Source organism: Nelumbo nucifera, chromosome 7 (genome assembly GCF_055504915.1).
Source record: "Nelumbo nucifera cultivar China Antique chromosome 7, China Antique-T2T, whole genome shotgun sequence".
NCBI lineage: Eukaryota > Viridiplantae > Streptophyta > Magnoliopsida > Proteales > Nelumbonaceae > Nelumbo > Nelumbo nucifera.
Genome location: NC_142655.1, coordinates 44,000,992 through 44,073,080, shown reverse-complemented (window position 1 = coordinate 44,073,080; position 72,089 = coordinate 44,000,992). Strand labels below are relative to the sequence as shown.

General features: G+C 41.5%; 1 protein-coding gene across 1 annotated transcript; it reads left to right on the top strand.

The window, feature by feature from the left end:
- The first annotated feature begins 56,048 nt into the window (after positions 1 to 56,048).
- LOC148790433 (uncharacterized) lies at positions 56,049 to 56,645 on the top strand. Its single transcript, XM_088892291.1, has one exon. The coding sequence runs from the start codon at positions 56,049 to 56,051 to the stop codon at positions 56,643 to 56,645; it is 597 nt and encodes a 198-aa protein (XP_088748417.1).
- Positions 56,646 to 72,089: the final 15,444 nt, after the last annotated feature.

Genomic DNA, 72,089 nt, shown 5'->3' with positions numbered 1-72,089 from the left:
TGCCCAAGGACGGGCAAAGTTTAAGTGTGGGGGGATTTGATGAGACTAAAAAGAACCCTATTTTTTGAAGTGATGGGATATCCATCATATGGATGCCCAAATCTTGCGGAATGGACTAGGCAAATTTCAAAAAAATTTCTCCCATCTCTACTGGGAATCAAATTCCCTATTTTAGAAAAACATATTTTTCAAGGATCAATCTTGAACCAAGAACCAAACCAGATCTAAACCAAAAGGAGTAGGAGAGAGGTATACCTGATACAAAAAAATATTATCTCTCAATGGAGGTGTTCACGCCCAAGGAAGGTTCCAAAGACTGATCCCACTGAAGATGGCGCACTGCAGGATGGAGTAGAATCAGCAGCGTTCTCCCAAAAACCTGATCCTTCGCAAGAATAGCTGGATGGCATGTGAGCACTGCTTCCAATCAGTCCTTTCACAAAGGGCTGATGTCAAGATTGAATATTGATTTCTCCCACAAAGTTGGAGATCGAACTGGACGTCTAGCGGCGGCAGGAAGGAGGCAGCAAGAAAGAATTTCACAGTGTTGCAGAATTCTTTCTCGTGTGATTTCAGCTTTGAAGAGAATTGAATATCAAACCCTAAAGGTTGCCGCCCCCTCCTCCTTTTATAGACTTAAAGGGATCAGCTCCTAATCTCATTAGGAGTTGCTGATCCAAATCATATTTGGATCAGAAGTCCCTTTAAGTGATAAGGGAGAACCCTTATCTTGTTTGCAGATTAGATCAGCCTTCTCCTAATCCTAGTAGGAGGCTTCCAGATCTAAATCTCAATTAGATCTTGGACTCTCTAAGTGGATAGGGTCAAGGCCCAATCTTATCAGCTAATCCAATCCCAGAATTTGCCCCTTAATAAAACTGATTAAATCAGCCCTGTTCGAAATGAGCTTTAGGCCCATTTAAGTTATGTGCTCACTTGGCCTTCCAAACTGCTGCCTAGTTGGGCTTCCTTGTATGGCGTGGGACCCAAACATTGATCTACACATCAGCCACATGGGTTCAGCCCAGCCTTTGTTAGAAGGCCTTGCCGAATACACTGTTATGGACAGTGCACCCCCTGAAACCCATCTCATGGGCTCTATGGGCCCAACACTTACCCTAAGTGGTCCCTGGGCCAATCCACCTTGTAACACCCAGGGACTGTGGGCAGATGCAAGATTAGCCCATCAGGTATTACCCTCAATAGTCTTACACTTAACCTGTCAGCCTATAATGATCAAACACTACCTGACAAGAGAGGACCTCTCCCTCGGCTGCAAGGAACAATGTTGCACTCTCTACTCGCATGGATCCCGGGAATTAAAACCTTTTGCAAATCATTTCGAAACCATAACATATATATATATCTGTATATATTTTGCAAAACAAATTTGAACGGTTGAAATCAACTGTCGGCAGTTTGTTTTCCATCAGAGAGAGTGCATCCCGGATCATTACCTTTGTCCGACAAAGGGGCTGATCCTGTCACTATGATCACCCACTTAGATGAATTCTCAGACTGTCCCAACATACCCAGGTTTTGACCCCTGCTAAGGATCTCACTGATCGATACATCAAAGACAGCCCAATCCGACACATAGTGCAGTATCATAATCGAGTCTAGGGGTCAGGTGTAACTTTCCAGTTTTGCCCATCAATCTCCAAGGTCCATGGCAATACTGGAAATCTGGTATGGTTCAAAGGTTCTATTAATCCTACACTGCATGTGCTTCGGGTCTCACCCTAGTGGCTGAGACAGGCCACCCCAACACTTGGCAGCACACCAATGTCAGCCTTGTCAGGATAAATCTCCCCAGACTTACCCAACGACTGTGAACATTCTAAACTAACACGAGTCCCATTAAGTGTCCAGTCTAAAGGTATTACACAGAAACACACCACATGAACATGAATTAAATATGTACTTTATTTATTTTCAATAAATACATAAGGTACATCATTCTGATATAAGCTAAGGGCATACAATTGTCAAACATTTTTATCCTATAATATTCACTCCCTTTCATTAATTTAGCACTTAATTGGACTCATTACTCTTGTATTTCGATTCAGGGCAAAAAAGAAGGCAATTGGAAGAAAACAAGGCAAATCGAATGATTTTGCACAGTTTCGGCAATAGTCAGTAATTTGGGCATAACTCTCAATTCCGGACTCGGATTTGGACAATTCAAGAGGAATCAGAAAGACGAAAGAAAGGCCCACAACTTTTGTGTTTTGGATTTTGACAGATTCAGTCCGCATCAAAGATGAAACCGGACCCGAAGTCGGAGCAAGTTCACAGCCAGGCCCATTTCACATCTAAAGCCCAATTCGCAGAAGAACCTTGTAGCAGCCCAAGTTATTAAAGCAACCCAACACGAATTCAAGAGCCAAGAGTTCCAATTTGAAGTATAATCTCTAGAAAGAGAGTCTTATCAGATCTAAATTTTTGAATGTAATCCTAGAAAGATAAGAAGATTGAGATTAGATCTCTAGATAAGAGATAGGATAGGATTAGTTCAAAACAGATCAGGACTTTCTAACTTAAGGTTAATCTCCTAGAAGGAGTTGGAAAACAGCCCTCTTCCTTAGCTATATAAAGAGGGGGGCGGACCAGCTCTAGGCATCCAACAATCCATCAAGCAAGCATCAAGCAACTCAAGCTACCAAGAAGATCAGTTCGGTCTACTGAGAAGCAGAGCATGAAGCGTTCGAAAATCATGAGCAGCTAAGCTTTCTTTTTCTAGTTCAAGGGGGGAGGTTCGATTGTGTCATCATGCGGTTCTGTACTTAATTTACGATTTTGATTTTTAATTCAAGTATTCATTGGTTCTTGTGCATATTCTCATTGGATGTTAATATTAATTAGTCTGACAAATTAATTAATGTTGATTTTCCTACTGTTATCCATGGTTCGGTGATCCGTAATTGTCACGAATAGTGGTACGAGTAGCAATTAGGTTAATATCTGTCGGGGTCAATTGTTCGTGACAGCCTTTGACCAATGTATTGACATGTTTTAACCTAAAGGGAATCAATGGAACAAGATTTGATAATTGCAGCTATCTCAATTATTGTTATTTTGGTTTAACAGTTTTCACAAAGCTTAATGGTATGACTAGTTAATATGGAACGCTATCGTACCCAGTATATTAGTGATAAGTGTTGATCGAATGCTGGGTTTGGTCAGCTGATTTAGGAAAACACAAGGTTTATCATGGCTATCCTAATAAATCTAAGGTTAAATGCTTGAATTGCAAGACTGCCAAAGTCTACCTATGATCGATGGCCAATTGACTAACTCGAACCCTTGAATTAGAATTCGGTAAGACTGATTACATCTTGTTAGTTGAATTTTCTATTTCCTTCTTATTCTTTTAATTTTAGTTATTTAATTTTCCCTCTTCGTTATATTACTCATTCGGCTGAGAAATTATTTTCTAGCTCCCTGTGGGATTCGACCTAGTACCACTTTTACTGCAAAATTTTTATTGTGGGACTAGCACTAATTTTGAGGGCTTCGACAACCCGTCAGTATGCGATGAATTTATTGTTTCTTTTAATAGTAATCATATTACTAAAAAAGACAAAATATCCATCTGCACACAGTTTTGAGACAGAAATCAAATTTCATCTTAAATTTTGGACAAAAAGACAATCTTTGAGTACAATGGATCCTTATCTAAAAAATAGTTCTACGGTTCCTATGGCCGCAGCTGCAACACGTGTAGAAGTCCCCAAGTAAAGCATTACTTCTCCTTCACTCAGCCTTCTACTCGGCCTCAGTTGTGGAGTCTGCAGTGGACCCCTGTTTGCTGCTTTTCCAGCAAACAGCACACGATCCTATCGTGAAAACATACCTAGATGTAGACTTTCTATCATCTGGATCCGACTGGAAATCGGCATCGGTATACCCTAGAACTTGTAATGAACTACCATCGAATACCAGACAAAACTCTTTTGTCCTTTGAAGGTATTTGAGTATGTTCTTCACAGCAGTCCAATGTTCCTGCCCTGGGTTTGCCTGGAATCTACTTACCACACTCACCGCCTGAGCAATGTCTGGGCGAGTGCACAGCATGGCATACATGATGCTCCCTACGGCTGAGGCATAGGGAACGTCTCTCATGCTCTCAATCTCCTCAGAAGTCTTGGGAGACATCTTCATAGAGAGAGTGACTCCATGCCTGAAAGGAACGTTTCCTTTCTTGGAGTTCTCCATGCTGTATCTTTTGACAATTTTGTCAATATAAGCAGCTTGGGATAATCCAATTATCCGCTTTGATCTATCTCTATAGAGTCGAAGACCCAGTATGTATGAAGCTTCTCCAAGATCTTTCATGGAGAACTGCTGTGATAGCCATACCTTGACCGAAGTCAACATTCCTACATCATTCCCAATGAGTAGGATATTGTCCACGTACAACACCAAAAAGGTGATCTTATCCCCACTGGATTTCCTGTAAACACAGGGCTCATCCGGATTTTGCTCAAAGTCAAAGGTTTTGACTGTAGAATCAAATCGGATGTTCCAACTCCTAGAAGCCTGCTTAAGTCCATATATGGATCTATTAAGTTTACATACCATGTGTTCTTGACCAGCAGCAATGAAGCCTTATGGCTGCTGCATGTAGATATCTTCACTAAGATCTCCATTCAGGAACGTGGTTTTGACATCCATTTGCCAAATCTCGTAGTCATGGTATGCTGCTACAGCTAGCAAGATCCTAATGGATTTAAGCATGGCCACGAGCGAAAAGGTTTCCTCATAATCGATGCCTTCTTTCTGAGTATACCCTTTCGCCACCAAACGAGTTTTGTAGGTCTCAATCCTACCATCGGGGCCCTTCTTCCTCTTGTAGATCCATTGGTCTCCATTGAGTCCATCTCAGCTCTCATGGCCTCCACCCACTTCTGGGAGTCTATGTCTAACATAGCTTCCACGTAAGTCACGGGATCCTCTTCACTAGTCAAGGCTTCCACCAGGTAACTATCCTGGTCATAACCATATCGGACTGGTGGTCTGGATACCCGGGTGGACCTTCTAGGTTAGTCATTACCTGGAACTTGTGGGACATCTCCCACTGCTCCTGAGCTCTCCTCATCAAGAACTATTTCTTGACGATGGGTGTCCATGATGTATTTGGATTCTAAGAATTGGGCGTTTCGACTACAGAACACTTTTTGATCACTTGGGTCATAGAATAGATAACCCACTGAATCCTTTGGGTAGCCTATAAACAGGCAACGGCTGGTTTTAGATTCCAACTTGTCTGCAGTTGTTCTTTTAATTTGTGCAGGACAACCCCAAATCTTCAAGTGTCTTACACTTGGCTTCCTTCCGATCCAAAGTTCATATGGAGTTTTTGGAACTGATTTGGTTGGAAACCAATTCAGCACGTAGATAGCAGTCTCTAATGCGTATCCCCAAAAGGATATGGGTAATTCTGAGCATACGAGAAGTGACCGGACCATGTCCAACAAGGTCCTATTCCTCCTCTCTGAACCACCATTGAGTTGAGGTATAGCAGGAGGAGCGAATTGTGACACTATCCCATTGTCATTTAAGTAGTCCCTGAATTCGTCAGAGAGATACTTGCCACCTCGATCTGATCGAAGGGCCTTAATTTCTCTCCCCAACTGTTTCTCGACTTCCTGTCTGAACTCTTTGAACTTTTCAAAGGATTCAGATTTATGTCTCATTAGGTATACGTAACCATATCGTGAAAAATCATCTGTAAAAGTGATGAAATACATGTGTTGATTCCGTGTCCTAACACTTAGGGGACCACATACATCAGTATGTATTAGGTCAAGTGTGCCTTCAGATCTTTTAGGCTTACCGTCAAAAGGCCTCTTAGACATCTTACCTTGAATGCAATGTTCACAAGTAGGAAGATTTTCTATGGTTAGAAAATCCAAAGGACCATCCTTTACTAGTCTTGTGATTCGGTCAACACCGATATGGCCAAGTCAGTAATGCCAGAGGCACGTGGGATTTACTGTATCACAATTCCTTTTCTTGGTATTTTCGACCGACGTAGTTTCGGTTAAGTTAGTTTCCAGAGAAAGATGTAGAACATAGAGACCGTTCTCCAGTTCCTCGCATGCGATGAATTTGTTATTCCGTTTAACACTAATCATATTACTAAAATAAACAGTATATCCATCAGCACACAATTTAGAAATAGAAATTAAATTTCTTCTCAAGTTTTGTACATAAAGACAATCTTTAAGCACAAGTACTCCTTCTCTAAAAACTAATTCTACGGTTCCTATTGCCGCAACTTCAACACTTGCAGTTGTTCCCAAAAATAGTGTCACTTTGCCTTAACTCAATCTTCTACTAACTTTGAACCCCTGCAGTGAGTTACACGCATGAGTTGAAGCCCCGGAGTCAACACACCAGGACACAGAAGTAACTAACATATTAGTTTCTATGACACAAGTTTCGATGTTACCTTTCTTAGATTCCAGGTAGGCAGGACAATTCCTCTTCCAGTGGCTGGTCTGCTTGCAGAAGTGACAGACATCAGATGCCTTGTTCTTCTTCTGTTTCTTAGGTTTGGCAACTTTCTTCTAGGGCTTCTTTGCCTTTCTCTTTTTCTTGCCCGATTTGTTAGCTTCGACAAGCATAACCATAGGCTCATCCTTCTTGAGTAGATCATCGGCTCTCTACAACATATTGCTGAGTTCCTGGATGCTGACATTCAGCTTATTCATATTATAGTTCATTGTGAACGCATTGAAGGAAGTGGGCAAAGAATTTAGGATGGCATCCACTTGCATGCCAAGATCTAGCCTGGATCCAAGAGCTTCTAGTTCGTTAATGTATCCCATCATCTGAAGACAATGGTCATGAACTTTCTGCCCTTTGGACATCTGTGCGGTCATGAACAATTTCAGGACCTTCTGTCGAGTAGAACGGTTCTGCTCTTCATACATTGTTCTTAGACTGTCCAATATGTCCTTGGCTTGTTCGATCTGATCGAACTGCCTCTGTATTGAGTTGTCTAATGAGATAATGACAAAGCAGCGGGATAGGGAGTTCTTATCCTCCCAATCTTGGTAGTCCCTCCTACGGGCCTCAGAAGCCCTTTCACCCGGATGTTCTGGGGCAGGATTTTTCACCACCTTGTCTAACTTTTCGGAAGTTAGGACAAGCATAAGATTTCTGTACCAGCCGGCATAGTTTGGGCCCTTAAGCTTGTTATCATCTAGCAGCTTTGCAAATTGACCGTTTGCCATTTTTTGATAAAACAGCAAAGATGTTAGTCCACAACCTTAGTTTGATTCATGTTACTTACATAGATATGGATTTTAATCTATGTTTCATCCCCATTTGTTCATCTCTGAGATTTCCCTCCATTCTCAGTGATGGAGACGACATAATGTCTCTAGAAATGTAGGAAATCACATGGGGTGCGTGAAGCCAACTGTTTCAGCTGCATAACCCCACCACCTTTCTGTGACGGATCATATCCACTCATCAAATGAGTTTCCCTTTTGGCCTCTGTCAGACAAGGTTCAGAGCCGTTTCAGGTAAACCTTTCTTTCCAGTGAGTGCTTACCCATCATATTCAGGTTATGCCAAGGTACCGTGAGAGAGTTCCCATTTTCTGGTGAAGCCCCTCCCACATCGGTCTATGACGCCCCTATCATCTTATGAAACACTCTGACAGATCCAACAGCAAATGGATAGCCCAATTTTATGGTGTGTTTCCTCATTACTGAAGGACCCATCATTGTGCTAATGATGGAAGGCCTTTAGAGAGTCCATCACATGGATCTCCCTATCGCATGCATTCATATTTGCTGGAGGGAACGAAATTACGCCCTAGTTCTAATTTAGGTCAAACCAGAGTGGCTCCCACTGACTTTCATAAAGTCAGATTTCTGGTGGGCCTTAATCGGCTAGGGGTTCCGTACGCATCCCTTTTCAGGGTTGTGGGGCCCACCAAACAAAGAGGGGTCATCCAATGACCTTAAGGGACACCATGGCAATGATGTGCATTCAGCCATGGTGTGCGCAAGAGCCACTAACGAGTCTTCATGGGCCAAGTGCTTATGGCTCATGGTCGCAACACATCAAACATCCAAACATCACATGTAAAGAAGGAATTGATCCAATCAATTAATTGCTGTAAAGCCCATCGAATAGCCCATTTAAAACTAAATCATTAACAATTAATGTTTACTAGGTGTATGGGCTGAATCGCAATTAGCAGTTCGGCCCATACAGCTTATCTCACAATAATGGGCTTTTGCAGTTTTAACCCTTTAAAATTGGGCTTTACAGGTGGGCCAAATTAATCCCTGTTATTGAACATCAGATTTGGAACAGGAAGTGTGAGAAATATGGATTGAAAAAAAACAGTCCCCTTTGAAACCCAAATTCGGTCCAAACAGTTTTGGTCCAATCTGGTCCGAAAAGGTCCAAAACTGATTTTCAATTCAAGAATTAATTCATGAAAGATCTGAAATTAATAATCTTGAAATTTAAACAAACACAAATCAATTATGGACTGTTTGCACCACCTGCAAAACAGAGGTTAATCTCCAATGTTGCAGTTTCACAAACTGCAAATCGCAGGAAGCGATTTCTCCATCTGCAAATCTCCAGCGCCGCCATCTTCTTCCTTCTTCTTTAATCAAGAAAATAAATAACAGAAATCCTATTTCTATTAATTAATTACATTCTTGATCAAATCCTATACATTCAGTCTAGAAAATAAAAAAAAAATTATTTACAAACCGAATTGAAATAAATAAATAGAAAGGAAAAAGGGTGCGCAAACCATCTGCGCCAAATCTGCACTGCGATCTCCAGGTTCGAACAGTCCATTAAATCAAAATAAATAAAGAACAATTCTAAATAAATTTTGGATTTAACAAAATTAATTTCAGATCAATCGCCCTTAACTAGAAACCAATTCTTGAAAAAAAGAAAGCAATCTGCGCAAATCTTGAAAGAACAATTTCTATCCATCTGCACAGGGTCAGATCTGATTTTCTTTTTGGTTCAAGATTCAAACCTGTGGCTCTGATACCACTGAAGGAATGGTAGGATCCATCTAATGGATGCCAAAAGGTTGCGGAATGGGTGGGCAAATTTCAAAAATTTCCTACCTTTCTCCAACTGGGAATCGTATTCCCTAAATTTAGAATACCATATTCAAGGATCTTATTTGAACCATAATCGAACCAGATCTGAACCAAAAGGTAAATGGGAGGATTATACCTGATCCGGAGAAGCAGTATCTCCCAAAGTTGGTGTTCACGCCCAAAGAAGAAACCAAGATCCGCTCCTGCTGAAGATGACACAACTGTGGATGGAACGGAACCAGCAGGGTGCATCCTACACACTGGATCCTTCGCAAGAATCCTCTGGAAACTCTGAACACCGAAACTTCTTCAGTCTTTCTTGCAAGACTGATATCAAGAACTGATTTCTTGACTTTTTATTGTTGCAAAGATCGAATCTTGCAAGGGTGAATGGTGGCGGAAGGAGGAGAACTCCAGGGACGAAGATGGCTGAACTGCTTTTCTTCTCTCTAGAGTATGAATGAGATCTAATCTCAATTCGTAGGCAGTTTTCTTTCACCAAAACCCTAGTTCGAATTCTGGTGTATTTTCTCTCTTGTTTTCTCTTCTTTTCTTCTTGATTAAGAAACCTCCTAATTAGGAGTTATCCCAATCCAAATCTGTATTCGGATAGGGGATTATCTTAATCCTATCTACAGATTAAGTTAGTTTACTCCTGATATTATCAGGAGGTTACCAGATTCAAATCTAATTTGAATTTGGTTTCCTGGAGTGGATAAGGTCAAAGGCCCAATCCTTTTACTAACATTAATCTCAGATTCGCCCCATAGATGGGTGATCATATCAACCCAGCTCGAAATGGGCTTTTGGCCCATTAGATGTTCAGTGTTTAACTAGCTTCCAATGTGCTGCCCAGTTGGGCTTCTTTGTATGGCGTGGGACCCAAGCATTGATCTACACACCAGCCACATGGGTTCGGCCCAGCCTTTAATACAAGGCCCAGCCGAATTCAATGAAAGACTCAGTAAACCCCTGAGCCCATCATATGGACCCTATGGGCCCAACACTTACATTAAGTGGTCTCAGCCCTTAACGATCAAGCACTGCCCGACAAGAGAGGACCTCTCCCTCGGCTGCAACGAACAGTGCTGCACTCTCCACTCACATGGATCCCGGGAATTAAAACCATTTGCAAACAATTCGAAACTGTCACCCACTCAGATGAATTCTCAGACTGTCCCAACATACCCAGGTTTTGATCCCCATCTAAGGATCTCACTGATTGGCATATCAAAGACAGCCCGATCCGACACCTAGTGAAATGTCATAATCGAGTCTAGGGGTCAGGTGTAACTTTCCAATTTTGCCCATCTGTCTCCAAGGTCCAGGGCAATACTGGAAATCTGGTCCGGTTCAAGGATTCAAGTAATCCCATACTGCATGTGCGTTGGGTCTTACCCTGGTGGCTGAGACAGGCCATCCCAATATTTGGTGGCACACCAGTATCAGCCTTGGTAGGATAAATCTCCCCAGACTGTCTAAGGGCATACAAAACTCTGGTTGTAAGATTGCTTCAAAACTTAAACATGTGGTTGTATTCTCTCCTTGTTTTTTGTTTTGCTACTTTCCTATTCAATTTTCTTGCATGCTTGAACACTCACAATCACACACACTCTCATGTAAATAACGTTAGAATCCCATTTCACCTGTTAGAGGAAGGGTAGTAGGTGTGTGCCCCTGGATTTTGGTCCTTAAAGGCTCCACCAAAACCTTCAAACTAGTCACCAACCAAAGAAGCCCATTTGTCCATGGGTGGAGGTTTAAAGGCTGGCAACCTTGTTGGAACCTTAAAGTCTAAAACTCCCCCAACAACTTCATTCATTGCACCTAGAGTATGTTAGACAGTTTTGCATGACCTTAGCTTCAATCTGATTTGACGTACTTTTGTTATTTACTGAAAATAAATAAAGTGCATGTTTGATTCATGTTTTTTGGTTTAATTCTGTGTAAGACCCTAAAACTGGACACTTATAGAGACTCGTGTTAGTTTTAAATGTTCACAGCCATTGGATAAGTCTGGGGAGATTTATCCTACCAAGGCTGATACTGGTGTGCCACCAAGTGTTGGGATGGCCTGTCTCGGCCACCACGGTAAGACCCAAGGCACATGCAGTATGGGATTACTCGAATCCTTGAACCGGACCAGATTTCCAGTATTGCCCTGGACCTTGGAGATAGATGGGCAAAACTAGAAAGTTACACCTGACCCCTAGACTCGATTATGACACTTCACTAGGTGTCGGACCGGGCTGTCTTTGATATGCCAATCAGTGAGATCCTTAGATGGGGATCAAAACTTGGGTATGTTGGGACAATCTGAGAATTCATCTGAGTGGGTGATCATAGTGACAGGATCAGCCCCTTTGTTGGACAAAGGTAATGATCGGGAATGCACGGTTTCAAAATGTTTGCAAATGGTTTTAATTCCCGGGATCCATGTGAGTGGAGAGTGTGGCACTGTTCCTTGCAGCTGAGGGAGAGGTCCTCTCTTGTCGGGCAGTGCTTGATCATTAAGGGCTGAGAGGTTAAGTGTAAGACCATTTAGGATAATACCTGATGGGCTAATCTTGCACCTGCCCACAGTCCCTGGGTTTTTATAAGATGACTTGGCCCAGGGACCACTTATTGTAAGTGTTGGGCCCGTAGGGTCCATGTGATGGACTCAGGGGTTCAATGAGCTTTTCAGTGAATTCGGCTGTGCCTTGTAATAAAGGCTGGGCCGAACCCATGTGGCTGGTGTGTAGATCAATGCTTGGGTCCCACGCCATACAAAGAAGCCCAACTGCACAGCAGATTGGTAAATAGTTAAACACTGAACACTTAATGGGCCAAAAGCCCATTTCGAGCTGGGCTGATATGATCACCTATCTATGGGGCGAATCTGAGATTAATGTTAGTAAAAGGATAGGGCCTTTAACCTTATCCACTCTGGGAGACCAAATTCAAAACAGATTTGAATCTGGTAACCTCCTGATAAGATCAAAACAGTGCTGCACTCTCAACTCACATGGATCCCAGGAATTAAAACATTTTGCAAACGTTTTAGAAACCGTAACATATATAAGTATATCAACATATAAATATATTTTGCAAAACAAAATTTCAACGATTGAAATCGGCTACCGCCAGTCTTGGTTTCAATCAGAGAGAGTGCATCCCCGATCATTACCTTTCTCCAACAAAGGGGATGATCCGGTCACTATGATCACCCACTCAGATGAATTCTCGGACTGTCCGAACATACCCATGTTTCGATCCCCACTAAGGATCTCACTAATTGGCATATCAAAGACAATCCAATCCGACACCTAGTGCAGTATCATAATCGAGTCCAGGGGTCAAGTATATCTTTCCAGTTTTGCCCATCAATCTCCATGGTCCAAGGCAATACTGGAAATCTGGTCCAGTTCAAAGATTCAATTAATCCTACACTGCATGTGTCTTGGATCTCACCCTGGCGGCTGAGACAGGCCACCCCAACATTTGGCAGCACACTAGTGTCAGCCTTGGCAGGATAAATCTCCCCAAACTTACCCAACGGTTGTGAACATTCTAAACTAACACAAGTCTCATAAGTGTCCAGTTTAAGGGTATTACACAGAAACACACCACAGGAATATGAATCATGTACTTTATTCATTTACAATAAATTTATAATGTGCATCAATCAGATTGGAGCTAAGGGCATACAACTATCTAACAGCTCCCACTTGCACTTAGGTCCAATCTAGTATAAGTCAGAGTCCCATACTTTTCATGTGTTTCTCAAACACTTTTTGTGTCAGTGGCTTAGTCATCGGGTCTGCAACATTCTCTACTGATGCTACCTTCTGAATCAGGACGTCCTCTCTACCAACAATCTCTCGCAGTACATTGTACTTTCTCTCGTTGTGCTTCGACTTCGAGTGGGCTCGAGGCTCCTTAGCCTGAGCAATCGCTCCAATGTTGTTACACAACAATGGGATGGGTGATGTGCTGGATGGAACTACTCCCAATTCGTGAACGAACATCTTCATCCACACGGCTTCCATGGCAGCTTCAGTTGCGGCAATGTATTTGGCTTTGGTTGTGGAGTTTGCCGTGGACCCCTATTTGCTGCTTTTCCAGCAAACAACACACGATCCTATCGTGAAAACATACCCAGATGTAGACTTTCTATCATCTGGATCCGACTGGAAATCGACATCAGTATACCCCTGGATCTGTAGTGAGCTACCATCGAATACCAGACAAAACTCTTTTGTCCTTCGAAGGTACTTAAGTAAGTTTTTCACAGCAGTCCAATGCTCCTGCCCTGGGTTGGCCTAAAATCTGCTTACTACACTCACTGCATGAGCAATGTCAGGACGAGTGCACAGCATGGCATACATGATGCTCCCTACGGCTGAGGCATAGGTAACATCCTTCGTGCCCTCAATCTCCTCAGAGGTCTTGGGAGACATCTTCTTGGAGAGAGTGACTCCGTGCCTGAAAGGAACATTTCCCTTCTTGGAGTTTTCAATGTTGTATCTCTTGACAATCTTGTCATTGTAAGCAGATTGGGATAATCCTATTATCCTCTTCGATCTATCTCAATAGAGTCGAAGACCCAGTATATAGGAGGCTTCTCCAAGATCTTTCATGGAGAATTGCTGTGAAAGCCACACTTTCACCGTAGTCAACATTCCTACATCATTCCCAATGAGTAGAATGTCATCTACATACAGAACCAGGAACGTAACCTTATCCCCACTGGACTTCCTGTAAACACAGGGCTCATCCGGATTATGCTCAAAGTCAAACTTTTTGACAGTAGAGTCAAACTGGATGTTCCAACTCCTAGAAGCTTGCTTATATCCATATATGGATCTATTCAACTTACATACCATGTGTTCCTGACCCGCAGCTATGAAACCTTGCGGTTGCTGCATATAGATATCTTCAGTAAGATCTCCATTCAGGAATGCAGTTTTGACATCCATCTGCCAAATCACGTAGTCATGGTACACTACTACAGCTAGTAGGATCCTAATGGATTTAAGCATGGCCTTAGGCGAAAAGGTTTCCTCATAATCGATGTCTTCTTTCTGAGTATACCCTTTTGCCACCCGACGAGCTTTGTAGGTCTCAACCCCGCCATCGGGGCCCTTCTTCCTCTTATAGATCCATTTGCAACCAATTGCTTTTATCCTGGGGGGCTACTAGAGTCCAGAGTCCATCGGTCTCCATTGAGTCCATCTCAGCTCTCATGGCATCTACCCCACTTAAGGGAGTCTATGTCCAACATAGCTTCCGCATAAGTCACAGGATCCTCGTCACTAGTCAAGGCTTCCACCAGGTAACTATCCTGATCATAGCCAAAACGGACTGGTGGCCTGGACACCCAGGTAGATCTTCTAGGTTGGTCATTACCTAGAACATGTGGGACCCCTCCCACTACATCTGAGCTCTCCTCATCAGGAACAATTTCCTAATGATGATTGTTCAAGATGTAATCGTTTTCCAAGAATTGTGCATTTCGACTGTAGAACACCTTCTGCTCACTTGGGTCATAGAATAGGTAACCTACAGAGCCTTTTGGGTACCCTACGAATAGGCAACGACTTGTTTTGGATTCTAATTTGCCCGGACTCGTTCTTTTAACGTGAGCCGAACAACCCCAAATCTTCAATTGTCATACACTTGGTTCTTTTCCGGTCCAAAGCTCATAGGATGTCTTTGGAACTGATTTGGTTGGAACCTGGTTCAGCACGTATATCGCAGTCTCCAATGCATATCCCCACAAAGATGTGGGTAACTTTGAACAGACGAGAAGTAATCGAACCATATCCAATAAGGTCCTATTCCTCCTCTTAGAAACACCGTTAAGCTGTGGTGTAGCAGGAGGAGCCAACTGTGATATTATCCCATTGACCTTCAAGTAGTCCCTGAATTCGTCAGAGAGATACTCGCCACCTCGATCCGATCGAAGGATCTTAATTTCTCGATCTCTTGTCTGAACTCTTTGAACTTTTCAAAGGATTCGAACTTATGTCTCATTAGGTACACGTAACCATACCGATAATAATCATCAGTGAATGTAATGAAGTACATGTGTTGGTTACGAGTTCTAACACTCAGGGGACCACATACATTAGTATGCATAAGGTCAAGCGTGCTTGTATATCTTTCAGGCTTACCGTTAAATGGCCTCTTTGTCATCTTACCCTGAAGCCAAGGCTCACAAGTGGGAAGATATTCTATAGTTAGAAAATCCAAAGGACCATCCTTTACCAGTCTTGTGATTCGGTCAATACCGATGTGGCCAAGTCAGTAATGCCACCGGCATGTGGGATTAACTGCATCATGTACTCTTTTCTTGGGGTTATCATCCGACGTAGTTTCAACTATTTTAGTTTCTAGAGAAGGATGTAGAACATAGAGACCATTCTCCAGTTCTCCATATGCGATGAATTTATTGTTTCTTTTAATAGTAATCGTATTACTGAAAAAGACAGAATATCCATCCGCACACAGTTTTGAGACAGAAATCAAATTTCTTCTTAAATTTTGCACAAAAAGACAATCTTTTAGTACAATAACTCATTCTCTAAAATATAACTCTACGATGCCTATCGCCGTAGCTACAACGCTTGCAGAAGTCCCTAAGTAGAACATCACCTCTCCATCATTCAGCCTTCTGCTTACCTTGAACACCTGTAGTGAGTTACACGCATGTATTGAGGCCCCGGAGTCAATACACCAGGATGCAAAAGCCACCAATAAATTGGTTTCTATGATACAAGATTCGAAATTACCTTTCTTGGATTCCAGGTACTGAGGACAGTTCCTCTTCCAGTGGCTGATCTGTTTGCAGAAGTGACACACATCCGATGCCCTGTCTTTCTTCTACTTCTTGGGCATGGTAGTTTTCTTCTGAGGCTTCTTTGCCTTCCTCTTTTTCTTGCCCGATTTGCTAGTTTCAGCAAGAATAGCAACAGGCTCATCCTTCTTTATTAAATCCTCGGCCCTCTACAACATATTGCTGAGTTCCTGGATGTTGACATTCAGCTTGTTCATATTATAGTTCATTATGAACGGGTTGAAGGAAGGTGGCAAAGAGTTCAGGATGGCATCCACTTGAGTGCCAAGATCTAGCCCGGATCCAAGGGCATCAAGCTCGTTAATATAACCCATCATCCGAAGACAATGGACATGAACCTGCTGCCCCTTGGACATCTGCGCGGTCATGAACTATTTCAAGACCTTTTGTCGAGTAGAACGATTCTGCTCCTCGTACATTGTCTTTAGACTGTTCAATATGTCCTTAGCAAGTTTGATCTGATCGAACTACCTCTGTATTGGATTGTCCAGTGAGGCAATGACATAGCAGCAGGCTAGTGAGTTCTTATCCTCCCAATCTTGGAATTCCCTCCTTTGGGCCTCAGAAGCCCTATCACCTGGACGCTCCGGGGCAGGATTCTTAACTACCTTGTCCAGTTTTTCCGATGTTAAGACCAGCATAAGGTTACAGTTCCATCAACAATTCTAAATAATAATTAGATTCATAAAATTTAACTTCAGATCAATCGCCCATCAACTGGAAACAAATTTTCCAAAAAAACCATTTATCTATGCAAATCGGGTAGAACGCCTTCTGCCCATTTGCGCAGGTTCAGATTTGATCCAATTTTCGTTCAAGACTTGAACCTGGCTCTGATGCCACTGAAGGGATGGGAGATCCATCCTATGGACACCCGGATCTTGCGGAACAGGCTAGGCGAATTTCAAAAATTTCTCTCATCTCTGCTGGGAATCGAATTCCCTATTTTAGAAAAAACACATTTTTCAATGATCTATCTTGAACCAAGAAACGAACCAAATCTGAATAGAAAGCAGTAGGAGAGGGTTATACCTGATACGGAGAAATAATATCTTCCAACGAAGGTGTTCACGCCCAATGGCTGTCAACATTCTAAACTAACACGAGTCTCATAAGTGTCCAGTTTAAGGGTATTACATAGAAACACACCACAGGAACATGAATCAAATATGTACTTTATTCATTTACAATAAATTCATAATGTACATCAATCTGATTGGAGCTAAGGGCATACTACTGTCTAACACTAACATCCCTTTAACCAATACCAAAAGATATTCTGCATAACCTTTGTCTAGAGGTATCTTGTAGGTACAAATATGACTAAATGACTAATCATCCTTTAATCAGTACTAAACGATACTTCATTGGTGTTCATACTCTTCTAGTTAAAAACTAAGGGTGTTACAATAATGGCCTACTAATCAACTCCTTGTTTTTGACAGAAAAAGGATTAAGCCTTTTTCAAATATCCAAGATGTTGTGCACCCCTTAAAGACCGGATTCTCACGAAAGCAGATGACATTAGAGCCATTGGAGGGGCACCCTATTGGGAAAATGTTTTGAACTTATCACAGGTGTAGTTGGAATGGCCAATGCTTAAGGTCGCTTTTGAATGTTGGGATCGAGGAAAAATGGCCTTCTCTTTTGGGGAAATTGATATGTGTCTGACATTAGAAGAGGTAGCTTATCTCCTACGAATGCTCATCGAAGATGAGATTGCCTTCCTAGTTGCCAAGCAAGGGTACAAAGCCGACCTATGCCAATTCTTAACATGCAAAAAGCCCCAACTACAGATGGCAGATGAAGAATCCATTATAGTCTAGTTTCTTCTAAACTGCAGCACCCAAGTCTTCAAATCAGATAAGCTAGAGAAAAATAGGGAATGATAGAAAAATGCCTTGTTCATGGCCATCGTAGGACATCTCCTCTTCCCACTTGATCGCAAAAGGATTCATACAAGACTAGTCACAGTACTACGTCAAGTCAAAGAAGCATCATCCGTCACCTTGGTTGCCATGATCTTAGCAGAAATTCTGAGGGGTCTAACCATGTTGTAGATACATAGAGCATGAACGTTCTGTGGATCCCTCTAGATCTTGTAGCAATGGTTGATACAACATCTGCCACATTTGGTCATCCACACTGGAAAGTTTTTATCTCAGCCCATATACAAGGTAAAAGAAATATTGAGCACTAATCCTCAAGCAGCAACCTTGACAGAGAAACAAAACTTGGCGTTATTGCAAAGGACCGCAGAAGGAAAGGTTAATTGGAACATTGGGTTGTCTATCCAAGAAGGGTGCAATCAACCTTGCTTAGCCGTAGAAGGAAAACAGAGCATGGTTCTAGCAGGCTTATATGGATCAGCACCATACGTCCCAGTACGAGTCCTAAGGCAACTAGGCTTCTTACAGTTCATTCCAACCGTCGATGACATCAAAGGGGACATGGTTGATTTTATCAAGTATTGTGGGAACATGGAAAGGAGGTTCAAAGAGCATTAGGCTTCCTGTAAAAGGGTATTCTCTACCCTGTTGCCAACCTCCAAGACGATGTGTGATCATACATACAAGGATTGGGTGTATAGTCAAGGTTTCCCATTGCCCCTAGTGCCACCGCCCGAGTTCCCCACCCCAGTAAGGCCTCCATCCAAAGGTACCATATCAAAGGAATCTCTCAAGCACCCTTTAGATGATCCATACTTGAAAGTAGCACTAGAGCTTCATGAGCAAAACAGGATAAATGAGGAGCAAGAAGTAAGGATCGGGAGATACAATGATTCTCTAAGAAAGCAGATAAGAGAGCACATCAAGCAAAAGCAAAAAATGGAAATAGAAGAGTCAGACTTAAGGAAGGAAATGATGGAATTAAAAGAGAGATTGGAAAGTCAAAGGAAAAAGTTGAGTGAAGCCCAAGCAAGTCATTTTTAAACAATGGAGAAATTATTAGAGGCACTTCAAGAGAAGCAAAGGTTGGAAGTCAAAACCAAGGAAACTCATCACTAACTCCATCAAGCCAGGAATGAGGCTACTAGTGCCAACAACAGATACGAAGAGTTAGTCAACCGCATGGAAGCATACACTTTATAAGTGGCAAATCGAATGGTAATACTTAAAGGCACTTTGACTTACTATGGCATTGACATTCCTCCCAGCTGATCAAGATTATTGTATCTCCTTTTCTTTTTGGAGAAAGTGGATGTAACGAACATTAATGAAGGAGCTATCTTTTGTTTTGGGCCACTATTGCCTCACTCAAATACTAACAAAATCATCAAATTCATTGAATCAACTCATCAAATATCAAATTCGGAAAATTAACTCATTAAATAACAAAGATCAGAATCAAAGCATCAAATCAACTCATCAAATAGCAAAAATTAAAATCAAAGATAAGTTGTCAAATCAACTCGTCCAATCAAATCATCAAAAATCGAAATCATATTTACCAAATTCTTCAAGCCAATTCATCAAATATCAAAAATCAAAGAATAAAAAGAACCAAAATTAAGTTTACCAAGTTCATCAAATCAACCCATAAAATAAAATCAAAATCAAAATCAAAAATAAAAAAAAGAAAGAAAATAAAAATGAAGAATAAATAAAAGAGTCAAATCAATCTCATCAAATGTTGAAAATCAATCTTGTCTCTTGCAACCAGTGAATAATTTTTTACCTATCCCAGGCCAACACGAGGACCAATAGAATCATGACCCATTCCTTCTTCCACACCATGGCAACCAAAGGCACAACTTTAGGGGGCTTAGGGCAATAGGACACGACTAATATGCATACCGCTACACCCGCTACTGTTTCATACAACGAATTTCTCCGTCTTTAAGAAGGCTTTCAAAAATGTCTGCTTAGGGGGACTCACTCTTATAAAGAAATTCTACCAACCCCCAAGCTGTTAGACAGTTTTGTATGCCCTTAGCTTCAATCAGAATGATGTACTTTATGAGTTTATTGTAAATGAATAAAGATACATATTTGATTCATGTTCCCTTGGTATGTTTTTGTGTAATACCCTTAAACTGGACACTTAATGAGACTCGTGTTAGTTTAGAATGTTCACAGCCAGTGGGTCGGTCTGGGGAGACCTATCCTGACAAGGCTGACATTGTAGTGCCACCAAGTCGGTTGGGGTGGCTTGTCTCAGCTGCCAGGGTGAGACCCTAGGCACATACAGTGAAGGATTAATTGAATCTTTGAACTGGACCAGATTTCCAGTATTGCCCTGGACCTTGGAGATTGATGGGCAAAACTGGAAAGTTACACCCGACCCCTAGACTCGATTATGATACTACACTAGGTGTCGGATTGGGCTGTCTTTGATGTACCAATCAGTGAGATCCTTAGCGGGGGTCAAAACCTGGGTATGTTGGGACAGTCCGAGAATTCATCTGAGTGGGTGATCATAGTGACAGGATCAGCCCCTTTGTCGGACAAAGGTAATGATCGGGGATGCACTCTCACTGATGGAAACCAAGACTGCCGGCAGCCGATTTCAACCGTTGAGAGGTGTATATATATACACCTCTCAGTGTATGATCATTATGGGCTGAGAGGTTAAGTGTAAGACCATTGAGGATAATGCCTGATGGGCTAATCTTGCATCTGCCCACAGTCCCTGGGTGTTACAAGGTGGCTTGGCCCAGGGACCACTTAGTGTAAGTGTTGGGCCCATAGAGCTCATTTGATGGGTTTCAGGGGTACACTGTCTACAGCAGTGCATTCGGCCAGGCCTTGTAACAAAGGCTGGGCTGAACCCATGTGGCTGATGTGTAGATCAATGCTTGGGTCCCACGCCATACAAGGAAGCCCAACTGGGCAGCAATTTGGAAGGTTTTTGAGTACATAACCTTAATGGGCCTCAAGCCCATTTCGAACTGGGCTGATTTGATCAGTCATTTAAAGGGGGCGAATTCTGAAGTGGGTCAGCTAAAAGGATTGGGCTTAGACCCGATCCACTCAGAGAGTCCAAGATCTAAATAAGATTTAGATCTGGAAACCTCCTAATTAGATTAGGAGACAGCTGATCTGATTTGCAGATAAGATAAGGATTATCCCTTATCACTAAGGGACTTCTAACCCAAATATGATTTGGATTAGCAACTCCTAATCTGATTAGGAGCTGATCCCTTTGAGATTATAAAAGGGGAAGGGGGCGGCAGCCTTTTACATCATCAACAACATTCTTCTCTTAAAGAAAGAGAGATTGAGAGATTTCCTGCATACTGCGAATTCTCTCCTGCCGCCACCTTCCTGCCATTGCCATTCCTTCAGTTCGATCTCCAGTTCTTGGGAGCAATCAAGATTGGATCTTGATTTCAATCTTTTGGGAAAAGATTGATTGGAGCTGTACTCACAAGCCGTCCAGTTGATTCTTGCGAAGGGTCAAGTTCTTTTGAAGAACATTGCTAATTCTGCTCCATCCTTCACTGCGCCATCTTCAGTGGGAGCAGATTTTGGATCCTTCCTTGGGCGTGAACACCTCCATTGGGAGATAGTATTTCTCCGTATCAGGTATAATCCTCTCCCACTCCTTTTGGTTCAGATCTGGTTCAGTTTATGGTTCAGAATTGATCCTTGAAAATATGATTTTCTAAATGGGGAATACGATTCCTAGTTGAAGGGAGAGAAAAATTTTTGAAATTTGCCCCCTATTCCGCAATCTTTTGGGCGTCCATAGGATGGATCTCTCACCCTTCAGTGGTATAATCCTTCCCCTGCATGTGATGTATGGATGTGTGATGTGCTACGTACATGGGCCATAAGTACTTGGCCCATGCTCAATCGACAGTGGCTCTTTCGCACACCATGGCTGAATGCACATCATTGCCATAGTGTCCCTTTTGGTCATTGGATGACCTCCCTCAGTGGTGGGCCCCACACCTCATCATGAGGTCTCGTGCGGAACCCTAGCCGATTTAGGCCCACCTAGATCTGGCTTTATGAAAGTCAGTGGGAGCCACTTTGGTTTGACCTAAAGATGGAACTAGGGCGTATTTATCTGTTCCCTCCAGATAATATGAGTGCATGTGATAGGGAGATTCATATGATGAACTCTCTAAAGGCCTTCCATCATTAGCACGAGGATGGGTCCTTCAGTAATGAGGAAACGCACCAGAAAATGGGCTATCCATTTGCTGTTGGGCTTGTCTAAGTGTTTCATAAGATGATAGGGGCGTCATAGACCGATGTGGGAGGGGCTTCACCAGAAAATGGGAACTCTCTCACGGTACCTTGGCGTTCACGAATATGATGGGTAAGCACTCACTAGACAGAAAGGTTTACCTGAAAACGGCTCTGAACCTTGTCTGACAGAGGCCAAAGGGAAAACTCATATGATGAGTGGATATGATCCTTCATAGAAAGGTGGTGGGGTTATGCAGCTGAAACAGTTGGCCTCATGCACCCTATGTGATTTCCCACATTTCCAGAGACAATCCGTAGTCTCTGTCGCTGAGAAAGGAGGGAAATCTCAGAGACGAATAAATGGAAATGGATTGTAGATTAAAATCCCTATCTATGAAATGAACATGAATCAAAATTAGGTCGTGGACTAATGTTTGCTCTTTTATCAGAAAATGGCAAACGGATCATTTGCAAAGCTACTTGATGACAACAAGTTGAAGGGCCCAAACTATGCTGACTGGTACAGGAACCTTATGTTGGTCTTAACCTCTGAGAAATTGGACAAGGTAGCCAAGAATCCTGCCCCGAATCGTCTGGGGGATAGGGCTTCTGAGGCCCGAAGAAGAGAATACCAAGAATGGGAGGAGAATCATTGCCTCCTTAGACAATCCAATTTAGAGGCAGTTCGATCAGATCGAACTTGCTAAGGACGTATTGGACAGTCTTAGGACAATGTACGAAGAGCAGAATCGTTCTACTCGGCAGAAGGTCTTGAAACAGTTGATGACAGCGCAGATGACCAAGGGCCAACAAGTTCACGACCATTGTCTCCGGATGATGGGCTATATCAACGAACTGGAGGCTCTTGGATCCGGGCTGGATCTGGTAACTCAGATCGATGCTATTCTCAACTCTCTGCCTCCATCCTTTAATCCATTCATCATGAATTACAACATGAACAAGCTGAACGTCAGCTTGCAGGAACTCAGCAATATGTTGCAGAGGGCCGAAGAATTGATTAAAAAGGATGAGCCCATTGCCATGATTGTTGAAACTGGCAAATCGGGCAAGAAAAGGAAGGCGAAGAGAAAGCCCCAGAAAAAGGCTGCCAAACCCAAGAAATAGAGGAAGGACAAGGCATCAGATGCTTGTCATTTTTGCAAGAAGACCGGCCACTGGAAAAGGAACTGTCCTGCCTACTTGGAATCGAAGAAAGGTAAATTCGAAACTTGTGTTATAGAAACCAGTTTATTGGTAGCTTCTGCGTCCTGGTGTACTGACTCCGGGGCTTCAACTCATGCGTGTAACTCACTGCAGGGGTTCAAGGTAAGCAGAAGGCTGAGTGAAGGAGAAGTCACACTCTACTTGGGGACTACTGCAACTGTTGCAGCCGCGGCCATAGGAACCGTGGAATTATATTTTAGAGAAGGAATGATTGTACTAAAAGATTGTCTTTATGTACAAAATTTAAGAAGAAATTTGATTTCTGTCTCAAAACTGTGTGTAGATGGTTATTCTGTCTTCTTTAGTAATGCGATTACTATTAAAAGAAACAACAGATTCATCGCATACGGGGAACTGGAGAACGGTCTCTATGTTCTACATCCTTCTCTAGAAACTAATATAACCGAAACTACGTCGGTTGAAAACCCCAAGAAGAGAGCCTGTGATACAGTTAATGCCACGTGTCTGTGGCATTACCGACTTGGCCACATCGGTGTTGACCGAATCACAAGGTTGGTAAAGGATGGTCCTTTGGATTTTCTAGCTGTAGAAGATCTTCCCACCTGTGAGCCTTGCCTACAAGGCAAGATGACGAAACAACCACTTGACGGTAAGCCTGAAAGATGTACAGGCACACTTGACATAATACATACTGATGTATGTGGTCCCCTGAGTGTTAGGACATGAAATCAACATGTGTATTTCATCACCTTCACAGATGATTTTTCACGATATGGTTACGTGTACCTAATGAGACACAAGTCTGAATCCTTCGAAAAGTTCAAAGAGTTTAGACAAGAGGTCGAGAAACAATTAGGGAGAGAAATTAAAGCCTTTCGATCCGATCGAGGTGGCGAATATCTCTTTGATGAATTCAGGGACTACTTAAAGGACAATGGGATAGTATCACAATTAGCTCCTCCTGCTACACCACAACTTAACGGTGTTTCAGAGAGGAGGAATAGGACCTTATTAGATATGGTCCGGTCGCTTCTCATACACTCAGAGTTACCCACATCCTTTCGGGGTTATGCATTAGAGACTGCGATTTACGTGCTGAATCGGGTTCTAAGCAAATCGGTTCTGAATACTCCATATGAACTTTGGACCGGAAAGAAACCAAGTGTCAGACACTTGAAGATTTGGGGTTGTCCAACACACGTTAAAAGAACGAGTGCAGACAAGTTGGAATCTAACACCAGCCGTTGCCTATTTGTAGGCTACCCAAAAGGCTCTGTAGGTTACCTTTTCTATGACCCAAGTGAGCAGAAAGTGTTCTGCAGTCGAAATGCACAATTTTTGGAAACCGACTATATCCTGGACACCCATCGTCAGGAAGTTGTTCTTGATGAGGAGAGCTCAGGAGCAGTGGGAGATGTCCCACAAGTTCCAGGTTGTGACCAACTTAGAAGATCCACTCGGGCATCCAGGTCACCAGTCCGTTATGGTTATGACCAGGATAGTTACCTGGTGGAAACCTTGACTAGTGAGGAAGATCCCATGACTTACGCGGAAGCTATGTTGGACATAGATTCCCAGAAGTGGGTGGAGGGCATGAGGGCAGAGATGGACTCAATGGAGACCAATGGAGTCTGGACTCTAGTAGATCCGCCCTCTGGGGTAAAGGCAATCGGTTGCAAATGGATTTACAAGAGGAAGAAGGGCCCCGATGGTAAAGTTGAGACCTTCAACGCTCGTCTGGTGGCGAAAGGGTACACTCAGAAAGAGGGCATCGATTATGAGGAAACCTTTTCGCCTGTGGCCATGCTTAAATCCATTAGGATCCTGCTAGCTGTAGCAGCATACCATGATTATGAGATTTGGCAGATGGATGCCAAAACTGCATTCCTGAATGGAGATCTTACTGAAGATATCTATATGCAGCAGCTGCAAGGCTTCATTGCTGCAGGTCAGGAAAACATGGTATGTAAACTTAACAGATCCATTTATGGGCTTAAGCAAGCTTCTAGAAGTCGGAACATCCGTTTTAACTCTGCTGTCAAATCGTTTGACTTCGAGCAGAATCCGGATGAACCCTGTGTCTACAGGAAGTACAGTGGGGATAAGGTTACCTTCTTGGTTCTGTATGTAGATGACATTCTACTCATTGGGAATGATGTGGGAATGTTAACTACGGTGAAAGTATGGCTTTCGCAGCAATTCTCCATGAAAGATCTTGGAGAAGCCTCCTATATATTGGGTCTTCGACTCTATAGAGATAGATCGAAGCGGATAATAGGATTATCCCAATCTGCTTACATTGACAAAATAGTCAAAAGATACAGCATGGAAAACTCCAAGAAAGGAAATGTTCCTTTCAGAAACGGAGTCACTCTCTCCAAGAAGATGTCTCCCAAGACTTCTGAGGAGATTGATGGCATGAAAGACGTTCCTTATGCCTCAGCCGTAGGGAGCATCGTGTATGCCATGCTGTGCACTCGTCCTGACATAGCTCAGGCAGTGAGTGTAGTAAGCAGATTTCAGGCCAACCCAGGGCAGGAGCATTGGACTGCTGTGAAAAACATACTTAAGTACTTTCGAAGGACAAAAGAGTTTTTTTTGGTGTTCGACGGTAGCTCACTACAGATCCAAGGGTATACAGATGCCGATTTCCAGTCAGACCCAGATGATAGAATGTCTACATCTGGATATGGTTTCACGATAGGATCGTGTGTTGTTTCCTGAATGTCAGCAAACAGGGGTCCTAAGTAGCAAATTAATAGTCCACAACCCAAGCCGAAAGCATTGCCGTAAGTGAGGCTGCCTTATGAATGAAGGTATTCATTCCTGAATTTGGAATTCAGCACATCACCCATTCCACTGTTGTATGACAACGCTGGACCTACGGGAGGATAGTGTAAAGAGGTAGCATCAGCGGAGAATGTGGTAGACCCATTGACTAAGCCACTGTCACAGAAAGTGTTTGAGAAACACATGGAAAGCATGGGACTCCGGATAGTACCTGATTGGACCTAAGTGCAAGTGGGAGCTGTTAGACAGTTTTGTATGCCCTTAGCTTCAATCAGAATGATGTACTTTATGAGTTTATTGTAAATGAATAAAGATACATATTTGATTCATGTTCCCTTCGTATGTTTCTGTGTAATACCCTTAAACTGGACACTTAATGAGACTCGTGTTAGTTTAGAATGTTCACAGCCAGTGGGCCGGTCTGGGGAGACCTATCCTGACAAGGCTGACACTGTAGTGCCAACAAGTCGGTTGGGGTGGCTTGTCTCAGCTGCCAGGGTGAGACCCTAGGCACATACAGTGTAGGATTAATTGAATCTTTGAACTGGACCAGATTTCCAGTATTGCCTTGGACTTTGGAGATTGATGGGCAAAACTGGAAAGTTACACCCGACCCCTAGACTCGATTATGATACTACACTAGGTGTCGGATTGGGCTGTCTTTGATGTACCAATCAGTGAGATCCTTAGCGGGGGTCAAAACCTGGGTATGTTGGGACAGTCCGAGAATTCATCTGAGTGGGTGATCATAGTGACAGGATCAGCCCCTTTGTCGGACAAAGGTAATGATCGGGGATGCACTCTCACTGATGGAAACCAAGACTGCCGGCAGCCGATTTCAACCGTTGAGATTTGTTTTGCAAAATATATTTTATATAAGATATAAAAGTATATATGTATGGTTTCTAAATTGTTTGCAAGAAGGTTTTAATTCCCGGGATCCATATGAGTGGAGAGTGCAACACTGTTCCTTGCAGCCGAGGGAGAGGTCCTCTCTTGTCGGGCAGTGTATGATCATTATGGGCTGAGAGGTTAAGTGTAAGACCATTGAGGATAATGCCTGATGGGCTAATCTTGCATCTGCCCACAGTCCCTGGGTGTTACAAGGTGGCTTGGCCCAGGGACCACTTAGTGTAAGTGTTGGGCCCATAGAGCTCATTTGATGGGTTTCAGGGGTACACTGTCTTCAGCAGTGCATTCGGCCAGGCCTTGTAACAAAGGCTGGGCTGAACCCATGTGGCTGATGTGTAGATCAATGCTTGGGTCCCACGCCATACAAGGAAGCCCAACTGGGCAGCAATTTGGAAGGTTTTTGAGTACATAACCTTAATGGGCCTCAAGCCCGTTTCGAACTGGGCTGATTTGATCAGTCATTTAAAGGGGGCGAATTCTGAAGTGGGTCAGCTAAAAGGATTGGGCTTAGACCCTATCCACTCAGAGAGTCCAAGATCTAAATAAGATTTAGATCTGGAAACCTCCTAATTAGATTAGGAGACAGCTGATCTGATTTGCAGATAAGATAAGGATTATCCCTTATCACTAAGGGACTTCTAACCCAAATATGATTTGGATTAGCAACTCCTAACCTGATTAGGAGCTGATCCCTTTGAGATTATAAAAGGGGAAGGGGGCGGCAGCCTTTTACATCATCAACAGCATTCTTCTCTTAAAGAAAGAGAGATTGAGAGATTTCCTGCATACTGCGAATTCTCTCCTGCCGCCACCTTCCTGCCATTGCCATTCCTTCAGTTCGATCTCCAGTTCTTGGGAGCAATCAAGATTGGATCTTGATTTCAATCTTTTGGGAAAAGATTGATTGGAGCTGTACTCACAAGCCGTCCAGTTTATTCTTGCGAAGGGTCAAGTTCTTTTGAAGAACATTGTTGATTCTGCTCCATCCTTCACTGCGCCATCTTCAGTGGGAGCAGATTTTGGATCCTTCCTTGGGCGTGAACACCTCCATTGGGAGATAGTATTTCTCCGTATCAGGTATAATCCTCTCCCACTCCTTTTGGTTCAGATCTGGTTCAGTTTATGGTTCAGAATTGATCCTTGAAAATATGATTTTCTAAATGGGGAATACGATTCCCAGTTGAAGGGAGAGAAAAATTTTTGAAATTCACCCCTTATTCCGCAATCTTTTGGGCGTCCATAGGATGGATCTCTCATCCCTTCACAAGCCACTGCCCAGGCTCAAACCTTTGCAATCCCCACCACTATAAAGATTCCTATCCCGTTCATATTCACCGCAAGTACCACATCACTGACCCCAAGGCCACAACCTACCATCTTTGCCAAGCAACCCACAGCTCTAGTAGTTAACCAAGTCAATGACTTTGAAGAAGAAAACCCTCGTGTCTCCCAGTCTATCCTCCTAAACAAACCAGCCTCAATTGCAAGCGATCCTATGAAGGAGGAAATGGAGAAAATGACGGAAGAAATCCAGAAGCTAAAAGGGGTTCATAACCTAGGAACTACAAACTTTAAAGAATTGTTCTTATACCCTGATGCAATACTCCCAAAGAAGTTTAAATTGCCTGAGCTAGAAAAGTATGATGGAAAAGGATGCCCACAAACCCAGCTTAAAATCTTCTGTGGAGATATGTTCCAATATGGATCAAATGAGAGGCTCCTTATCTAAGTGTTCCAAAAGAGTTTGATAGGAGATGCACGAACCTGGTTCGCCATGTTGGATCATTACTCCTTTAACATGGAACTAGTTCCCGATCGAGCCGACTTAGAGGCCTTGTCATAAAAGGAAGGAGAAAATTTTCTTGAGTATGCATACCGGTGGAGGGAGGTGGCATCAAAACTGAGGTATCTGATGCCTAAGGAAGAAATGGTAAGGATGTTTATAAAAGCGTTAGACGAGCCATATTATTCAATGTTGATTGCCCAGCCTCTTAAAGATTTTAATGAGGTTGTCATGGGGGCCACCAGGATCGAGGAGGTCGTAAGGCAAGGAAGAATTAATCCCTCAATTGGGGGAGTTGGCTCGTCCCAAACCTTTTCCAGAAAACCCCCCATCAAGAAGAAGTTAGAAAGTGAAGTGCATGCTATTTCCCCATCCCCTAACCAACAAGTTCAGCCTAATTTTGTTGTAGCCACTTATTCTAACAGTCCTCGACCACCGTTTTACTTACCTACACCATCAATCCCAGCACTTGTCACACCCTGACCATTTCATCCAATGCCAACTCCACGACCATAGCAGCCACCCACTCCCCAGCAGCTACCGATGGTAGCTGACCAAAACCCTCATATCCAGAAAGAGAAAAGGATAGAGTTTACCCCCTGCCATACCCCCACTCTCAGTTATTGCCCGCATTGGTAAAAGAAGGGTACTTGAGTTTGTTGACATGGAAACTGCCGCCGGAAGAAGGGTACTAGTTCCATACATTCAACTACCTTTCGACACCATTTGCACTATTTGACCTCCCTTTTGCATCCTAGTCCCTTCTACACAGTCTACCAATAACCCTTTCACCCCTTCCACTGTATCCACGAAAACCTCCCGTAAAAACCCTTTGTCATTCCCTACCCGGAACTCTGCGGAGAAAATTCATCCAAGATCCCATGGAATTATTACACTGAGCCTGTAGTGGCACAAGTAGATTGAATTGACCCATTATGTGGAGTCCTATTAAGATCTAGAAGGTTCCTACCCCCAAGGCAAGTGACCGGGGCAGTGGATAAAGGAAAGGCTTAGATAGTAGAGGAGCTAGATGAAGAGAGCAAAGTCAAGGAGAAGGATGATTTCCCAAAGGCCATTGAAAAGTCTCGATGCAATGTAGTGGATCAGCTAGTGAAAATACCTGCACAAATTTCAATACTTGGGCTGTTTCTGTCTTCAGAACATCATAGGAACCAGGTTATGGAAGTTTTCAAGAGGGCTCTTGTCCTCCTAAGTATAGAACCAGAAAGGCTAGCACAAATGGTCAGCATGATTCTAGCTCCTCGAGTCATAACCTTTTCAGATGATGAGATCCCAGTATATGGTGTTACTTACAATCTTCCATTGTATATCATAGTGACTTGCAAAGGAATGAGGGTCCCTACTGTCATGGTTGATAACAGGTCCGATTTAAATTTTTGGACTCTCGGAACACTACAAGCACATGGAATGGGTATACACAATGTGAAGAAGAGAGCCATCGCAACAAGGGCCTTTGACAATTCAGTTAGGCCAAATTTGGGGGATGTAACACTTAATGTAATTATTGGAAAGGTTACTTATCATATTCAGTTCCAAGTTCTAAACATTCAAGCATCTTTCACCCTATTACTAGTGACACCTTGTCTTCATTCTGTTGGAGTTGTGCCATCTTCCCTCCTCCAAAGATTAAAGTTGGTCCATGATAATGAAGCCATCACAATCATTAGGGACGGTCAGATTGCGCCAGCTACAAAATCATCAGTTCAGCACCTGGAGGAAGGTCTAGGTTTCTTCTCTTATCAGTTTGAAGAAGTGAATTTCATTGAGAAGGTTCAAGAGAAAAGGAAAGTTCAAGGGAAAATAGCGCCATCCCTACGAATGATGGCTCATATGAAGTTCGACCCTAGCAAAGGGTTAGGTATCAAGCAACAAGGGAGATTAAATCCTATTAAGGCTAAGGGATCTCTCCCTCAATTTGGAGTGGACTATAAACCTGATGAACAAGACCTGTTTGGCCCACGAGGTGGGAAGAAGAAAGGTGTACCTCTTTCAACACCACTCCATTTTGTCATGTCCAGTAACCCAGCAACCATGCCTAAGCCAGCACCAACCCCTCAAGTTAGCCCTGAAAACCCCCTTAACATCCCAGACATTTCATTGCTTTTTCTTGAAGACTAGGAGGATTGAAAGGACATCGACTCATCATCAAAGGCACATGAGGAAAAGGATACTGAGGTAATCTACATGCCTTGTTGTCCCATCGATTCGGGCAAGGTGGAAGTCCTTATCGGACCAGAGGGAATTGACGAGCTCGAGGATCGTACCATTTGGGAATCCTTGGATGGGCATGTATGTACTATAGGAGACAAGTTCATGGAAGACCTTGCCCAGTCAATTGTCCCTTTGTAGGAGCCTATTCGTAACTAGATGCCTTCTCCAACTACCTTGGGCCCAGAGGCCCTTTCTCTTGAGGTTTGTTAAGCTGTAATTCTCAGACCAAGGGGTCAATGTTTTCTACCCTGTCTCTCAATTCCGAAAGCAGTTTTTGTACTCCATTGATCCAAATGAAATGAAAATCCTTTTGTTGAACTACGAATGGCCTAATCCCCCCTTAAAAGGGTACGTAGCAGCCCTGGTTCACAGCTTGGGCCCAGCCGCTTTTTATGAAAAATCTCCTTTTGGTCCAATTCCAATTCCCAAGTTTATTCCTCCTTTTCATCTTACAGCAATGCGAACCCATCTCACCAGCCTATGACTTCAACCTTGAGTTAGACTTTGCTCTCATAGGAACAGAGGAGGAACCTCCTGAGGAGGAGAACTCTCAAAGTATCCTTGACCAGATTGAATGGAAAGAGGAAAGAAGACCAGAAGCTGACTCAAAGGAAGTTAATCTTGGAATTGACAATGACCCAAGTTGGTAAAAATTGGGAGCCATTTAATCCCAAACCAGAAACTTGACATAATAGAATTGTTGAAAGAATTTAGGGATGTGTTTGCATGGTCCTACGAAGACATGCCAGGATTGGACACCGACTTGGTGGTACATGATAACTCTGCATTTTGATGCCTTAAGAGCATCATTTCAGGGGTATTTTCGTTCTTAGAATAGTCAAAGTATGCCCTTTTCCAAATTAAATTCACTGTTGTGACATCTAAGGATCTCTGTGCAAATTCTGAGGAAAACTGATAAGTTTTTATGGTTGAAATGTAGATTTTGGGAAGCTAGTGTGAAGTCCTGTTGAGAGAGGGGGAGTTTTTGTGAAAAACTGAAAGCAGGAGAGCGCCTCCTAGCTACTAAACCCAGTTTGGCACCCATCCTATTGTATTAGCATGCTCCCCACACCTTAGCAAACCCTAGCCACCCCTAACTACTAAATCCTCACCTTCCATCCCTTGTAATCTCCACCATCCATTATAGGGCACTCTCTTTTTAGCATTCCAACCCTAGGAGCCACCTAACTTCTAATCTTCATCATTCAGCCTTTAGCCACTAAATCTCAGCCTTACATAATATTAGGTGCTTTCTTCTTTTTTTCTCAGCCTTAGGATCACCCTAGAACCATCCTAACCCTTCATTCTAAACCCTAGGGCACCCATATTTTTACTAAAACCCAATTGCCGCCCCCCTCTTTTTCTCTAATGCCAGTTATGTCCACCCTTGTCTATAAAAAGGACCCTAGGGGCCCTAGAGAAAGGGTTGGTCAATTCACCCAGTTCACAAGGCTAAGGTTTCTTGAGGAGTTCAAGGGTTGTAGAAGGGGAGGACACCTAGTTCTTGTTAGGAGGAGTTCCTACCGCCCCCCTCTTTCTCTCTAATGCCAGTTATGTCCACCCTTGTCTATAAAAAAGACCCTAGGGGCCCTGGAGAAAGGGTTGGTCAATTCACTCAGTTCATAAGGCTAAGGTTTCTTGAGGAGTTCAAGGGTTGTAGGAAGGGGAGGACGCCCAGTTCTTGTTAGGAGGGGTTCCTACAAGCTGTTCAACCAATCTGCAACTACCGCCACTAGATCTGATCAACCATTCTTTTCTTTCCTTTATTTTCTCTTCTGTTATTTTTATTTCTACAATCTTTTAGATTTAATTCTTGTTCATTTCTCTATTTTGTAGATCTTAATTTGTTCGGTTCAAGGCTAAGGTGTCTCGAGGGTTATAGAAATGACAGATGCCCAGTTCTTGTCAGGAGGGGTTTCTACAAGTTGTCTGGCCGATCTACAGCTACCGCCACCGGATCTAGATTCTAGATCATTTTTTTTTATTTATTTCTTTTATTTCCTTTGTTGATTCCCATACTTTATTATATTCTGATTTTTATTCATTGTCTTGTTTAAATTCGTAACAAATAATTTCAGCAATAATAGATTTTATTTTTGTATTTTCTGCCATTCCCGATTGCATTCTCTTGTCCGGACCTAAGTATATATTAATTTTTCACTTGCTTCCTCTTGGATACGACATGTTCTCACCCATTTACTATGTTAGTAATTGTTTGAGAAATGGTAAAAATTATAAATATTAAACTAGTGTTCCAAAGCAGTTAACGACACGATTCTAGATACACCAAGTTTTTGGCACCGTTGTCGGGGAAGCAATAGAGAAAATTTTTATTTGCTTTATTCGGATCTGTTTCATTATTTTTTCGTTTTATTACTTGATCCGTTATTTCATTTTAATTCTTGTTTCTCTTTGATTCTGCAAGATGGAATAGCAAAAGGTGGGGTACCGGAGAGTTGCGGGACTGTAGAACGGAAGAGAAGAGAACAGAAATTGGATTGCATTTCATGTGTAGTCGTCCCATTTTATTTTTAACTTTTTTGTTTTTATTTTCAAACTTTTTTTATAGAATAGTGATTTTCGAATTTTTAATTATTTTTTTTAAATCCAATTTAGTTTTTGTATTATTTTCTTCAGTTTTGTTTCTAGATCTATTTTTCCCTCTTCATTTTAATTTCTTGTTCTAATTTCTATTCTATTAGGTTTGTGTTTTTCTTTCATTTCAGAAAAAAAAGAAAATAATTTGTTCATTTTATTTTATTTCATTTATTGCCGCATAATTTTCTTTTGTTTATTTTATTTTCGATTTAATTTTCAGAATAACAATTTTTTTGTTAGAATTTATTTTAGTAGTTGTTAAGCTTTTTAGCATAATTATTTCTTTTATTTTCTGTTTGTTATATGTATTTGTTGACTTATTTAATTTCCTTTTTATTAGTGCTTTAATTGAATAATCAATTGTTAAAAAAAGGAATTTGTCCAAATTTTCAAATTTCAAATTTAAATTTAAATTCAAATTTGAATTTGAATTTCAAATTTCTAAATTTAAATTTAAAATTTCGAATTTCAGAAGAAAATAAAAAATATGAAAATAAATATATAAATATATAAATATATAAAATATAAAAGAAATATAAAAAAATCGAAAAAAAAATTAATTTAATTTTTTCATTCCAACATTTAGGGTTTCATATTCTAGAGCATCAATCATATAGGTTTATTTAATTGATTATCATTGCTAGTTGTGAATGTGTTAGGATTTCTTTCTTTTTATCATTTTAATTGCTTCTCTTGCTTAGTTTATTTTATTCTTTTATGTTATATTGCTGAATTGCATATTAGAAATACTTGTTCATGAATTGTAATTAGCTGCATTTGTTGTGTTTATTTTTTTTTTCCGTTAATCCATTTTAAGGGCATCCAACTTAAATAAGATAAGGTAGGGATTTCATCACCCTTCCTAAGCCCAAAAATCATCACCTTTCACGTGTGGTTCACCCTAAACCCTAATTTAAAATTTGGATAGCAAGATCCTTTAGGGAAGCCTTACACTTGGTTCAAAGGTGTGCTGAATTTTAGGAAAGCTTATAATTACTTAAAATAACCGGTAGTTGGTGTCTAAGGAAAGAGGTTCAACAGATACACCTAAGTGGGTTTGTGGTTACTTAATTAGGTCCTTGCGAGACCAAGGGGAGCCTCCCACTTCCCCACCTCTTACTTGGCCAACCAAAGGAAGTGGTGTAATTCCAAGTGAACCTAAAAGGATTCACATTGATTGAACCACTAGTTTAGGAAACCCTACGTCAACCCTAGGTCACGTGGTTGATTTGTTTGCATTTTCTTTGAAAGTTTAAAAATTCAAATTTGAATTTAAATTTAAATTTCAAAAATTTAAATTTTGAATTTATAGAAAAAGAGAAAATCAAAAATATAAAATATAAAAATAATAATAATAATTAAAAAAGAGAAAATTTCAAAAGTTGAGTTTAAATTTCAGAATTTAAATTTCAAAGTCCAATTTTGAATTTAAAATTAAAAATTTAAATTTCAAATTTCAGAAAAAAAGAAGAAGAAAAAGGGGGTTAAAACAAAATAAGAGAAAATGAATTTAATGGTCAGAGTGTGGGGAATGAGAAACTACTTCCAACCTGAGCCACAAATAGATTGGAACCATGTGTCTAGACAATTAGAAAAGATTAATGGGATGGCCCATAGAATTGACCAAGTCCTTGCATATCGTCAACAAAGTGGCTTATACCCAACATTGTCAACCTATCCATCATGTTCCATCTGTGCAAGCCCGGCCCATCATGTTAGCCAGTGCCCTACGGCAGGCCCATGTCAACCAGTCATTCCAAACCAACTACATGCGGCCAATAGGTCTTTCCAACCCAATGCTAACCCATTCTTTATCCCATACAACCCTGGGTGGGAAAATTAGCCCAACTTCACTTATAGGGCCCAAGCCCAAGAAACCTCCTTGCCAAAAATGAATTCTCAATGGTCTGAAGCCCAGACCCACTGGGAGTACAAAGATTACCCTGGGACTCAACCGATTCAACCATGTCAAACAAACACGTAGTCCCAACAACAATACCATGAAGGAGTTGAGAGATCCATCGTATGGACGCCCGAAGATTGCGAAATAAGGGGCGAATTTCAAAAATTTTTCTCTACCATCAACTGGGAATCACATTCCCTATTTAGAAAATCATATTTTCAAGGATCATTCTTGAACCTTAAACTAAACCAGATCTGAACCAAAAGGAGTAGGAGAGAATTATACCTGATACGGAGTAGTAGTATCTCCCAATGGAGGTGTTCACACCCAAGGAAGGATCCAAAGACTGCTCCCACTGAAAAGGGCGTATTGTAGGATGGAGCAGAATCAACAGTGTTCTTCTCCAAGAACATTATCCTTGGCAAGAATCAATAGGATGGTACGTGAGCACAACTTCCTTTCAATCCTTTCTCAAAGAACTGATGCCAAGATCCAATCTTGACTTCTCCCACAATTGGAGATCGAACTGGCAAACAGGGCGGCAAGAACAGGAAGGCGGTAAGAGAGTATTCGCAGGGTGCAGAATTCTCTCTTCTTGTTTTCAGCACTAAAGGAAATCCGATGATGTGTCTCTTAGGTTGCCGCCCCCTTCTTTTGTTAACCTAAAAGATCAGCTCCTAATCCAATTAGGAGCAGCTTATCCAAATCATATTTGGATAAGACCTCTCTTTAGGTGATAGGGATAAACCCTTATCTTATCTGCAGATTAGATTAGCTTTCTCCTAATCTCATTAGGAGGATTCTAGATCTGAATCATATTCAGATCTGGACTCTCTGAGTGGATAGGATTAAGACCCTATCCTATCTGCTAATCCATCTCAGAATTCGCCCCTTTAATTAACTAAATGAATAGCCCAGTTCGAAATGGGCTTTAGGCCCATTAAGCTTATGTACTCACCTAACCTTCCTAACTGCTGCCCAGTTGGGCTTCCTTGTATGGCATGGGACCCAAGCATTGATCTACACATTAGCCACATGGGTTCGGCCCAGCCTTTGTTACAAGGCCAGGCCGAATACACTGTTAAAGACAGTGCACCCCTTGAAACCCATCGAATGGGCTCTATGGGCCCAACACTTATCCTAAGTGGTCCTTGGGCCAAGCCACCTTGTAACACCCAGGGACTGTGGGCAGATGCAAGATTAGCCCATCAGGTATTTGTTAGACAGTTTTGTATGCCCTTAGTTTCAATCAAGAATGATGTACTTTATGAATTTATTGTAAATGAATAAAAGTGCATATTTGATTCATGTTCCCTTGGTATGTTTCTGTGTTATACACTTAAACTGGACACTTAATGAGACTCGTGTTAATTTAGAATGTTCACAGCCAGTGGATCGGTCTGGGGAGACCTATCCTGACAAGGCTGACACTTTAGTGCCACCAAGTCGGTTGGGGTGGCCTATCTCAGCTACCAGGGTGAGACCCTAGGCACATACAGTGTAGAATTAATAGAATCTTTGAACTGGACTAGATTTCCAGTATTGCCCTGGACCTTGGAGATAGATGGGCAAAACTGGAAAGTTACACCTAACCCCTAGACTCGATTATGATACAACACTAGATGTCGGATTGGGCTATCTTTGATGTACCAATCAGTGAGATCCTTAGCAAGGGTCAAAACCTGGGTATGTTGGGACAATCCGAGAATTCATCTGTGTTGATGATCATAGTGAAAGGATCAGCCCCTTTGTCGGACAAAGGTAATGATTGGGGATGCACTCTCTCTGATGAAAACCAAGACTGTCGGCAGCCGATTTCAATTGTTGAGATTTTCTTTTGCAAAATATATTTATATATATAAAGATATAGATATGTTATGATTTCGAAATGATTTGCAAAAGGTTTTAATTCCCGGGATTCATATAAGTAGAGAGTGCAACACTGTTCCTTGCAGCCGAGGGAGAGGTCCTCTCTTGTTAGGCAGTGTATGATCATTATGGGCTGAGAGGTTAAGTGTAAGACCATTGAGGATAATACCTAATGGGTTAATCTTGCATCTGCCCGCAGTCCCTGGGTGTTACAAGGTGGCTTGGCCCAGGGACCACTTAGGCTAAGTGTTGGGCCCATAGAGCCCATAAGATGAGATTCAGGGGGTGCACTATCCATAACAGTGTATTCGGCCAGGCCTTGTAACAAAGGCTGGGCTGAACTCATGTGGCTGATGTGTAGATCGATGTTTGGGTCCCACACCATACAAGGAAGCCCAACTGGGCAGTAGTTTGGAAGGCTAATTGAGTACATAACCTTAAATGGGCCTTAAGCCCATTTTGAACTGGGCTGATTTGATCAGTCAATTAAAGGGGGGCGAATTCTGAAGTGGATCAGCTGATGGGATTGGGCTTAGACCCTATCCACTTAGAGAGTCCAAGATCTAAATGTGATTTAGATCTGGAAACCTCCTAATTAGATTAGGAGATGGCTGATCTGATCTGTAGATAAGATAAGGATTATCCCTTATCACTTAAAGGGACTTCTAATCCAAATATGATTTGGATTAGCAACTCCTAATCTGATTAGGAGCTGATCCCTTTAAGATTATGAAAGAAGAAAGGGGCGCATATAGTTTTGTGTGATTGAGGTTCAATTCTCTTCAGAGCAAAGAAATCACAGAAAGAGAGATTTCCTGCATACTGCGAATTCTCCTGTCGCCTCCTTCCTGTCATTGCCATTCCCTTTAGTTCAATCTCCAGTTCTTGGGAGAAATCAAGATTTGATCTTGATTCCAATCTTTTGGGAAAAGATTGGATGGAGCTGTACCCACAAGCCATCTAGTTGATTTTTGCGAAGGGTCAAGTTCTTTTGGATAAACGTTGTTGATTCTGCTCCATCCTTCACTGCGCCATCTTCAGTGGGAGCAGATTTTGGATCCTTCCTTGGGCGTGAACATGTCCATTGGGAGATATTGATTCTCTATATCAGGTATATCCTCCCTCCTACTTCTTTTGGTTCATATCAGATTTGGTTCTTGATTCAAGATTGATCCTTGAAAATATGTTTTCTGAAATAGGGAATTCGATTCCCTGCAAAGATGGGAGAAATTTTTGAAATTCGCCCTATCCATTCCGCAAGATTTGGGCGTCCATGAGATGGATATCCCATCCCTTCAGTTGTATCAGAGCCATGGTTCAAATCATAAATCAATTTAATTCAGATCTGAACCTGCGCAAATCGGCAGAAGGTGTTCTACCCGATTTGCGCAGATATGGGTTTTGGAAATTTATTCCCAAAATTATTGGGCGAATAATCTGAAATTAATTTTATATAAATCTGATTATTGTTTAGAATAGTTCTTTATGATTTTCTTGATTTATGGGCTGTTCGTACAAGAGGAGATCGAATTCTTGGTTTACGCAGGGAACCTGCAAGATTTGCAGTTTCTTGATTTATTCATTACATTTGGTCTATAAATAATTTTTTTTTATTTTTAGACTCAATGTATTAGGTATTCGATCTGATGTAATTATAATAGAAATTAGGTTTTCTATTTAATTTAATTTTGTATCGAAGATGGCGGTGCAAGGAAGGAGATTTCGTAGATGGGACATTCGCTACCTACGATTTGCAGTTTATGAAACTGCATTCTGTGATCTAACCTCTGTTTTGCAGGATGGATTGTACGGACAGCCCTGGATTAACTGATTCTTGTTTTCTTTTATCAGTTCTTTAATTTCAGATTATTTTCTTGAATTAAAGATTTAATTAAAGATCAAACCCTAGACCCATTCGAACCAAGATTGGTTCAAATTGTTTGGACCGAATCTAGGGTTTATTCAAGGCTAAAAGTCAGCCCTAATTTTCCCACAAATGGGGCCTAAGGATTGATGTTTAATTAAATGGTTAATTTGGCCCAACCTGTAAGGCCTAATTTTAAACTGTTAAAACTGCCAAAAGCCCACTTTAAAGGAACAAGCTATATGGGCCGAACTGGGTAAACTTGATTCAGCCCATATACCTAGATGATGTTAACTGTTAATATTATGAATTAAAATGGGCTTCAAATGGGCTATTATAGATAATTAATTGATTGGATCAATTCCTCCCTGGATGTGATGTATGGATGTGTGTGATGTGCTACGTTCATGGACCATAAGTGCTTGGCCCATGTAGATTCGATAGTGGCTCTTTCCACGCGTTTCTCAAACACTTTCTGTGATAGTGGCTTTGTTAATGGGTCTGCTACATTTTCTGCTGACGCTACCTTCTGAATCAGGACGTCCCCTCTACCAACAATCTCCCGCAGTACGTGGTACTTCCTCTCGATGTGCTTCGACTTCGAGTGGGCTCGTGGCTCCTTAGCCTGAGCAATGGCTGCATTGTTGTCACACAACAATGGGATGGGTGATGTGCTGGATGGAACTACTCCCAACTCGTGAACGAACTTCTTCATCCACATGGCTTCTTTGGTAGCCTCGCTTGCGGCAATGTACTCGACCTCAATCGTGGAGTTTGTAGTGGACCCCTATTTGCTGCTTTTCCAGCAAACAGTACACGATCCTATCGTGAAAACATATCCAGATGTAGACTTTCAATCATCTGGGTCTGACTTGAAATCGGCATTTGTATACCCTTGGATCTGTAGTGAGCTACCGTCGAATACTAGACAATACTCTTTTGTCCTTCGAAGGTACTTAAGTATGTTTTTCACAACAGTCCAATGCTCCTACCCTGGGTTGGCCTGAAATTTGCTTACTACACTCACTGCTTGAGCTATGTCAGGACGAGTGCACAGCATGGCATACATGATGCTCCCTATGGCTGAGGCATAAGGAATGTCTTTCATGCCATCAATCTCCTCAGAAGTCTTGGGAGACATCTTATTGGAGAGAGTGACTCCGTGCCTGAAAGGAACATTTCCTTTCTTGGAGTTTTCCATGCTGTATCTCTTGACTATTTTGTCAATGTAAGCAGATTGGGATAATCCTATTATCCGCTTCGATCTATCTCTATAGAGTCGAAGACCTAGTATATAGGAGGCTTCTCCAAGATTTTTCATGGAGAATTGCTGTGATAGCCATACTTTCACCGTAGTTAAAATTCCTACATCATTCCCAATGAGTAGAATGTCATCTACATACAGAACCAAGAAGGTAACCTTATCCCCACTGTTCTTCCTATAGACACAGGGTTCATCCGAATTCTGCTCGAAGTCAAACGATTTGACAGCAGAGTCAAAACGGATGTTCCAACTTCTAGAAGCTTGCTAAGTCCATAAACATGGGTTTATCCCCATGTTTTCCTGACCTGCAGCAATGAAGCCTTGCGGCTGCTGCATATAGATATCTTCAGTAAGATCTCCATTCAGGCATGCAGTTTTGACAACCATTTGCCAAATCTCATAATCATGGTATGCTGCTACAGCTAGCCGGATCCTAATGTATTTAAGCATGGCCACAGGCGAAAAGGTTTCCTCATAATCGATGCCCTCTTTCTGAGTGTACCCTTTCGCCACCAAACGAGCTTTGAAGGTCTCAACCTTACCATTGGGGCCCTTCTTCCTCTTGTAAATCCATTTGCAACCGATTGCTTTTACCCCAGAGGGCGGATCTACTAGAGTCCAGACTCCATTGGTCTCCATTGAGTCCATCTCTGCTCCCATGGCCTCCACCCACTTCTGGGAATCTATGTCCAACATAGCTTCCGCGTAAGTCACGGGATCCTCCTCACTAGTCAAGGTTTCCACCAGGTAATTATCCTGGTCATAACCATAACGGACTGGTGGCCTGGATATCCGAGTGGATCTTCTAGGTTGGTCACTACCTGGAACTTGTGGGACATCTCCCACTGCTCCTGAGCTCTCCTCATCAAGAACAATTTCTTGACGATGGGTGTCCAGGATGTAATCAGTTTCCAAGAATTGTGCATTTCGACTGCAGAACACATTCTGCTCACTTGGGTCATAGAATAGGTAACCTACAGAGCCTTTTGGGTAGCCTACAAATAGGCAACGGCTGGTCTTGGATTCCAACTTGTCTGCACTCGTTCTTTTAACATGTGCTGGACAACCCCAAATCTTCAAGTGTCTGACACTTGGTTTCTTTCTAGTCCAAAGTTCATATGGAATATTCGGAACCGATTTGGTTGGAACCCGATTCAGCACGTAGATCGCAGTCTCTAATGTGTAACCCCAAAAGGATGTGGGTAACTCTGAGTGTATGAGAAGTGACCGGACCATATCCAATAAGGTCCTATTCCTCCTCTCTAAAACACCGTTAAGTTGTGGTGTAGCTGGAGGAGCTAACTATGATACTATCCCATTGTCCTTCAAGTAGTCCCTGAATTTGTCAGAGAGATACTCGCCACCTCGATCTGATCGAAGGGCTTTAATTTCTCTCCCTAACTGTTTCTCGACCTCTTGTCTAAACTCTTTGAACTTTTCAAAGGATTCAGACTTGTGTCTCATTAGGTACACGTAACCATATCGTGAAAAATCATCTGTGAAGGTCAGTATGTATTAGGTCAAATGTGCCTATACATCTTTCAGGCTTACCGTTAAATGGCCGCTTCATCATCTTGCCTTGTAGGCAAGGCTCACAGGTGGGAAGATCTTCTACAGTTAGAAAATCCAAAGGACCACCCTTTACCAACCTTGTGATTCGGTCAACACCGATGTAGCCAAGTCGGTAATGCCACAGACACGTGGGATTAACTATATCACGGGCTCTCTTCTTGGGGATTTCAGTCGACGTAGTTTCGGTTATGTTAGTTTCTAGAGAAGGATGTAGAACATAGAGACCGTTCTCCAGTTCCGCGTATGCGATGAATCTGTTATTTCTTTTAATAGTAATCGTATTACTAAAGAAGACAGAATAACCATCTGCACACAGTTTTGAGACAGAAATCAAATTTCTCCTTAAATTTTGCACATAAAGACAATCTTTCAGTACATATGTTCCTTCTCTAAAAAGTAACTCCACGGTTCCTATGGCCGCGACTGCAACAGTTGCAATAGTCCCCAAGTAGAGTATGACTTCTCTTTCACTCAGCCTTCTGCTTACCTTGAACCCCTGCAGTGAGTTACACGCATGAGTTGAAGCCCCGGAGTCAATACAGCAGGACGCAGAAGCTACCAACAAATTGGTTTCTATAACACAAGTTTCGAAGTTACCTTTCTTGGATTTCAGGTAGGCAGGACAATTCCTTTTCCAGTGGCCAGTCTTCTTGCAGAAGTGACAGGCATCCGATGCTTTGTCTTTCTTCTGCTTCTTGCTCTTAGTGGCTTTCTTCTAAGGCTTCTTTGCCTTCCTTTTTCTCTTGCCTGTCTTGCCAACTTCAACAAGCATGGCTACAGGCTCATCCTTTCTAATCAGTTCTTCAGCTCTTTGCAACATATTGCTGAGCTCTTGCAAGCAGACATTCAGCTTGTTCATGTTATAGTTCATGATGAACGGATTAAAGGAATGAGGCAAAGAATTAAGGATAGCATCTATCTGGGTTGCAAGGTCCAGCCCGGATCCGAGAGCATCCAGTTCGTTGATATATCCCATCATCCGAAGACAATGATCGTGAACTTGTTGGCCCTTGGACATTTGTGCGGTCATGAACTGTTTCAAGACCTTTTTTCGAGTAGAACGATTCTGCTCTTCATACATTGTCTTGAGACTGTCCAATATGTCTTTGGCAAGTTCGATCTGATCAAACTGCCTCTGTATCGGGTTGTCCAAGGAGGCAATGATGTAACACCGGGCAAGGAAGTTTTTCTCCTCCCATTCTTGATAGTCTCTCCTTCGGGCCTCAGAAGCCCTATCACCCGGACACTCCGGGGCAGGATTCTTTGCCACTTTGTCCAGCTTTTCAGAAAGTAGGACCAGCAGTTGTCATCAAGCAGTTTTGCAAATGATCCGTTTGCCCTTTTCTGATAAAAGAGCAAACATCAGTCCACAATATAATTTGATTCATGTTCAGTTCATAGATATGGATTTTAATCTACGTTCCATTTCCATTTATTCATCTCTGAGATTTCCCTCCTTTCTCAGCGACGGAGACTACGGGTTGTATCTGGAAATGTGGGAAATCACATAGGGTGCATGGAGCCAACTGTTTCAGCTACATAACCCCACCACCTTTCTGTGAAGGATCATATCCACTCATCATATGAGCTTTCCCTTTGGCCTCTGTCAGACAAGGTTCAGAGCCATTTTCAGGTAAACCTTTCTGTCCAGTGAGTGCTTACCCATCATATTCGTGGACGCCAAGGTACCATGAGAGAGTTCCCATTTTCTGGTGAATACCCTCCCACATCGGTCTATGACGCCCCTATCATCTTATGAAGCACTCAGACAAGCAAATTGATAGCCCATTTTCTGGTGCATTTCCTCATTACTGAAGGACCCATCCTCATGCTAATGATGGAAGGCCTTTAGAGCGTTCATCATATGAATCTCCCTATCACATGCACTCATATTAGCCGGAGGGAACAGTTAATTACGCCCTAGTTCTTATTTTAGGTCAAACCAAAGTGGCTCCCACTGACTTTCATAAAGCCAGATTTCGGTGGGCCTAAATCGGCTAGGGTTCCACACGTAACCTCTTGATGAGGTGTGGGGCCCACCACTGAGGGAGGTCATCTAATGACCAAAAGGGACACCATGGCAATGATGTGCATTCAGCCATGGTGTGCACAAGAGCCACTGTCGATGGAGCATGGGCCAAGTACTTATGGCCCATGTACGTAGCTCATCACACATCCATACATCACATGCAGGGATAAATTGATCAAATCAATTAATCATCTGTAAGGCCCATTTGAAGCCCATTTTAAATCCATAATATTAACTATTAATATTATCTAGGTATATGGGCCGAATGGTTCAACCCATATAGCTTTAAATGTCAAGTGGGCTTTTAGCAGTTTTAACCTTTTAAAACTGGGCCTTTACAGGTTGGGCCGAATTAACCATTTAATTAAACACCAATCCTTAGGCCCATTAGTGGGAAAATTAGGGCTTACTTTCATCCTTGATTAAACCCTAGGTTCGGTTCAAACTATTTGAACCATTCTTGGTTCGAATGGGTCTAGGGTTTGATCTTTAATTAAATTTTTAATTCAAGAAAATAATCTGAAATTAAATACTGATAAAAGAAAAACAAGAATCAGTCAATCAGGGCTGTTCGCACAATCCATCTTACAAAACAGAGGTTAGATCATAGAATGCAGTTTCACAATCTGCAAATCGCAGATAGCGATTTTCCATCTGCGAAATCTCCTTCTTTGCAAAATCTCCTTTTCTGCGCCGCCATCTTCGATCCAAAATAAAATAAATAGAAATCCTATTTCTTTTAATAATTACATTAGATCGAATACCTATACATTGAGTCTAGAAAATAAAAATAAATATTTACAGACCAAAAATAATTCAAGAACTGCAGAATAGCAGGTTCCCTGCGCAAACCAAGAATTCGATCTCCTCTTGTACGAACAGCCCATAAATCAAGAAAATCATAAAGAACAATACTAAATAATAATCAGATTTATGTAAAATTAATTTCAGATTATTTGCCCATTAATTTTGGGAACAGATTTCCCAAAACCCATATCTGCGCAAATCGGGTAGAACACCTTCTGCCCATTTGCACAGGTTCAGATCTGAAACAAACTAGTTCAAGATTTGAACCATGGCTCTGATACCACTGAAGGAGTTGAGAGATCCATCGTATGGACACCCGAAGATTGTGGAATAAGGGGCGAATTTCAAAAAATTTTCTCTACCTTCAACTGGGAATCACATTCCCTATTTAGAAAATCATATTTTCAAGGATCATTCTTGAACCTTAAACTGAACTAGATCTGAACCAAAAGAAGTAGGAGAGAATTATACCTGATACGGAGTAGTAGTATCTCCCAATGGAGGTGTTCACGCCCAAGGAATGATACAAAGACTGCTCCCACTGAAGATGGCGCAGTGTAGGATGGAGCAGAATCAGCAGTGTTCTTCTCCAAGAACTCTGTCCTTCGCAAGAATCAGCAGGATGGTATGTGAGCACACCTAGCCTTGTCAGGATAGGTCTGCCCAGACCGACCCACTGGCTGTGAACATTCTAAACTAACACGAGTCTCATAAGTGTCCAGTTTAAGGGTATTACACAGAAACACACCACAGGAACATGAATCAAATATGTACTTTATTCATTTACAATAAATTCATAATGTACATCAATCTTATTGGAGCTAAGGGCATACTACTGTCTAACACTAACATCCCTTTAACCAATACCAAAAGATATTCTGCATAACCTTTGTCTAGAGGTATCTAGTAGGTACAAATATGACTAAATGACTAATCATCCTTTAATCAGTATTAAACGATACTTCATTGGTGTTCATACTCTTCTAGTTAAAAACTAAGGGTGTTACAATAATGGCCTACTAATCAACTCGTTGTTTTTGACAGAAAAAGGATTAAGCCTTTTTCAAATATCCAAGATGTTGTGCACCCCTTAAAGACCGGATTCTCACGAAAGCAGATGACATTAGAGCCATTGGAGGGGCACCCTGTTGGGAAAATGTTTTGAACTTATCACAGGTGCAGTTGGAATGGCCAATGCTTAAGGCGGCTTTTGAATGTTGGGATCGAGAAAAAATGGCCTTCTCTTTTGGGGAATTTGATATGTGTCTGACATTAGAAGAGGTAGCTTATTTCCTACGAATGCCCATCGAAGATGAGATTGCCTTCCTACTTGCCAAGCAAGGGTACAAAGCCAACCTATGCCAATTCTTAACATGCAAAAAGCCCCAACTACAGATGGTAGATGAAGAATCCATTATAGTCTAGTTTCTTCTAAACTGCAGCACCCAAGTCTTCAAATCAGATAAGCTAGAGAAAAATAGGGAATGATAGAAAAATGCCTTGTTCATGGCCATCGTAGGACATCTCCTCTTCCCACTTGATCGCAAAAGGATTCATACAAGACTAGTCACAGTACTACGTCAAGTCAAAGAAGCATCATCCGTCACCTTGGTTGCCATGATCTTAGCAGAAATTCTGAGGGGTTTAACCATGTTGTATATACATAGAGCATGAACGTTCTGTGGATCCCTCTAGATCTTGTAGCAATGGTTGATACAACATCTTCCACATTTGGTCATCCACACTGGAAAGTTTTTATTTCAGCCCATATACAAGGTAAAAGAAATATTGAGCACTAATCCTCAAGCAGCAACCTTGACAGAGAAACAAAACTTGGCGTTATTGCAAAGGACCGCAGAAGGAAAGGTTAATTGGAACATTGGGTTGTCTATCCAAGAAGGGTGCAATCAACCTTGCTTAGCCACAGAAGGAAAACAGAGCATGGTTCTAGCAGGCTTATATGGATCAGCACCATACGTCCCAGTACGAGTCCTAAGGCAACTAGGCTTCTTACAGTTCATTCCAACCGTCGACGACATCAAAGGGGACATGGTTGATTTTATCAAGTATTGTGGGAACATGGAAAGGAGGTTCAAAGAGCATTAGGCTTCCTGTAAAAGGGTATTCTCTACCCTGTTGCCAACCTCCAAGACGATGTGTGATCATACATACAAGGATTGGGTGTATAGTCAAGGTTTCCCATTGCCCCTAGTGCCACCGCCCGAGTTCCCCACCCAGTAAGGCCTCCATCCAAAGGTACCATATCAAAGGAATCTCTCAAGCACCCTTTAGATGATCCATACTTGAAAGTAGCACTAGAGCTTCATGAGCAAAATAGGATAAATGAGGAGCAAGAAGTAAGGATCGGGAGATACAATGATTCTCTAAGAAAGCAGATAAGAGAGCACATCAAGCAAAAGCAAAAAATGGAAATAGAAGAGTCAGATTTAAGGAAGGAAATGATGGAATTAAAAGAGAGAGTGCATCCCCGATCATTACCTTTGTCCGACAAAGGGGCTGATCCTGTCACTATGATCACCCACTCAGATGAATTCTCGGACTGTCCCAACATACCCAGGTTTTGACCCCCGCTAAGGATCTCACTGATTGGTACATCAAAGACAGCCCGATCCGACACCTAGTGCAGTATCATAATTGAGTCGAGGGGTCGGGTGTAACTTTCCAGATTTTGCCCATCAATCTCCAAGGTCCAGGGCAATACTGAAAATTTGGTCCAGTTCAAAGATTCAATTAATCCTACACTGTATGTGCCTAGGGTCTCACCCTGGCAGCTAAGACAGGCCACCCCAACCGACTTGGTGGCACCATAGTGTCAGCCTTGTCAGGATAGGTCTGCCCAGACCGACCCACTGGCTGTGAACATTCTAAACTAACACGAGTCTCATTAAGTGTTCAGTTTAAGGGTAATACACAGAAACATACCAACGGAACATGAATCAAATATGCACTTTTATTCATTTACAATAAACTCATAAAGTACATCATTCTGATTGAAGCTAAGGGCATACAAAACTGTCTAACATACCATCCATCTAACTCCACGGCCCAGCAATTTCAGATGCCACAAGTACAGAGTTCATTCCAGTAGGTGTACCCTAGGAACCAACCGGTCCAACCGTATTAGGCTTACCCTCCAACTCCTCAGACTCGTACAGTAGATGATCAATTCATGCAACTTCAGCAACAGATTCTAAGTCAGTAGCAATCCATTGATAGATTAGAGAGCCAAATAGGACAGCTAGCCGAAGCCAAGAAGAGGAGAGAAGTAGGGCAACTATAAAGTCAACCGCTTGCAAATCGTAAAAATCAGCCACTTCCTCCACAACAAATTCAACCACCTCCTAAGAATCCCCAATTCGAAAATGCTAAAGTTGTTACAACTTTAAGGAATGGAAGAATCTTAAGGGCATCATTTCAGGGGTATTTTCAGCCTTAGAATAGTCAAAGTATGCCCTTTTCCCAGTTAAATATATTGTTGTGACCTCCGAGGGTCTCTGTGCAAATTCTGGAGAAAATTGGGAAGTTTTCATGGCCGAAATGCAGATTTTGGGAAGCTAGTGAGAAGTCCAGCTGAGAGAGGGGGTGTTTTGTGAAAAACTGAAAGTAGGAAGGCGCCTCCTAGCTGCTAAACCCAGTTTGGCGCCCCTCCTACAGTATTAGCATGCGCCCCACACCTTAGCAAACCCTAGGGCGCATTTTAACCCATTCTTTTCACTCTTAACAAACCATAGCCTTCCCTAACTACTAAATCCTCACCTTCCGTCCCTTTTAATCTCCACCATCCATTCTAGGGCACTCTTTTCTTAGCATTCTAACCCTAGGAGCCACCTAACTTCTAATCTTCACCATTCCGCCTTTAGCCACTAAATCTCTCAGCCTTACATAATATTATGTGCTTTCTCCTTTTCTTCTTAGCCTTAGGATCACCCTAGAACCATCCTAACCCTTCATTCTAAACCCTAGGGCACCCATATTTTGCTAAAACCCAGCTGCCACCCCCCTCTTTCTCTCTAATGCCAGTTATGCCCACCCTTGTCTATAAAAAGGACCCCATGGGCCCTGGAGAAAGGATTGGTCAATTCACCCAGTTCACAAGGCTAAGGTTTCTTAAGGAGTTCAAGGGTTGAAGAAGGGGAGGATGCCCAGTTCTTGTTAGGAGGGGTTCCTGCAAGATGTTCAACCAATCTGTAACTACTGCCACTGGATCTGATCAACCATTCTTTTCTTTCCTTTATTTTCTCTTCTGTTATTTTTATTCTACAATCTTTTAGATTTAATTCTTGTTCATTTCTCTATTTTGCAGATCTGAATTCGTTTGGTTCAAGGCTAAGGTGTTTCGAGGGGTTCGAGGGTTGTAGAAAGGATGGATGCTCAGTTCTTGTTAGGAGGGGTTTCTACAAACTGTCTGGCCGATCTGCAGCTACCGCCACCAAATCCGGATTCTTAATTGTTTTTTTTTGTTTATTTCTTTTATTTCCTTTGTTGATTTCCATACTTTATTATATTTTGATTTTTATTTATTGCCTTGTTTAAATTCGAAACATTTAATTTCAGCAATAATAGATTTTACTTTCGTATTTTCTGCCATTCCCGATTGCATTCTCTTGCCGAGCCTAAGTATATATTAATTTTTCACTTGCTTCCCTATGGATACAACCCATTCTCACCCATTTACTACGTTAGTAATTGTTTGAAAAATGGTAAAAATTATAAATATTAAACTCCGAAGTGGTTAACAACACGCTTCCGGATACACCAATACATAAGATTCCCATATATCCCAATACAAAGCCAGTAAAGCAAAAGCTCAGGAAGCTCCATCCCATGTGGTCTCTGAAGATTCAAGAAGAGGTTAAGAAGCAGTTCGAAGCAGGATTTCTAGAAGTGGCAACCTACTCTGAATGGTTAGCCAACATTATGCCTGTACATAAAAATGATGGAAAGGTTAGGATGTGTGTGGATTTCCAGGATTTAAACAGAGCTAGTCTCAAGGATGACTTTCCCTTGCCAAACATTGGCATTCTTGTTGATGACACGACAGAACATGAAATGTTCTCTTTCATGGATGGATTTTCAAGGTATAACCAGATCAAAATGGAAAAGGAGGACAAAGAAAAGATGGCCTTCATAACACTATGGGGAACCTTTTGCTACAAGGTCATGCCGTTTGGGATTAAGAATGCCGGGGAAACTTATCAGAGAGCAATGACAGCGCTCTTTCATGACATGATTCACAGAGAATTGGAGGTATACGTGGATGACATGATTGCCAAGACCTAGAAGGCAGAGAATCATTTAAAGGACCTTCAGAAGTTCTTTGAAAGACTAAGGAAGTTCCACCTCAAGTTAAACCCCTAGAAGTGCATATTTGGGGCATCATCAAGAAAGCTATTAGGCTTTGTCGTTAGTCAAAAGGGGATTGAGATTGACCCTGCTAAGGTCAAATCCATTGTTGATATGCCTCCTCCCCAAATGGAAAAGGAAGTTAGAAGTTTTTTGGGAAGATTGCAATATATCTGTAGATTCATAACGCAACTTACACCAATATGCGAGCTGAATTTCAGGTTGCTAAGGAAGAATACCTCGAAGAAATGGAATGAAGACTGTCAAGAGGCATTTGACAAAATTAAGGAGTACTTGACCAACCCACCAATATTAGCTCCCCCAAGGCCTGGGAAACCCTTGCTTATGTATTTATCAGTACAGGAAGATTTCATTGGATGCATACAGGGGAAACAAGATGGAACAAGGAAAAAGAAAAGAGACATTTACTGTTAGACAGTTTTGTATGCCCTTAGCTTCAATCAGAATGATGTACTTTATGAGTTTATTGTAAATGAATAAAGATACATATTTGATTCATGTTCCCATGGTATGTTTCTGTGTAATACCCTTAAACTGGACACTTAATGAGACTCGTGTTAGTTTAGAATGTTCACAGCCAGTGGGTCGGTCTGGGGAGACCTATCCTGACAAGGCTGACACTGTAGTGCCACCAAGTCGGTTGGGGTGGCTTGTCTCAGCTGCCAGGGTGAGACCCTAGGCACATACAGTGTAGGATTAATTGAATCTTTGAACTGGACCAGATTTCCAGTATTGCCCTGGACCTTGGAGATTGATGGGCAAAACTGGAAAGTTACACCCGACCCCTAGACTCGATTATGATACTACACTAGGTGTCAGATTGGAATGTCTTTGATGTACCAATCAGTGAGATCCTTAGCGGGGGTCAGAACCTGGGTATGTTGGGACAGTCCGAGAATTCATCTGAGTGGGTGATCATAGTGACAGGATCAGCCCCTTTGTCGGACAAAGGTAATGATCGGGGATGCTCTCTCACTGATGGAAACCAAGACTGCCGGCAGTCGATTTCAACCGTTGAGATTTGTTTTGCAAAATATATTTTATATAAGATATAAAAGTATATATGTATGGTTTCTAAATTGTTTGCAAGAAGGTTTTAACTCCCGGGATCCATATAAGTGGAGAGTGCAACACTGTTCCTTGTAGCCGAGGGAGAGGTCCTCTCTTGTCGGGCAGTGTATGATCATTATGGGCTGAGAGGTTAAGTGTAAGACCATTGAGGTTAATACCTGATGGGCTAATCTTGCATCTGCCCACAGTCCCTGGGTGTTACAAGGTGGCTTGGCCCAGGGAACTCTTAGGGTAAGTGTTGGGCCCGTAGAGCCCATTTGATGGGTTTCAGGGGGTGCACTGTCTTTAACAGTGTATTCGGCCAGGCTTTGTAACAAAGGCTGGGCCGAACCCATGTGGCTGATGTGTAGATCAATGCTTGGGTCCCACGCCATACAAGGAAACATTTTCGCCTGTGGCCATGCTTAAATCCATTAGGATCCTGCTAGCTGTAGCAGCATACCATGTTAATGAGATTTGGCAGATGGATGTCAAAACTGCATTCCTGAATGGAGATCTTACTGAAGATATCTATATGCAGCAGCCGCAAGGCTTCATTGCTGCAGGTCAGGAAAACATGGTATGTAAACTTAACAGATCCATTATTGGGCTTAAGCAAGCTTCTAGAAGTTGGAACATCCGTTTTAACTCTACTGTCAAATCGTTTGACTTCGAGCAGAATCCGGATGAACCCTGTGTCCACAGGAAGCACAGTGGGGATAAGGTTACCTTCTTGGTTCTGTATGTATATGACATTATCCCAATCTGCTTACATTGACAAAATAGTCAAAAGATACAGCATGGAAAACTCCAAGAAAGGAAATGTTCCTTTCAGGCACGGAGTCACTCTCTCCAAGAAGATGTCTCCCAAGACTTCTGAGGAGATTGATGGCATGAAAGACATTCCTTATGCCTCAGCTGTAGGGAGCATCATGTATGCCATGCTGTGCACTCGTCCCGACATAGCTCAGGCAGTGAGTGTAGTAAGCAGATTTCAGGCCAACCCAGGGCAGGAGCATTGGACTGCTGTGAAAAACATACTTAAGTACCTTCGAAGGACAAAAGAATTTTGTCTGGTGTTCGATGGTAGCTCACTACAGATCCAGGGGTTTACAGATGCCGATTTCCAGTCAGACCCAAATGAAAGAAAGTCTACATCTGGATATGTTTTCACGATAGGATCGTGTGCTGTTTGCTGGAAAAGCAGCAAACAGGGGTCCACTGCAGACTCCACGACCGAGGCCGAATACATTGCCGCAAGTGAGGCTGCCAAAGAAGCTGTGTGGATGAAGAAGTTCATTCACGAGTTGGGAGTTGTTCCATCCAGCACATCACCCATCCCATTGTTGTGTGACATAAATGGAGCCATTGCTCAGGCTAAGGAGCCACGAGCCCACTCGAAATCGATGCACATCAAGAGGAAGTACCACGTACTGCGGGAGATTGTTGGTAGAGGGGACGTCCTGATTCAGAAGGTAGCGTCAGCGGAAAATGTAGCAGACCCATTGACAAAGCCACTATCACAGAAAGTGTTTGAGAAACACATGGAAAGCATGGGACTCCGGCTAGTACCTGATTGGACCTAAGTGCAAGTGGGAGCTGTTAGACAGTTTTGTATGCCCTTAGCATCAATCAGAATGATGTACTTTATGAGTTTATTGTAAATGAATAAAGATACATATTTGATTCATGTTCCCTTGGTATGTTTCTGTGTAATACCCTTAAACTGGACACTTAATGAGACTCGTGTTAGTTTAGAATGTTCACAGCCAGTGGGTCGGTCTGGGGAGACCAATCCTGACAAGGCTGACACTATAGTGCCACCAAGTCGGTTGGGGTGGCTTGTCTCAGCTGCCAGGGTGAGACCCTAGGCACATACAATGTAGGATTAATTGAATCTTTGAACTGGACCAGATTTCCAGTATTGCCTTGGACCTTGGAGATTGATGGGCAAAACTGGAAGGTTACACCCGACCCCTAGACTCGATTATGACACTACACTAGGTGTCAGATTGGGCTGTCTTTGATGTACCAATCAGTGAGATCCTTAGCGGGGGTCAAAACCTGGGTATGTTGGGACAGTCCGAGAATTCATCTGAGTGGGTGATCATAGTGACAGGATCAGCCCCTTTGTCGGACAAAGGTAATGATCGGGGATGCACTCTCACTGATGGAAACCAAGACTGCCGGCAGCCGATTTCAACCGTTGAGATTTGTTTTGCAAAATATATTTTATATAAGATATAAAAGTATATATGTATGGTTTCTAAATTGTTTGCAAGAAGGATTTAATTCCCGGGATCCATATAAGTGGAGAGTGCAACACTGTTCCTTGCAGCCGAGGGAGAGGTCCTCTCTTGTCGGGCAGTGTATGATCATTATGGGCTGAGAGGTTAAGTGTAAGACCATTGAGATTAATACCTGATGGGCTAATCTTGCATCTGCCCACAGTCCCTGGGTGTTACAAGGTGGCTTGGCCCAGGGAACTCTTAGGGTAAGTGTTGGGCCCGTAGAGCCCATTTGATGGGTTTCAGGGGGTGCACTGTCTTTAACAGTGTATTCGGCCAGGCCTTGTAACAAAGGCTGGGCCGAACCCATGTGGCTGATGTGTAGATCAATGCTTGGGTCCCACGCCAAACAAGGAAGCCCAACTGGGCAGCAGTTAAGAGGGTTAAGTGAGCACATAAGCTTAATGGGCCGAAAGCCCATTTCGAACTGGACTGCTTATTTAGTTAATAAAGGGGCGAAATCTGAAGTGGATCAGCTAATAGGATTGGGCTTAGACCCTATCCACTTAGAGAGTCCGAGATCTAAATAAGATTTAGATCTGGAAACCTCCTAATCAGATTAGGAGATGGCTGATCTGATCTCCAGATAAGATAAGGATTGTCCCTTATCACTTAAAGGGACTTCTAAACCAAATATGATTTGGATTAGCAACTCCTAATCTGATTAGGAGCTGATCCCTTTAAGACTATAAAAGTAGAATGGGGCGGCAGCCTTTAGAACACAATACACACAGATCATTAGGTTTCTTTGGTGCTGAAATCTAGAAGAGAGAATTCTGCTCCCTGCAAATACTCTCTTGCCGCCTCCCCGTTCTTGCCGCCTTGCTTTCCAGTTCGATCTCCACTGGTGGGAGAAGTCAAGATTGGATCTTGACATCAGTCCTTTGAGAAAGGATTGAAAGGAAGCTGTGCTCACGTGCCATCTTGCTGATTCTTGCGAAGGACAGAGTTCTTGGAGAAGAACACTGCTGATTCTACTCCACCTGCACTGCGCCATCTTCAGTGGGAGCAGTCTTTGGATCCTTCCTTGGGCGTGAACACCTTCGTTGGGAGATATTACTTCTCCATATCAGGTATAATCCTTCCCACTTCTTTTTGGTTCAGATCTGGTTCAGTTTATGGTTCAGAATTGATCCTTGAAAATATGATTTTCTAAATGGGGAATACGATTCCCAGTTGAAGGGAGAGAAAAATTTTCGAAATTCGCCCCTTATTCCGCAATCTTTTGGGCGTCCATAGGATGGATCTCTCATCCCTTCATTTACTACCTAAGTCGGAAATTCTGTGACAATGAGACAAGGTACACCATGCTAGAAAAAACATGTCTAGCCCTTGTTTGGGCCTGCTAGAAGCTACGCCATTACCTGTTAGCTCATTCAGTGTTGCTCATTTCTAGAATGAACCCCATCAAGTATTTGTTCGAGAGACTAGTAGTTACTAGTCGAATCTCCCATTGGATCATGCTCATTTCTGAATATGGCATCAAGTATGTGACCCGAAAGGCATTCAAATGGCGAGCTATTGTAGACCATTTAGCCGATAACCCCACCTCAGAGTATGAGGCAATCTTAACATGTTTCCCAGATGAAACCATTTTAGAAATACAAGTGGGGAAAAGATGAAAGGCATACTTTGATGGAGCATCAAACCAAAGTGGATGGGGAGCGGGAATGGTCCTTGTGGACCCCCGAGGCACTCACTTTCCTTTATCTACCTGTTTGGACTTTCCCAACACCAATAATACATGTGAATGGGAAGCATTCCCAAGAACAGTTAGAATGGCACAAGATTGGGGCATCATTGAATTGGAAATTTACGGAAACTCTTTCTTGGTCATTAGTCAAGCCAAGGGTGACTGGGATGTACGGGATGAGCGACTAGCGTTGTATCATAACTGTCTCAAGGAGTTGATTAAAAAGTTTAAGTGAATTTATTTCATTTACCTGCCTAGAGAGGACAACCACTTTGCGGACGCTTTGGGAGCCTGCCTACATGTGTAGCATACTAACAATCACAATCGAAGTAGAGTCAGATGGTAAACCATGGTTCTATGACATCAAAAATTTCTTGGAGCGCCAAACATTTCCAAAAGGGGCAGATCCCAATGTGAGAAGAACTATAGCCAAGCTAGCAAGGCATTTCATCTTAGTAGGGGGGATATTGTATCGAAAGTCCCTAGGATTACCTTGGTTGAGATGTTTAGATGAAGAAGAAGCGCAAAAAAAGATGGAGGAGGTACATGGTGGCATATGTGGCCCTCACATGAATAGGCATATGTTGGCCAAAAAGTTGCTCTGAATGGGATTTTATTGGATGACAATGGATGATGATTGTTGGTGACATGCGCACTCTTTGATCGAAAGATAAATGCACCTCCCTCAAAACGATATTGCTTCGCTACACCTTGGCCTTTCTCAGTATGGGGAATTGACATGGTCAGTCTACTGCTACCTGCAACAAATGGGCATAAGTTCATCTTAGTTGCCATTGATTATTTCACTAAGTGGGTAGAAGCAATGTCCAAAGCCCACCCAACAATGACCAAGATAGTTCAATTCATCAAGGGTAACATCATTGCCATATACAGAGCACCTTGCGAGATCATCTCTGGTAATGGAAAGAATTTCGTTGGAAAGGAAGTCACTGCCCTTTGTAATCATTTCAAGATTAAGCAGTTGCATTCATCCCCTTATCGACCTCAAATGAATAGAGCAATAAAGGCTGCAAATAAGAACATTGAAAAAATTCTGAAGAAGATGTCTCTTGCCTACAAGTCTTGGCATGACATGTTACCATATGCTCTCTTGGCTTATTGCACGTCAGTTAGGACAACTGGGGCAACACCATATTCTTTAGTATATGGCATGGAGGTAGTCCTACTAGCAGAAGTGGAAGTGCCATCTTTGCATGTGATACTAGAGTCAGAGATCCCAGTGGAAGATTGGGTCCAAGTGCATTATGAGCACTTAGCATTCTTAGATGAAGCACGGATGAGAGCTATGGCCCATACTCAAGCCTATCAAAGGTGAACGGCATGGGCATTCAACAAGACGGTACGACCCCGAGACATGCAGCCGGGTGAATTAGTGCTTAGAAAAACCATTTCGAATTAGCCGGAAACAAGGGGCAAGTTCACTCCCACCTATGAGGGCCCTTACATTGTTAAAAAGAGGTTATCTGGATGATCACTAATACTCAGCAGAATGGATGATGAAGACCTCCTAGAGCCAGTCAACTTAGATCAAGTGAAAATGTACTATGCTTAAATTGTTATACATTCCATGTATCAATTTCTGTCAATGAAATGAAGGGAGGCCATCTTTGGCCATTTTTTGTTTATTACCTTTCCTTTTGACTAGCACAATTGTAATAATTCAATAGTTAGACGATTGAACTTTGTGACCTTTTCCTTAAATGTCCCAATATGTGAATAATAGCACTCCTCGAAGATAATGCAAAATAAGTAGGGAAGGAGGAAGTAACGGTAGAAGCAAAAAAAAAAGGAAAAGAAAAGGAAGAAAAGGAAAAAATCAAGAAGGTTTTAAGAATTTTAGCTTCCTGATAACCCATGAGCCAAGTTGTGCTACTGCCTCACATACCCTTGAGCCTTAGCCACATTTCATCCTAGTACTAAGACCTCCCTAATCAAAGATAAAAATAGGAATATGGAATCAGATGATAAAGAAAGCATATCCTCATCCCCTTATGGCAATGATGGGAGGAGTGAGGGGAGAGAAATAACAAGTAGTCACACGGCTTGAAAGGGCAGAGTGAAAACCCGAAAGGGCACTTTGAGTAAAAGCATCAAGTCATGGCAAGATCCAATTTTGTCGGCCCGAATGAAAACCAATAATGGCTCCGGTACGCAACAATTAGGTGATACCGAGGCTCGGTGAAAACCCAGATCATGGCACTGAGGGCAAAAATGGGTAAAAAAAAAGAGAGAAAGGTGTCTAGCTTATTAGTAGGTCGAGGAATCCTATCGCTAGTAGCTTACTTCAGTGTTTGATACACCTCCTAATTCTAAGAATTACAGCGGAACTGAAGTTAGATCAAGGTTATTTAAGGGCTCACGACGGGACAGAGTTAACCTTGACCTTGCCCCTCTTCTAACGTTATGCACTCGCAACTTTCTTCCAAAAAAAAAAAGAAGAGCGATGATAATAAAATTAAAAAAAAAATCAAATACCATGTTCAAAGATCAAAAATATCAAATTCATCAAAAGTTATCAAATTATCAAATATCAAAGAAAAATCAAATCATCAAATATCAAAATATCAAAATCAAATTCATTCATATCAAAATTATTAAGTCATCGAATAATCAAATATCAAATCAAAATCAAATAGTCAAATATCAAATATCAAATCATCAAATTCATCAAATATCAAAATTATCAAATCATCAAATAATCAATTATCAAATTCATCAAATATCAAAGTCATCAAATTCATCAAATATCAAAATCAAATTATCAAATTCATCAAATATCAAAATTATAAAATATTAAATCATCAAATATCAAAATCAAATTATCAAATTCATCAAATATCAAGATTATCAAATAATCAAGTTCATCAAATATCAAATATCAAATTTATCAAATCAAAATCAAATCATCAAATATCAAATATCAAATCATCAAATTCATCAAATATCAAAGTCATCAAATTCATCAAATATCAAAATTATCGAATCACCAAATAATCAAATATCAAATTCATCAAATATCAAAATTATAAAATATCAAATAATCAAATTCATCAAATATCAAAATCAAATTATCAAATTCATCAAACATCAAGATTATCAAATAATCAAATTCATTGAATTTATCAAATCATCAAATTGTCAAATATCAAATATCAAAATCAAATCATCAAATTCATCAAATATCAAAATTATCAAATATCAAGATCAATTCATCAAATATCAAACAACAAATATCAAATGTAAAATATCAAAATCAAATCATCAAATTCATCAATTATCAAAATTATCAAATCATCGAATAATCAAATATCAAATTCATCAAATATTGAATATCAAATGTCAAATTCATCAAATATCAAAATTATCAAATCTTTGAATAATCAAATATCAAATATCAAACCAAAATTGAATCCTCAAATATCAAAATAATCAAATCATCAGATCGTCAAATATCAAATATCAAATCAAAATCAAATTATCAAATATCAAAGTCATCGAATATCAAATATCAAATTATCAAATTCATCAAATATCAAATTATCAAATCATCAAAAATCCAATAACAAATTCAATAAACATCAAATCAAAATCAAATATCAAATTCATCAAATATCAAAATTATAAAATATCAAATCATCAAATCATCAAATATCAAACATCAAACATCAAAAATATCAGAAATATCCAATTCATTAAATCATCAAACACCAAAATACCAAATATCAAAAATCAAAATCAAATAATCAAATTCATCTAGGTTATCGAATAAAAAATTCATCAAATATCCAAGCTATCAAGTTTGAAATTATCAAATCAAGTTTAAAATGATCAACAGAAGTTACCAAATATCAAAAATCAAGTTAAATCAAATCATCCAAGTTACCAAAATTTGAGAATAAGACTCATCAAATACAAAAATTCATTAGATGATAAATTTCAAAACCAAGTTTCCCAAAGTCATAAATATTCAAATCATCAAATTCAAATCCAATCAACAAAGATAAAAATTATCAATGACTTCTTCTAGGATGACACCACTTTAATGTTTGTGTAATGGTTGCATTTACCTGCTAAGGCCTGGGATGGTACTACACCTTCTAGGGGAGGGTATTGCACTATATCAACTTCGACCTTGATCAAAATTCCAGCAGCAAAATCTCCTCCCCTAACCTCTTGCCCTCACAAAATCCTCTAGGTGCTTCTTTTTTCTTTGTTGTTCAGCAGCTCGCTACCTCTAACAAAGAGGGTCAGTTGTTAGCACCCAATTTTTGCTCGGTCCCTTCTTTAACGAATCTCCTACAATCTAGATGCTTGATCGAACTCCATCAATCACTGTAAAACATGCCAAGATCCTAAAAACCAAAGTTTAGCCCAAATGCCCACAAATCCATCGTTAAATCTACATGATTCCCTTTTGATGGTCTAGATTATGCCACATCACCATACCTGATCCCTAATCAAAATCCATCATGTGAAACAAAATCCTCAAACAACTAATCACGCAAAATTTCAATCCTAAATTCTTGGATTTAGCCAATCATCCATCTGAGACTCCATTTTGACATGTTTAACACTACGATGCTCCTTGAACCTAAAACCTGTAATATGTACATGCCTAACACAATCAAACCCTTCCAACAGCCCCAAAATCTCGATCCGTGCCTACCCAACAAATTTTATCCCAAAATTCCCTTATTTGACCTAACATCAAGCCTTGATTTTGTTTTGGCATATCTTATTGATTAAAATCTCACCTTTCATAAATCTCCATCATTCAAACCTTATTTGACCAATCAGACACTACCACCATGTGTTAGACAGTTGTATGCCCTTAGCTCCAATCAGAATGATGTACATTATGAATTTATTGTAAATGAATAAAGTACATATTTGATTCATGTTCTTGTGGTGTGTTTCCGTGTAATACCATTAAACTGGACACTTATGATACTCGTGTTAGTTTAGAATGTTCATAGCCATTGGATAAGTCTGGGGGGATTTATCCTACCAAGGCTGACGCTGGTGTGCTGCCAAATGTTGGGGTGGCCTGTATCAGCCGCTAGGGTGAGACCCAAGGCACATGAAATGTAGGATTAATTGAATCTTTGAACCGGACCAGATTTCCAGTATTGCCTTGGACCTTGGAGACTGATGGGCAAAACTGGAAAATTACACCTGACCCCTAGACTCGATTATGATACTGCACTAGGTGTCGGATTGGGTTGTCTTTGATATGGAAATCAGTGAGATCCTTAGCAGGGGTCAACACCTGGGTATGTTGAGACAGTCCGAGAATTCATCTAAGTGGGTGATCAAAGTGACAGGATTAGCCCATTCGTCGGACAAAGATAATGATCAGGGATGCACTCTCTCTGATGGAAACCAAGACTGCCGGCAGCCGATTTAAATCGTTGAAATTTTGTTTTGCAAAATATATTTATATACTGATATACATATATATATTACGGTTTCTAAACATTTGCAAAAGGGTTTTAATTCTCGGGATCCATGTGAGCAGAGAGTGCAGCACTGTTCCTTACAGCCGAAGGAGAGGTCATCTCTTGTCGAGCAGCTGAACCCATGTGGCTAATGTGTAGATCAATGTTTGGGTCCCACGCCATACAAGGAAGCCCGACTGGGCAGCAGTTTGGAAGGCTAAGTGAGCACATGTCCTTAATGGGCCTAAAGCCCATTTCGAACTAGGCTGATTTGATCAGTTAAAAGAGGGGCGAATTCTAATATTAGATTAGCTAATTTAGAAATTTCCTAATGGGATTAGGAAAAGGGTGATCTAATCTGCAGATAAGATAAGGGTTTACCCTTATCACTTAGAGGGAATTCTGATCCAAATATGATTTGGATCAGCAACTCCTAATGGGATTAGGAGCTGATCCCTTTAAGCATATAAAAGGAGGAGGGGGGCGGCAGCCTTTAGAGATACAGTATTCACCTTCTCTTCAGAGCTGAAATCACAGGAGAAAGAATTCTGCAACCCTACAAAAATTCTTTCTTGCCGCCTCCTTCCTGCCGTCGCCATACCTACCAATTCGATCTCCTGTTTTTTAGTGGGAGAGATCAGGATCAAATCTTGATATCAGTCTTTTGTGAAAGGACTGATTGGAAGCTATGCTCACGTGTCATCCTGCTGATTCTTGCGAAGGATCTGATTCTTGGGAAGAACAGTGCTGACTCTTCTCCATCCTGCACTACGCCTGTTAGACAGTTTTGTATGCCCTTAGCTTCAATCTGATTTGATGTACTTTTGACATTTAGTGTAAATTAATAAAGTGCATGTTTGATTCATGTTGTTTGGTATGATTCTGTGTAAGACCCTAAAACTGGACACTTAATGAGACTCGTGTTAGTTTTAAATGTTCACAGCCATTGGATAAGTTTGGGGAGATTTATCCTGTCAAGGCTGATATTGGTGTGCTGTCAAGTGTTGGGATGGCCTGTCTCGGCCAGCAGGGTAAGACCCAAGGCACATGTAGTATGGGATTACTCGAATCCTTGAACAAGACCAAATTTCCAGTATTGCCCTGGACCTTGGAGATAGATGGGCAAAACTAGAAAGTTACACATGACCCATAGACTCGATTATGATACTACACTAGGTGTCGGATTGGGTTGTCTTTGATATGCCAATCAGTGAGATCCTCAGCGGGGGTCAAAACCTGGGTATGTTGGGACAGTCTGAGAATTCATTTGAGTGGGTAATCATAGTGACAGGATCAGCCCCTTTGTCGGACAAAGGTAATGATCAGGAATGCACTCTCTCTGATGGAAACCAAACAACCGGCAGTTGATTTCAATCGTTGGAATTTTGTTTTGCAAAATTTATATATATATGATATATAAGTATTTTCGGTTTCATATTGTTTGCAAATGGTTTTAATTCCCGGGATCCATGTGAGTGGAGAGTGCAGCACTATTCCTTGCAGCCGAGGGAGAGGTCCTCTCTTGTCGGGCAGTGCTTGATCATTATGGGCTGAGAGGTTAAGTGTAAGGCCATTTAGGATAATACCTGATGGGCTAATCTTGCACCTGCCCACAGTCCCTGGGTTTTTATAAGATGGCTTGACCCAGAGACCACTTAGTGTAAGTATTGGGCCCATAGGGTCCATTTGATGGGCTCAAGGGGTTTACTGGGCTTTCCAGTGAATTCGGTTAGGCCTTGTAATAAAGGTTGGGCGAAACCCATGTGGCTGGTGTGTAGATCAATGCTTGGGTCCCACACCATACAAAGAAGCCCAACTGGGCAGCAGTTTGGAAGACTTTTGAGCACCTAACCTTATTGGGCCTAAAGCCCATTTCGAATTGGGCTGTTTTGAGCAGTCATTATTAAGGGGCGGATCTGAGATTGGGATCAGCCCAAAAGCTTATGCAATCAGCAGATAAGATTAAGAAGAGTCCTAACTCAATTAGAGATTTGGATGAGGGGCAACTTCTGATATGATCAGGAAATCCTTTCTTAATCATTAAGCAACTGGGAGAAACCCTAATCGAATTACATGAATTCGAACCCTAGGGAGACAACTCTCATACTCTGTAGTTTTGTGAGAAAGAACCTTAGAAACCCTAGAGAAAAGAAAAGCAATTCGCCATCTTTTCTCTAGCTCCCCTCCAGTTGCAGCTGCCACCTATTACAGTTTGATTTCTCTGTCAGAAGAAAATCAAGAACAGTTCCTGATATCAGTCTTTATTGAAAGACTGATTTGGTTTTGGTGCTCAAGTTTTCCAGAGGATTCTTGCGAAAGATTCAGTGTGTAGGATGCACCCTGTTGATTCTGTTCCACAGTTGCTGCGTCATCTTCAGCAGGAGCAGATCTTGGTTCCTTCTTTGGGTGTGAACACCAACTTTGGGAGATATTGCTTCTCTAGATCAGGTATAATTCCTCCCTTATCTTTTGGTTCAGATCTGGTCCGATTATGGTTCAAGTAGGATCCTTGAATATAGTATTCTAAAATTAGGGAATTAGATTCCCAGATGGAAGAATGGTGGGAAAATTTTTGAAATTCGCCCTACCCAATTCCGTAACATCTGGCATCCATTAGATGGATCCCACCAATCTTTCAGTGGTATCAGAGCCACAGGTTTGAATCTTGAACCAAGAAAATCATATCAGAACCTGCGCAAATGGGCAGAAGTTTTTCTACCAAGATTTGCGTAGACTGTTTTCTTTATTTCAAGAATTTGTTTCTTGTTGAGTGCGATTGATCTGAAATTAATTCTTATTAATTCTAAAATTTATTTATAACTGTTCTTTATTTATTTTGATTTAATGGACTGTTCGAACCTAGAGATCGAAGTGCAGATTTGGCGCAAATGGTCTGCGCAATTCCTTTTATTATTTATTCATTCAATTCAGTCTGTAAAATATTTTTTTTATTTTATTTTTCCAGACTGAATGTATAGGATTCAATCAAGGATGTATTTATTTAATAGAAATAGGACTTCTGTTTTTATTTTATTTTCTTGATTAAAGAAGAAGGCGGCACTGGAGATTTGCAGATGGAGAGATCGCATCCTGCATTTTGTCGTTTGAGAAACTGCAACCCTAGTGATTAACCTCTGTTTTGCAGGAGGTGCGAACAGTCCATACTTGATTTATGATTGTCTAAAATAAAAAATTATTACTTTCAGATCTTTCATGAATTAACTCTTGAATTGAAAATCAGTTTCGGACAATTTCGGAATAGATTAGACCAAAACTGTTTGGACCGAATCTAGGGTTCGAAGGGGACTGGTTTCAGTCCATTTTTCTCACATTAGAAGATCCAAATCTGATGTTCAATTGCAGGGATTAATTCGGCCCACCTGTAAAGCCCAGTTTTAAAGGGTTAAAACTGCAAAAGCCCACTTTTGTGAGAAAAGCTATATGGGCCGAACTGCTAACTGCGATTCAGCCCATATACCTAGACTACATTAATAGTTAATGTTATGTTTTTAAATGGGCTGATTAATGGGCTTTACAGTAGTTATTTTGTTTGGATCATTTTTTTCTCCATTGCATGTGATGTGTGGATGTATGATGTGCTGTAACCAAGAGCCATAAGCACTTGGATCATGATGAATCGTTAGTGGCTCATACGCACACCATGGCTGAATGCACATCATTGCCATGGTGTTCCCTAAGGTCATTGGATGACCCCTTCCTATCATGGTGGGCCCCACAACCCTGATAAAGGACGCGTGTGGGAACCCTATCCGGTTAAGGCCCACCAGAAATCTGACTTTATGAAAGTCAGTGGGAGCCACTCTGGTTTGACCTAAACTTAACTAGGGCGTAATTTTGTTCCCTCCAACAAATATGAGTGCATGTGATAGGGAGATCCATGTGATGGACTCTCTAAAGGCCTTCCGTCATTAGCACAATGATGGGTCCTACAGTAATGAGGAAACGCACCATAAAATTGGGCTATCCATTTGCTATTGGATCTGTTAGAGTGTTTCATGAGATGATAGGGGCGTCATAGACCGATGTGGGAGGGGTTTCACTAGAAAATGGGAACTCTCTCACGGTACTTGGCGTAACCTGAATATGATGGGTGATGATGAGAATAAAATTTGTCATATCTTTATCCCTCAATATTCAGTATTTTACACTTAATTGGTACCTAATTGGACTCATTACTCTTGTATTTCGATTCAGGGCAAGCAAGAAGGCGATTGGAAGAAAACAAGGCTAATCAGATGATTTTGCATAGTTTCGGCACCGATCAGTGATCTGGGCATAACTCTCAATTCCAGACTCTGATTTGGACAATTCAAAAAGCACTGGAAAGATAAGGAAAAAACCCACAACATTTATGTTTTGGGTTTTGGCAGAATCAGTCTGCATCGAAGACGAATTCGGGCCCAAAGTCAGAGTAATTTCGTAGCAAAGCCCATTTCATAAGCTGAAGCCCATTTCGCAGAAGAGTCTTGAAACAAGCCTGAATTATTAAAGAAGCCCAGTTCGAATTCAAAATCCAAGAGTCCCATTAGAATAGAAGTTGAATGTAATCTCAATAAAATAGTTTTATCAGATTTAAATTCTCAAATTGTAATCCTAGAAAGATAAGAGATAAGAGTTAGATAGGATAAGTTCAAATTAGATTAGGACTTTCCAGTTTGAGGATAATCTCCTTAAGGGAGTTGGAGAGCAGCCCTCTCCCCAAACCTATATAAAGGAGGGTAGACCAGCACCCAAGGCATCAATTTCCTCCAAGAGAGCTTCAGTTTTCAGAGAGGGAAATCAGCAACCAAGGAGGAAGAAGCAAGAGTTCGCCCCCCTTTCTCATCTAGAAGCTGTGTTTTCATCATGAAGTGTCTGTAAGTTTTTATTTCTGGTTGAAGGGTTAGGGAAGCCTTGATTCTGTACGCATTGTGAGATCTAATTGATTTTTATTTCAGTTCATTGTTTATGGGTATTCGTATGTTTTCTGTGAATTAACTGTGAGGATTATTTTCTTTGATAAAGCAAGAAGGGCCCTTGCTCATTCAATGGAAATAATCCATGGCCGATTGAACCTCCAGTTTCGTATATGATTGGTATGTTCGATCATGGTGGCAACTAACATAAATTGATTGCAAAAAAGTTTTCGATCTATGTTAGGAAAATGTATGATCTGGTTTAAACGGTCCGAGCTTGTGAGATCGCTGACCAGAATTGGGTCTCTCCCCTCTTAATGCTATTAATAGGTTAAATCCTAAGAGCTTGTTTAGGACTGCCTATTAATAAGGGAAGCAATCAAAGAGCTTGTTTTGGTTGTCGAATAATAAGAGTAGAGGCTGGCTGTTAGAGCTTGTTAACAACTATAACCAATTTATTCATAAACATATGAATCTATCTTTGCATCAAGGAACAATGCTATGAATCAAAGCTGAACTTGTCCCTTCAACTGGAAGCCATCTCCCATCGATTTAATCTTTGGTTTCTGTTATTTTCTGCTATTTTCTTATTTTCCTTAGCTTTACAACCCCCCTTAATCCATCTACTTGGAAATAAATCCACCCAATCCCTGTGGAGAACGACCTTGCTCATCACTATCTGCAAATTATTAACCCAGAGCAAGAATATTTATCTTTGGTTGGGTTCAGCACCCACCAAATTTTGGCACCGTTGCTGGGGATTGGTGTCCTAAGTAGATTTATTTCCTTTTTCCTGGTTTATGCCTCGTTCTTCTCATATAGGTGAGCTCCAATACGACCCCGAGATTGAAAACATGGCGGCCAACTCTCAACAGTTCGGCTATAGGCTTAACCCTCCAGCAAACCATGATAATGAGGTAAACATCTCTTCCCTAGAACAACAAATTGCAAGTCTGACCTTTCTTGTCCGTCAAATGGCTGTAGATAACATGCAAACGGTGAAAGCTTGCGGGAATTGTTCATCTACGGGACATCCAACCGACATGTGCCCTACACTTCAAGATGAACCCTATGAACAAGCCAATGCTGTTGAAGGCTTCCCACAGAAGAGATACGATCCCTACTCAAATACCTACAATGCAGGATGGAGGGATCATCCTAACCTTAGCTACGGAGCCAAGCCCTTTGGCTTCCACCAACAATATCAGTCTAGACTACCGGCTCCACAATATTCATCGTCTAACCCAGGTATGTCTCTAAATGAAATTGTTAAAGCACTTGCAACTAACACTCAACAATTTCAACAGGAGACAAGGACAAGCATCCGAAACTTGGAGAATCAAGTCAGCCAATTGGCAACTGCTATGAGTCGAATGGAATCTCAAGTATCAAGAAAGGCTACCCTCCCAGACCATGGTCGACCCTAAGCAAAATGCTAGTGCAAACACTTTAAGAAGCGGAAGGGAGCTGAATAGGCCTAGCAAGGAAGTGCCTAAGAATACAATTGAAGAAGAAATAGAAAAGGAAGCACCTCTACCCCAAACTCAAGATGCAAGCAGTGAACAAACCCAAGCCATAGTGATAACTCCACCCTTTCCTAGCCGCTTTGAAAAATCCAAGAAGGAGGAGCAAGAGAAGGAGGAAGTTTTTGAACTTGGTGGGAAGGAGGGATTTGGAATTTCCATTACTAAGCATCTTGAGAAAGAGGAGTCAACCTTGAGTCCTAAATTACAGGAAACCGTTGCAGCATTGAATGGTTCTCCAGAGCTACAACAGTCAGGTAATGCTCCTTATATTATATTACTGATTTCTGATAGGAAACTTTTACCATCTGTTTTGCACGCTCCTATTCCAGATTTGAACCCACCCATGATGGATGAAAGGGGAAGACACCGGAAGTTGCAACTACAAAAGTTAGAGGATCCGGTTTATGATAGGGAAGTTTGTTTTTTCTTTTTCTTCTTGTTTTTTCATCTATAGTTTAGTTATTTCCCTTTTTCTTTACATTTCAACAATGCACAGATTAAGTGTGTGGGGGGGGGAAGTATAGGATCTAATAAGTAGTATTTATTTCCGTCAAAAAAAAAAACTCAACTCTTTTGAAATCAATTGAAACAATATTCTGGGAATTTTGTGGACCTAGTAATGGGGTGAAAGTAAGTACACAACCTATCTAAAGTCATCCCCCTTGAAGCTAGTCCTAAATTCAGGTTTAAGTAAATGGGGCAAACATTGCTACAATTGGTAGGATGGAGCATAAAATGCACCTACTGGTTAAGTAATCCGACGGTAAGATGGAGCATAAAATGCACCTACCAGCCAAGTCATCTGATAGTAGGACGGAGCATAAAATGCACCTACTAGCTAGCAATTCAAACAGTAGGATGGAGCATAAAATGCACCTACTGACCAAGTAATCCAAGAGTGAGATGGAGCATAAAATGCACTCACTCCTTCAGAAGAAGAACAAAGAAAACAAAAAGAGAGAGAAGAGAAAGATGTTTTCCCTAGTTTACTACATGGTTTGTAGTGGCAAAAATTGGATTGACTGATGAATGAGTTGTGCATAACTTGGTTGTGCTCATTTAAAGGTTTGCAACAACTAACCTAGAATATTTGTGGAGAAAGATGAAGGAGAGTTGAGTTAAAAAAAAAATATTGTAGGATAGCTAGTTTATTCTTGTTCTTTTTTTTACTTGAACTTTGACTTGCCCGAGGACTGGCAAAGTTTTAAGTGTGGGGGGATTTGATGAGAATAAAATTTGTCATATCTTTATCCCTCAATATTCAGTATCTTACACTTAATTGGTACCTAATTGGACTCATTACTCTTGTAATTCAATTCAGGGCAAGCAAGTAGGCGATTGGAAGAAAACAAGGCTAATTAGATGATTTTGCACAGTTTCGGCACCGATCAGTGATTTGGGAATAACTCTCAATTCTATACTCCGATTTGGACAATTCAAGAAGCACTGGAAAGATAAGGAAAAAACCCACAACTTATATGTTTTGAGTTTTGGCAGAATCGGTCTGCATCGAAGATGAATTCGGGCCCAAACTCAGATTAATTTCGCAGCAAAGCCCATTTCATAAGCTGAATCCCATTTCGCAGAAGAATCTTGAAGCAAGCCCGAATTGTTAAAGAAGCCCAGTTCGAATTCAAAATCCAAGAGTCCCATTAGAATAGAAGTTGAATGTAATCTCAATAAAATAATTTTATCAGATTTAAATTCTCAAATTGTAATCCTAGAAAGATAAGAGATAAGAGTTAGATAGGATAAGTTCAAATTAGATTAGGACTTTCCAGTTTGAGGATAATCTCCTTAAGGGAGTTGGAGAGCAGCCCTCTCCCCAAACCTATATAAAGGGGGGTAGACCAGCACCCAAGGCATCAATTTCCTCCAAGAGAGCTTCAGTCTTCAGAGAGGGAAATCAGCAACCAAGGAGGAAGAAGCAAGAGTTTGCCCCCCTTTCTCATCTAGAAGCTGCGTTTTCATCATGAAGTGTCTGTAAGTTATTATTTCTGGTTGAAGGGTTAGGGAAGCCTTGATTCTGTACGCATTGTGAGATCTAATTGATTTTTATTTCAGTTCATTGTTTATGGGTATTCGTATGTTTTCTGTGAATTAACTGTGAGGATTATTTTCTTTGATAAAGCGAGAAGGGCCCCTTGCTCATTCAATTGAAATAATCCATGGCCGATTGAACCTCCAGTTTCGTATATGATTAGTAGGTTTGATCAAGGTGGCAACTAACATAAATTGATTGCAAAAAAGTTTTCGATCTATGTTAGGAAAATGTATGATCTGGTTTAAGCTTAAAAAAGGAGGAGGGGGCGGCAGCCTTTAGAGATACAGTATTCACCTTCTCTTCAGAGCTGAAATCACGGGAGAAAGAATTCTGCAACCCTGCAAAAATTCATTCTTGCCGCCTCCTTCCTGCCATCGCCATACCTACCAGTTCGATCTCCTGTTTTCTAGTGGGAGTGATCATGATCAGATCTTGATATCAGTCTTTTGGGAAAGGACTGATTGGAAGCTATGCTCACGTGTCATTCTGCTGATTCTTGCGAAGGATCTGGTTCTTGGGAAGAACTGACTCTTCTCCATTCTGCACTGCGCCTGTTAGATAGTTTTGTATGCCCTTAGCTTCAATGTGATTTGATGTACTTTTGACTTTTAGTGTAAATTAATAAAGTGCATGTTTGATTCATGTTGTTTGGTATGATTCTGTGTAAGACCCTAAAACTGGACACTTAATGAGACTCGTGTTAGTTTTAAATGTTCACAGCCATTGGATAAGTCTGCGGAAATTTATACTGCCAAGGTTGATACTGGTGTGCTGCCAAGTGTTGGGATGGCCTGTCTCGGCCACCAGGGTAAGCCCAAGGCACATGCAGTATGGGATTACTCGAATCCTTGAACCGGACCAGATTTCCAATATTGCCATGGACCTTGCAGATAGACGGGCAAAACTGGAAAGTTACACCTGACCCCTAGACTCGATTATGATGCTACACTAGGTGTCAGATTGGGCTATCTTTGATATGCCAATCAGTGACATCCTCAGCGGGGGTCAAAGCCTAGGTATGTTGGGACAGTCTGAGAATTCATCTAAGTGGGTGATCATAGTGACATGATTAGCCCCTTTGTCGAACAAAGGTAATGATCAAGAATGCACTCTTTCTGATGGAAACCAAACTGCCGGTAGTTGATTTCAATCATTGGAATTTTGTTTTGCAAAATTTATATATATATGATATATAAGTATTTTCGGTTTCAAGTTGTTTGCAAATGATTTTAATTCCCGGGATCCATGTGAGTGGAGAATGCAACACTGTTCCTTGCAGCCGAGGGAGAAGTCATCTCTTGTCGGGCAGTGCTTGATCATTATGGGCTGAGAGGTTAAGTGTAAGGCCATTTAGGATAATACTCGATGGGCTAATCTTGCACCTGCCCACAGTTCCTGGGTTTTTATAAGATGGCTAGGCCCAGGGACCACTTAGTGTAAGTGTTGGGCCCATAGGGTCCATTTGATGGGATCAAGGGGTTTACTGGGCTTTCTAGTGAATTCGGCTAGGCCTTGTAATAAAGGTAGGTCCAAACCCATGTGACTGGTGTGTAGATCAATGCTTAGGTCCCATGCCTTACAAAGAAGCCCAACCGGGCAGCAGTTTGGAAGACTTTTGAGCACATAACCATATTGGTCCTAAAGTGAAGGGATGGGATATCCATCATATGGACGCCCAAATCTTGTGGAATGGACTGGGAAAATTTCAAAAAAATTTCTCCCATCTTTACTGGGAATCAAATTCCCTATTTTGAAAAACACATTTTTCAATGATCAATCTTGAACCAAGAACCAAACCAGATCTGAACCAAAAAGAGAAGGGGAGAGGTATACCTGATACAGAGAAATACTTTCTCTCAATGGAGGTGTTCACGCCCAAGGTAGGATCCAAAATCTGCTCCCACTGAAGATGGCGCAGTGCAGGATGAAGCAGAATCAGCAAGAACTAGCAGGATGGCACGTAAGTACAGTTCCCAATCAATATTTTCTGAAAAGATTGATGTCAAGATCTGATCTTGATTTCTCTCAAGACTTTGGAGATCGAACTGAGGTAATGGCGGCGGCATGAAGGAGGCAGCAAGAGAGATTTTGCACAGGTTGCAGAAATCTCTCTTTTGTGATTTCAGCTCTGAAGACAAGGGTCTTATGTTGCATGTCTAAAGGTTGCCGCCCCCTTCTCCTTATATAGATTTAAAGGGATCAGCTCCTAATCCTATTAGGAGTTGCTGATCCAAACTACGTTTGGATCAGAAGTCCCTTTAAGTGATAAGGAAGAACCCTTATCTTATCTGCAGATCAGATCAGCCATCTCCTAATCTTATTAGGACGCTACGAGATCTAAATTTTATTTAGATCTTGGACTTTCTAAGTGGATAGGGTCTAGGCCCAATCCTATCAGCTGATCCATCTCAGAATTCACCCATTTAATTGACTAATCCAATCAGCCTAGTTCGAAATGGGCTTTAGACCCATTTAAGGTTATGTACTCACTTAGCCTTCCAAACTGCTGCCCAGTTGGGATTCCTTGTATGGCGTGGGACCAAAACATTGATCTACACATCAGCCACATGGGTTCAGCCCTGCCTTTGTCACAAGGCCTAGCCGAATACACTGCTATGGACAGTGCACCCCCTGAAACCCATCTTATGGGCTTTATGGGCCCAACACTTACCCTAAGTGGTCCCCGGGCCAAGCCACCTTGTGACACCTAGGGACTGTGGGCAGATGCAAGATTAGCCCATCAGATATTATCCTCAATGGTCTTACACTTAGCCTTTCAGCCCATAATGACCAAACACTGCCCGGCAAGAGAGGACCTCTCCCTCGGCTGCAAGG

Coding starts and splice junctions, on each gene's coding strand:
- LOC148790433 (XM_088892291.1), top strand. CDS start 56,049: ATGGTCAGTCTACTGCTACCTGCAACAAATGGGCATAAGTTCATCTTA.